Genomic DNA, 72089 nt, shown 5'->3' on the forward strand with positions numbered 1-72089 from the left:
AGAAATCAGAATTGTTGATAGTTTGTCCCAAGTCAGGCGAAAAGCTGACGCCAAAGGCTCCTTCTGGCCTGCCATTGTCTAAAAACCTCAGCCGGAGAAGAAACTGCAGCCACCAAGGTTTGAGGCCCGTCTCTGAGAAAACTTCTTCCTCCCACCTACATCATGTGGTTATAGCTGCAGCCGCCATTAAGGTCGCGCTTACGCACAATAGCTGTCTAAATGAAAATTTGAATTCTTCAGTCATATTATCACATTTTAAGTAACCCACAGGATAGAAGGCATTGAGTGAGTGCTTACATGTGAACTACCAGATAGCACTATCACATGCAGAAGAGAAAAGCAAATGTTCAGCCCAGTCATTCAACTACATTTGCCGAACGCCTCCTATACACCAAAGTGCTAGACGTGTTCCCCAGAGGAGCAGACAAAGTTAGGTGCCAGACCACATGAAACTCTGAATCCAGTCTTGGAAGAGAGGGTAGATTAGAACAGAAGACAGGATTACTTCTGATGGGCAAATGCTATACAGAAGCAAAACAGGAACGTAGAGTTTAGTTTATAGGGCAAAGAAGCTTGCTTTCCACTGAGTTGTCAAGAGACGCTTTTCTGAAAGCGGGAGGGGAAACTGGAACCTTTTCTGGTGGAAGAGCGTGTGAACGTGGGGGAAGAACATGAGACCCGGAAACCACAGTCCAAAGGCCTTGAAGCAGCACTGTGCTTGGACAGGCCAGGCTCAGGAAAAGCAGCAAGAAACAGGAAGGATGATGTGGGCTGAAGCAGCAGATCAGAGAACCCAGTGATGGGGAGCACCTAGTGACTGGAGCCACGGGTGACCAAGGGTAGTGTGACCAAAGTGTAGCAAAAGACAGATGCTGAACACCAAAGAGTTAGCGAGGGTTTTGACTTCTCGCCAGTGTTTAAATATATTTCAAAAGTAACTGATTTTTAATCTAATTTACAGCACAGTTTCTAACATACTGTAAAAGTACATGACTCGTTCATTAGTTCAGCACATGATAATCGAAAAACTGTGGTATTAGGCTGGGGAAATGCAATTCCTGCCTCGCTGAAGTTACCATTCAAGCGGGAGAGACAGATACCAATTATTGAGATCAATTATGGAATCACAACACTGATATATGCTCTTGGGAAGCAAAGGGACAGAAAGAAAGAGGACAGCTTTGACTTTCCTGAGGAAGGGACTTGACATTAAGATCTACAAGGAGCTGTATTCATAAGGAAGAAAATATCTCACAGGCCAAAGCATCTCAGTGCAAGAAAGACTCCCAGGGGACAAACACGCAGGTGGAGTGACCAGTGCAGCCAGTAGCCGTCACTCCGTGAAGGGGAAACACGGCAAGCCAGTTCCTATTGTAGTCATATACGTGCCTAAAAGATCATTCTCATCATACAGCAATGAGAAGAGATGCCAAGGAAAGACTAGACTCTAACCCGAGTGAGGGGTGCGTGATTCACAGAGGGGTTGAGGGGCACAAAGCTGAGAAGCAGAGGGACCCACACCTATGGGTCTGAAGAACAAAATGGGTGCTGGATCGGCGACGGAAGTAGTGGGGACAGATAGGTCAGCAGTCACTGGCAATGGTCAGGGTTTCACCATTTGGCAAATTGTGACAGTTAGGGAAACTACATTTTAAGTCTTTCTTTTTTTATTATTTAAGGGAATAAAGTGGAAAAGAAACATACCACTGAAGTGTAAGAGAAGCCTAAGTATAAAATGTGACCTGTGACCTACTCACACAAGTCGGAGAGATGGCTCAGTGTCCAAGAGCACTGGCTGCTCTTCTCGAAGACCAAAATTCAGTTCCTAGCACCTTGGTGATCCTCACATCTGGCTGTAACTCAAGTCCCAGGAGGTTCGACACTCTCGTCATGCCTCTGCGGGTACCGGGCATGCGCGTGGCACACGGACATGCGCAGCGATAAACACACTCATACACAAGAAGGAAATAGTTGTTTTTCAGTGCAGAGCAAAGTGTCGTGGGGCATCCTGGGTAAACTGCATCCACACAGCTTTAGGCAAAAGTTTCCATTGCCCTTTGAACAGCTGCTCTTCCCCAAGCTGTGGAGAGGACTTCCAGCGGGGTGTTCGGAATGAGTTTTTTCTTTTGCCTGTTTGTAAATTTTATATAAATGGCATTATAGACTATATTTGGTTTTATGTCCAGCTCCATTGGCTCAAAAGTCATGACTGTGAGAATACCTATGTTGGTACACGTGGCAAAGAATCATTCACTTTTATGGATATACCTTATAGACAAAAATCACCATTCATTATTAATGTAGTTTTGAGTTATTTTCATCTTAGAAATATGTTTAAGTTTTGGCTATTGTTCAAACGTAAACACTGCCATTTAAAATACTCTTGCATGTGTCTTTTGATGAAACAAATACATATCTATTCCAGATAAGAGAGAGTTGGACTGTGGGGAAAGGAACCTATTTCAATACACTAGTTCAGCAGAACAGCTGAAAAATAAAGAGAAGTCCTTACATATCAAACGTGAAGCAAAACCAGGAACCCACCGATAACAAAGGATCCAGCCCACACGGCGCTTTGATGCATCTGCCCATTTCGGTAGTCCTTGGACTTTCTCTTCGGCGGCCCCGTGGGGCAGGGGACAGGAGATAAAGCTCAGTCCCCAGGTGGAGAGGATGATAGGGTTATGCTCCTCAAAGTGGCTTCGCAGATCAGCCCACACTCCAGGGCTGGCCTGCAGATAGGAACCGCAATGGGGTGTTTAGAAACTCGCCGTAACTCCCAAGTGGGGTTCTGTGTGTGTGCTTTCTGAAAACGCCGGTCTATGATGGTACAAAAGGTCTCAAGGCGTGATCGGGGATAAGCGCATAAAGCTGGTGCCCATGCCCAAATCTCTAGATCCTCGGGGGAAGAATGAATGGGGGGGTGGGGGCGGGGATGTCTTCCACGTTGACCTCAAGGAAACCCTCTCACCCAAATTTTAAACTGTGGTTTAAGAAATTCTGGCTCCAATTCTCAAGCCAAGATTTTGTTTCCTGTCTTTGAAGTGTCCCTACACGCATTGCAGAAATGAATCTAAAACATCTCCAGGAAAGCAATGGAGCAAACACTTTAAGTAAGGCTTCAAAAAACTCCTTCAGTCAGGGAGTTATGAAACACCTGTTCACAATCAAAAATCACCAATACCGGGAGAGATGATGTCCCAGTGAGCGATGAGATGGGATAGCCAGAGTCAGGTCCACAAAGGCCTCAGGTATTGGAATGTTCAACTGTCAGTATATAACAATAAAGTTAGAAAAAATAAATAACATTTCAAAAATATAACTATGAATAAGGGACCATCAGGAATGGCCAGGTATTCTCGTAGTAAAAATTCATGTCAGTAAAAATTTAACTCTTAAGGACAGAGGCATCTGTCCCTGAGAGGCTCTTCATGTACAGCAACTAGGCCCAGCGAAAGAAAAGAAAAGTAAATGTATAAGATTATTTAAAGAAAGTAAAGGAAAGCACTGAGATTTTAGGAGACTTTTTGACAAGAAGAAAACTCCTGGCTGCATGTTTTTGCAAGACCTTGTGCAAAATGCGCAAGTCTGTGTTCTGAGCGCAGGAAACCAGTTCCTTTGAAATCACTGATGTGTTTATTGGAACCACATGAGGGAACACCTGAACAGCATTCACAGGGACGTCCCAAATACGTGGAAATTCAGTGCATGGCAACCAGCCCTGCAGATAAAAAGAGGGAGGAGTGGGCTTTCCAATACATGTTCTGAGGCTATTTGTTAATTTCATAAAACAGTAAAATCAGACCAGGTCTCCCCTGCCGCACAAACACACACACACACACACACACACCTACAATGGGTTCTTCCAATGGGTCTCACAACCTAGAAACCAGTTTACATGATAATAAGCTTTAGGAAATTGGAACAATAAGTCAGACATTTTTTTAAAAAAATTATTTATTTATTATGTATACAATATTCTGTCTGTGTCTATGTCTGCAGGCCAGAAGAGGGCACCAGACCTCATTACAGATGGTTGTGAGCCACCATGTGGTTGCCGGGAATTTGAACTCAGGACCTTTGGAAGAGCAGGCAATGCTCTTAACCACTGAGCCATCTCTCCAGCCCCCAGTCAGACATTTTTATAACCCTACCCTTTCTATTCTTCCTGACTCCTCTATCACATCTGTCTTTCTACGAACTTCCAAATGCCACTCAGCATTGCGACAAATTCCCATAATTCTGGCATCACTGGGATCTAAGAAAGCCTCGGTCACCTAGAGAGTTCAAGGCCATACGAGTCATGGCAGTTGTTGAAAAACAGCCACAACAACACAAACGTTTCAAGATGTTAGTTTTATTCTGTTAGGAATGCATGAAATTATATGCTTTTGAAGATACAGGTATGTTGTATCTTTATATATAACCTGAAATACATGCATTTTAACTCAAGCAGAATTGCGTGTGTAATAACATAAAGTCACAGACCTGCGGTCCCCCTGTTATCAGCTGACGCATTGAAATCTGCGGTTCCGCGTCCCTGCATCTCCTGAGTCACACACGCAGTGCTATGGTACACATTGTTCTGTGAGTTCCAGACAAAATGGCTCACGATGGCTAGCGATGTAAGAAATATTAAAGGGAAAAAAAATCAGGTGACAAATTTTCTAACCATATTCATCAGTAGGACAATGAATTGTTATGCAACTTTCATGATGTTTTAACAACGAATTTTCTGATCATTTCATATAAACAGAATCATAACATCTTTAGGTTTAGATTTAGCTTCTTTTGCTTAGCACAATATTTTGAAGTTCCCTCATGTTGTCGAGTATGTCTGTAGTTCATTTGGGGGTTTTAGTTTGCAAGTTTTACGGGGCTAGATGTGAAACACGGGGCCTCACGCATGTATGCAAGCTTTTAAGCACTGAGCCACACCCACAGATGGGGTTTATTTCATTGCTAGAGCTGTATCCTAACGTACAGTATATCATCCACACGTTCGTGACTATGAGTGACTCTGCCAGGAACATTTCCGTGGAGCTCTAATGCGCACACTCATTTCTCTTAGGAAGATACTTAGGAGTACGCAGTGTGGGACAGAGAGACTCTATATAAGATGCGCACACTCATTTCTCTCAGGAAGATACTTAGGAGTACGTAGTGTGGGACAGAGAGACTCTATATAAGATGTGCACACTCATTTCTCCCAGCCAGATCTTAGGAGTCTGCAGTGTGAAACAGAGAGTCTCAACTTTGCCTCTGTGATGAGCTTCTTTGGTGGACTGATGAGATCCGTGAAGCTCTTCTTAGATTAATGTTTACGTATATTTAATAACTTTTAATAAAAAAAAATACTTGGGACTCGAAAGAAAGGAATCATATTGAAATGTGAATATTGTCAACACATTAAAATGTTTAAATATGCTAATATTTTCATGAGCCTTTAAAATAAGATATGGGAACAAAACTAGCAATTAATACTTTCAAAGCTAGGAGGAACTTGGTCTGCGTTTAACTTCAGAATATTGTGCTACCACTGATAGTATACAAGCTGGATGCATATATGCTGTGGCTTCAATGACGAACATGGTCTGTGGGCAGCCTCATAACTTGAGGGAATTCTTTAGCCCACACCAGGTTCTCAGCCTGTGAAGAACTTGGAATAGAGTTGTTCTACTATAGCGAATGTCAATGAAGAACTGCTCAAACGAGTTACTCTCACGAATTCAACGTTTAGCTTAAAAATCAAGCTCAATATAAGAAAATATACCCTTATTGGACTGGAGAGATGGCTCAGCCATTAAAGACTGGGCCTACAACCAAAATATAAGAAAATGAACACTGATATTAAACTTAGGTAGACGCCAAACAGTACTATCTGTTATTTAAGCATTCACAGGTATACGGTGGAGTAGGAAAAAGTGAAGGAAGATAACAAATTCAGAATGGTGATTACCTGTAAGCAGAAGAAAGAGAGATTTTAAGGAAAGATACAGGAGTTTTCAGAATATACTGTATGTTTTAAATAGACAGGTTAAATGGGTAGGTCCCCTGGTCTTTGTTGTTATATGTTGTTTTATGTATTGTTTTACCATGTAATGTTTCTAATACAATTTTGTATAATATGCTATTTCATTACATACAATTATCATAATGAATTAACTCTTAAATTGTGTAATGAAAAATTATATTCCCACTTAAGTGTTAATTATACATTCAAAACGTTAGTGAACATGTCTGAAATACTATACAAAAGTCAAATTATGGAATTAAAACTGGAAAGGAAAATATGGTATTATCTCTCACATTTTTTGGTTAAATTTTAAAGCTGCCTTCAAATCCTTTTGGAGATATCCAATATCTCCAAGTTAATTCTCTTTATGTTTTCTTTTACTTTTCTTGAGCTCCTGTGGAATCTTCACAGACATCATTTCCAGGTAATTTTTTAAAATTCTGTCTAGAATTACTTGTAGATTAGAACTGACAAAACCTTTTGGTTATAACTCAGCAGACCTTAATTCAGTTTAGTTTAATCAAAAGGCAGTTTGCTGATTACGGATACTGAAAAGCTCTGGGGAGTTTTAGCCGCGGACACAGCTGAAATAATGCTGCTGGGCTCTCCATCACCTACTTCTTACTGTTCTTTCCCAGAATGCCATAGGTCTCGGGCAAACCCTGGCAGCATGGTAGCCCCTGGACAGTCGAGGTTTGTTTTATCCTTAGAGGATTGAATCTGATTGGGCTGCCTGAGAGTCACGTGTCACCCCTCAAATCAGTGGCTGCCATAGAAGTGCAATTGTCCCAGTCTGGGGCATCTCCCCTAGAGCCCAGGGCAGAGACAGATGCATCTGAAGCCCACCCAGAGGGAAGGTGGGCCTCCTGAGGGAAGTGTACCCAAAGAAAGGTGGGGATGCGGAGCAGAGCCAGCAGCAAACATCCCCACTGTCAGCTGAGGGTGCACGTGTTCTTCCACTGACTCCCACTGGAAACTCATCCTATGTCAAGTCCTCTAAGAGTATCTGGTGAGTGCTGAGACAGGCTCATTTTCACGAGTAACATTCAAAGCAAGGTAAATTTTAACTTGTTTTGGTTTATTATTATTAATATTATTATTAATTATTTGATGCGGGATTCCCTTCTGTATGCTGTGAATATGTTTTATTACCATTGCTTAACAAAGAAGCTGCTTCAGCCTATGGCAGGGCAGAATAGAGCTAGGTGAAAAAACTAAACTGAATGCTGGGAGAAAGAAGGCGGAGTCAGGGAGAAGCCATGTAGCTGCCAAAGGAGACAGACACTGTGACATTACCAGTGCAGCCTCATGACAATACACAGATGAATAGAAATGGGTCAATTTAAGATATAAGGTTTAGTTAAAAATACACGTGAGCCATCAGTTTTGTAATTGACATAGTTTTGTGTGATTATTTGGGTCTGGGAAGTCAGAAAACAAATGCACAGTCTCCACTTACAATTATTATTATTATTATCATAATTATTATTATTATTATTAATTTGGTGGTGACCAAACACAGGGCAAATTATAAACAGACACTCTTCCCCTGAGCAATATACAAAATTCAGCCTAATGAATTTCAATTTCATTTAATAAAATGTCTGGACCATCATCAAACAGAGACCAGGGTTCCTATGCTCTCTAAAACAACAGCATTAAGTGTCTCTGTTGGATTCTTCAGCATGCCACCCCACAATGAAATTACATACAAATAATATTTTTTCCTGAAACCTTTCTAGTATAGTTAGACAAAAAAGAAGGATTTGCTTAATATTGTTGGATTCAATGCTATGTATGCTGATATAATGGGAAAAGTGTTCAGTAATGGGAAAATTATTCAGTGAAATACTCTGAGAAAATACTACCCACATTATCCATGTCTTCCTGTACCTGAGATGACAGAAAACGCAATAGGTGCTTTCAGAACACCTGACTTTTCACTGCAAAAAGAATTATTTTGGAATTCAGTCTTTGATTATCAGTGCTTACAACGTAAGCTTTCTGTAACACACACACACAGAAAGAGAGAGAGAGAGACAGAGAGAGAGACAGAGAGAGAGACAGAGAGAGAGTTGGAGAGATCTGTCCACTTTGTTCAATGAAACCTTCTGAGACATTTCCTTATAAAAATTTCCTCCCATTGAATACATGTTCAGAGTTCGGCTTATGAGCAGTTACACTGAATATAATTAATTCATTAATTATAGTTCAGCTGTAGAATGCCAGATCCTGTACCAAGCCATGATGATACAAAATGAGTGAGTTAAAGCCGAGTGGAAGAAACACATATGACTCTTGTGTAAGCAACATCTTGACAACATGAATGTTACAGATTCTGGTCCTTGCAGGAGCTGTAGAACACAGTCAGAGGCAGTGACTGTGCTGCTAGGAAATGTCTCAGTGAGTAAGAAATGCCTTAGGGGAGACTTGGGCTAAGTCTCAAGGACTAGAACTCCCCCAGGGACAAGAGAGTAGAGTAGGGGAGGAAGGAGTAGCCAAAGCATAGTAAACAGAGGCTGTACAAACAGGTGTCTAGCCAACCAATACAGGCTTACACAAATGCAATGTTCCAGCTAAAGTTGCAGGAAGCTCTCATACACCTGAGAAAAGCGCCTACAGAGAAATTCTATCACATAGTCACTGAGGTTTTATTTATTCATGTAATTATAATTAATGTTGTCTCAAAGCAGTCTAGTAGGTTACTTTTCTTTTTTTAAGATTTATTTATTTATTTATTTTGTATACAGTATTCTCAGTATTCTGTCTGCATGTATGCCTGTAGGCCAGAAGAGAGCACCAGATCTCACTACAGATGGCTGTGAGCCACCATGTGGTTGCTAGGAATTGAACTCAGGACCTTTGGAAGAACAAGCAGTGCTCTTAACCACTGAGCCATCTCTCCAGCCCTAGGTTACTTTTCTTGAGATGGCTATAGGCTAAGGATTAGGTTAAGGCCTAGAAAACTTTCCTTATTAAGGACCAGGTGATAAGTATTTGGGGCTTTACCGATTTAATATTATTTATATGATTATAAAAGATTGTATAGAACCATTGAACTTATAACAGGTATTTACGTGGACCAACTTCACGATCAAAGCACTGGTAGGTGGTCTACAGGAGGTCCTGGTCTTTGATTGTGCCTTGGATGTTGCACCCTGTAGAGTACTGTTCTTCACAGCAGAAGCATGGACATGGCAAACATCTTCCCATAAGCCCTTTTGCTTATAAGGTCCCTGATCCATTCCTGGGCTCTCTGCCCTTATGACCTAAACCTTTCCCATTAGGTCCCACCTGAACCCTGCTGCACTGAATATTAAACTGTTGACGACATGAACGTGGAAGGACAAGACCTTTCAAAGCACAGCTTTCGTTGCGGCTGCCCCAGGGGCTGGAATAGGTACATTTGTATGACTGGTTCTAACACAACCCAAATCCCCCAGACAGGTAACTTTTCCAAGATTTCTACTACATGAACCACAGGTGCATTTCTTCCTCACCATGCTGGTCTCAACTGTAAGCTCTTCCTATGACCCAAGAGGCCATGTGAAGGTCTTTCTCCTGCTGAAGAAAGATGTCTGTCTGGTTCATCCCTGCCCTAGAAAGGCAGAGGTAAGGAAACCTGTGTAGGTAAGTGACTTTTCTTGCTCCAAAGTGAGCTTCCATTTTCTGTTGTATGAGGCAGCTTGTTCATTCCTGGCAGCTCAGACTCAAAATAATCACACAGAAGCTATATTAATTAAATCACTGCTTGGCTTATTAGCTCTAGCTTTTTAATGGCTAGCTCTTACATCTTAATTTAACCCATTTCTATTCATCTGCGTATCGACATGTGTCTGTGGCTTACCAGCAAGGTTCTATCTGGCGTCTGTCTCTGGCAGGGCTACATGCCTTCTCCACAGCTACACCTTCTTTCTCCCAGCATTCAGTTTAGTTTTCCCTGCCTCGCTCTGTTCTGTCCTGCTGTAGGCTCAAAGCAGCTTTTTTTATTTATTAACCAATAAAAGCAACACATATACAGAAGGATCTCCCACACCAAGTTCCTATTGTAGAACGTCCGACTTGCTCTGCACACGTGTGGCACACAGGTGTGAACGGAAGTGACTATGTGCAGCTTACAGGGAACATGTCTGATTTCCTCCAAGTACAGTAAATCATAGTTAAGGTTTCAGTCTGGCCACGGAGGCCTAGTTAGCACACTGAAAAAAAATCTGTCATGTTTAGTGAATGTGTGGGTCTTAGACCACGAAACTCGCCCTGAGAGGCACAAAAATGCTCAAGACCTAGGAATGTGTGCCCCTCTTTTAGTGGTGGGAGGATAAACTTGGCCACCTCTGCTAATTTATTTCTCTCGTTCTTTGTCTTTATTTGAATTTGAGAAAGTTGTTAAGAATTAGTGGGAACTTGTTCATTCCAAACAATTTATCTCTATGAATTCCTCTTCTGTGTATGTCACATGTCAGAGACACACAATAAAGCCACCATTACTTGCCAGTTGCATGAACTTTGATCTTAAATGGGTCATGGGTCGGTCTCCAACAAAGTGCTAAATGTCCAGTAGTGAGCAACTGCCATGCCGATGATATTACGAGACTTTATTTTTCTCCCAGAAGACACAATGACATATTTTTGTCTTTATTTTTTAGTTAACAGCGAGAATATGAACATAGCTTAAAACTATAGACAATATATAGCAGTTCTATCAAAGACAAGCTTCCAGAATTACTTGATTTGGCACCATTTCTTTTTTTTTCCAAATAGATTAATGAGAAATTCATTAATATTTAATAAGAAAAAGGCCATTTACAAATTTTACCTTAAAATTTAAAGAAATAGAACTTTGAATTTTTTTTAAAAAAAAAACTGGTCACTGTTACATATTTCCTGTCAATGTAATAGGAGATACTGCAAGGAGAAATTTTTAAAGTTTCAAACTAGCCAATTCACTGTCATTTATATAACTCCTAGGAATATGCTAAGTATATCAAGTTTGACATTAAAACACTGGAGAAGGCTTTGATAACATGCCTAGTACTAGAGGTTTAGTATGAATATAGTAAATGAACTAATGAATGTATGTAAATGAACTTATGGATATATGTAAATGAACTTGGTCTGTGGTTGACCCCAGTCCTCTGTGTGTACAGTTGGCCCTCACTGGTGACCCCAGTCCCCTGTGTGTACAGTTGGTTCTCACTGGTGACCCCAGTCCCCTGTGTGTACAGTTGGTTCTCACTGGTGACCCCAGTCCCCTGCGTGTACAGTTGACTCTCACTGGTGACCCCAGTCCCCTGTGTGTACAGTTGACTCTCACTGGTGACCCCAGTCCCCTGTGTGTACAGTTGGCTCTCACTGGTGACCCCAGTCCTTTGTGTGTACAGTTGACTCTCACTCAAAACAAGCCACATGGGTCTGTTAACTGGGTCTATCTAACGTTCTTCAAATGCTACTTATCTCTGTTAGAGAATTTCAGTCCTGGATTGAAACGCTTTGCTTCTAAGGGCGTGTGTAGTACTGGGATGATAATCTAGCAAACATGGAGGGACAGCGTTAGAAAGTACATGAGGTACCTTTATTATTATTATTCAGATCAACTCAGTACACACCATTTTTTTACTAGCCTGAATCACAGATCAGGGAAAATGTGTGTGGTACCCATGGTATTGAGAGGGCAACAAGAATGTCACTCCTTCTGACATTTGAGTGTGGAGAATCCAAAACAAGTCATAAGGCTTGGTGGCAAACGCCTTAACCATCTCATCTGACCAGCAACACTTATTTTTAAAGATTTTTTTTTAGTTTCATGTGCATGCGTGTTTTGCCTGCATGTATATGCACTGTAATGTGTGCCTGTTTGCATGTATGCACACTACATGTGTGTCTGTGGTAGTTTCAATGTAATTGGCCCCCATAAGCTCATAAGGAGTGGCGCTTTGAGGAGGTGGTCTGGCCTTGTTGAAGTAGGTGTGACCTTGTTGGAGGAAGTGAGTCACTGTGGGGGCAGGCTTTGAGATTTCTCTTGCCCAAGCCTCGCTCAGTGTGACAGACATTCCACTTCCTGTTGCCTCTGATTAAGAAGAAGCCAGCACCGTATCTGCCTGCATGCCACCATACTCCTCTCTATGGTGATAATGGACTAAACCTCTAAACGGTGAGTGAGCCACCCCAAATAAATGTTTTCTTTTATAAGAATCTATTGTCTATTCAGCAATAGAAATTTTATAAGAATCTATTGTCTATTCAGCAATAGAATAGACAGTGCTTGTATATATGTATGTGTATTGTGTGTGTGCCTGGTGCCTGTAGCAGCCATAAGAGGGCTCCGGATACCCTAGGACTGTAGTTAAGGACTGCTGTAAGCTACCATGTGAATGTTGGAAACCAAGCCTAGGCCCTCTGCCAGAACTGCATGTGGTTGTTAATCAGAGTCATCGTGCCAGCCCCCAGTTCAAAATTTTATATATCAAAAATTATTGTATGCCAGTCCACATTAAATTTAGTGTTAGTGATTGTGTTGGGAAAGTACTGTACTGTGAAAAGCCATTTGTAATCATCTAAATTATGCTTCTGAAGAAGGTAGACCTTGATCACACAAAGCCAGAGACCCTGATGGTAGACTATAGCCAAACCAGTAGGTAGAAGATGGAGGTGGGTCTTGTATCTATTTGTTGCTTTCATTGGTTAATTAATAAAGAAACTGCTTGGCCCTCTGATAGGGTAGAATTTAGATAGGCAGAGTAAACAGAACAGAATGCTGGGAGAAAGAAGCTGAGTCAGACAGTCGCCATAATTCTCTCACTCCAGACAGACGCAGGTTAAGATCTTCCCTGGTAAGCCACCTTGTGGGCTACACAGATTATTAAAAGTAGGTTAGATCAATATGTAAGAGCTAGCCAATAAGAGGCTGGAACTAATGGGCCAGGCAGTGTTTAAAAGAATACAGTTTCCGTGTAATTATTCCAGGTAAAGCTAGCCGGGTGGCAGGATGCAGCCCTGCTGCTCCTATTACAACAGGTAGGCATCGCAAAAATCAATAAAAGGAGAAGCCCTTCATTTATAGAAGCCAGTGCTTTAATATCTGAACTGACTGGATGTGTATGAGCACAAGAAAGACATGGAAGTTGTAATTAGAGCTAAGCACATCATTCTAGCAGGGGAGGTAGAGTGAGAAACATAACTAGCTAGAGACCCTGTCAAACAATAACAATGTAAGTTACCATGCAGATACAATCTGCTTGGTCTGTGTAGTGCTATTTATATGTGTATGATATGAAGACTGACCACATGGTATTGGAGAGCCAATGAGGGCAGGGTCTCTTCCCTGAGGAAGACTTCTGCTCCCACTCTCAATATTCTTCAGGACACACACACACCACCACCACCACTACCACTACCACTACCAACAATGACAACAACAATAACAACAACTGCTTTTTGAGAGAGAGCAAGGGGCTACATGGAAGGAGTTGGAGGGTGGAAAAAGAAAGAGAATGGTGCATATAATTTTAAGTAAATTTTAAAAGTAAAAATTAGAATTATGAACCAGAAAAAAATAAAAGTAATTATATGGAGGTCCTATTTTTCCTCTTAATTAGTATACATTATAGAAATATAGATGGTAGAAAAAAGTAGATGAAAGTCGAAGGTCAGGCTGATAGGAAATTAAAATTGGCGAATAATCATTCTTATGGATATGGATGAGGCTGTAGGTGGAGTTATCACTTCCTCTCTCTCATCTCAACTTCTACTGTGAAGTGCTAATTGCTTTAAAAGTAACAATTCTGAATACGCGAATAGGTATTTTTCCCAGGGACTATAAGTAGCAAGTTTCGACACCTGGTGAATCATGTTATTTCTCGTCTCACTTAACAAATCCTTATAAGCAGCAAAAACTCCCCTGCGGAGGACTCATTTCTCTCAAAATGCTGGAGGCAGAAACCTGGCCCAGAAAAATGGAGGAGAAAGATCAGGAAACAGGAATTCTATAGCTGCCATCTCAAACAATGCTCTGTTCTCTGAACAAGGGTGGCAGACTCTTCACCACAGGGCACGACCTTCCTTCTGTCGAAACGTGAACTACCAGAAACTTAAAAATCTAAACTTAAAAGAGACAGATTTGTAGTCTCCCAAAATAACTAATTGTCCAATAGATTTCTAGAAACATAAAGAAAATGTTACTTTGGGTGACAAATTTCTATTGATGGAGACTGGGCTTTTCTTTTCTGACCACCTAGACCCAAATAATGACGCAGAAACTATGTTCATTACAACACTGTTTGGCCTATTAGCTCAGGTTTCTTATTAACTATCACATCTTAAGTTAACTCGTTTGTATTATTTTATATTTTACCACGAGGCTTGTGGTTTGTTACACCTGCTTCTCGGGCAGATATATGGCGTCTCTCTGACTCCACCTTCTTTCCCCTCCATATCTACTTGGATTTCTTGTCTGTCTTTATTCTGCCCTGCCATAGGCCAAAGCAGCTTCTTTATTAACCAATGGGGAAAAAAGCCATATTCACAGCATATAGAGGAATAGCCCACATCAAATTTGTTTAAAAGAACTTAAGCAAACACTATATTTTTTGTAGAATGTGCAGAACCAGCTGCCATCAATGAGATTATACTTCTATCCATGAAAGAAAAACCTCATGGTCCAAGAAATTACTTGTAGTAATAGGGAGCTGTGGGGCTGCGTCCCCAGCACCCCAGCCGCCTGGCTAGCTTATGCTCCGAAATAACAACACACAAATTGTATTCATTTAAACACTGCTTGGCCTTTTAGCTCTAGCCCTTACTGGCTAATTCTGATATCCCGATCAACCCATCTCTAATAATCTGTGAGCACCAGTCTTACCAAGAAAGATTCAGCATGTCTAACCTGGCGGCTTGTTTCATCGCGTGTGTCTGCCCGGGAGAGTGGAGCATGGCCTCTCTGCTCCAGAGAGCAGAGCTGTCAAGTCTGAGCTCACTTCCTCTTCCTCCCACCATTCTGTTCTGTTTACTCCTCCCACCTATGTTTTAACCTATGAGGCCAAGCAGTTTCTTTATTACTTAACCAATGACCTTCCTCCATCAATTACTTCTGAGATTCCCCTGTGTGTGGTAACATATCCAGTCAGCCTTGTCTTTTATATGCCTTGTTATCATATAAACCAACAGGAACACACACTTTGGTTGATTTTTATGTATTTTCTGTTCCCAAATGGACTTGGGATAGACCTAAAAAACATATAAAATTGAACAAGGGCTTGTAAGTTAAGGGTATGAACAAAAGAAGAAAGGAAAATATGGATTAGGGGCATAATAAGTACTACAAATAAGCCCCAAAAGACTGATTATAATACCTGGACCCTTGTTTTTGAAAAGCCAAAGACCATTCACCAAGCTTCTAACAGTGACTTAGGAAAGGGAAGAGCTACATCTTCAAAGTAAAAACATCCCCATGAACCTTTAAAATTGACCTAAACTCTATTTGTAATACTGGTAAAAGTAAAGAAGAAGATATAACCCTGGGTACTTACTATATTTCTGAGGACTTTTCTGAGCGTACTTCATTCATTACATTAAGCAATCCTCACAAAACCTACATAGGTTCATAACATGATTCTTTCCTTTTATTAAGAAACCAAGGAATAAAGAGACATGTAACTTGTTTCTGGTGAGGAACAAAGTTGGGATGTTTTTAAATGTATACTTAATAAGTATGAGGGTATGTGCAGTTATTATATATTCATCTACTTCAGATTAATATATTTTATTAAGGATACAAAGTGGCAGAAACAAGCCAAGCGCATACTCTAATTTTATACGGTGAGTTGTGCTGTCTGAAATTAAGTCCCACTTGCAACATCAATATGGAACTTTTTGCTAAGATGAAAGGTCATACAAGTTTGGGATGATACAACTTGAGATGGTTCAATTCTCTGTCCACTTCCCTCTGATTAGACTACTGGGACATCCAGTTCACACACCCTAGTGAGAGGCCATTCTGCCTTCCTTGAGGGAGGTCCTTAGTGTGTCAGGGCCACCAGTGTTCTTTTCTTATTCCCTGGCAGCAACTCAAGAAGTCCCTCTTGGCATTGACTCTATTGGAAGCAGGCACATAGCTCAGGCTGTAAGCTTTGGACCAGCAGTTTTAATTGCAAGATGCCAATGATCCAAAGTATGCTTCTATTAATTTGTTTATAGAATGTCATTTAAAAACAAACACAGTCTGGGTGGTGGTGGTGCATGCCTTTAATCCCAGTACTCAGGAGGCAGACACAGGCAGACCTCTGAGTTTGAGGCCAGCCTGGTCTACAGAACAAGTTCTAGGATAGCCAGAGTTATATAGAGAAACCCTGTGTCAGAAAAAAGTTTGCTTTTGTGAATAACTCTCAAATATGCTTTTTGTGAACACCCCTTATCTACTTTCTGAACACTTTACAATATTATTAATTTAAAATGTAAACTACTCAACTATCACTAATATTCATATTATGATACATTTGGTATATATAATGTATATAATATAAGATATATTTAATATACAATATAATAATTTCCCATGGGTGGAGGGCAACATAAAAATCACAGCAAGGAATTAAATCAAGAGGCTTGCAACTCTTCTGTGGAAATAAACAGGGATCTTTGAGAATATAATAGCCATGTCACACCAATGGACACTTAAGTAAAAATGATCTTGATGATCTGGTTTTATTCACAGATTTCTGTCACTGTTTTACTTATTAACCCTTGATTGCTTGTTTTTGTGGTTGGGGATCAAATCCAGAGCCTTACTTTTGTATGCTAGAAAAGAAAATACTCTACCTTGAACTTTGAAAGATCTTATGAATTCATTGTTTCCATTTGTTTCCTTACTAATATCAATTATGTTATCAAGCTGCCTTAGGCAATAATAAAAATATATTATCTCATAGAGCAAAAGTTAGTGCGTATGTAGCAAGGCTGCAGCTTTGGTTGATTTAGCAGCTTACAAAAGACCATAGATTTGCATCTCACAGACAGGCTTCTTCCATCAGGATACCCGGCAGCCAGGAACATGGCTGCTAGTTGCAATAAGACACACGACTCCTTGCTTAGGTCTAGCAGACAGCAAATTATTTACCCCTGCATTTATTTTAGAAAGACTGTATTTCCATGGGAGTGGCAAAACATAGGTCGCATTGCTGAAGACATGGCGAGAACTATTGTTTTTTCACAGGCTTGAAACCAAGGAACAAAACACACACCAAACAAAGACAAGAACAGATAGTATCATCTAGCATAACAGTTATCCCAAACCCAGATGACTAGACACTAGTATAAAAGGACCATCATTAAATATGGACCAATATGTCTCTACTAGTGCCCAGCAACCCTATTATATAACGTAGGAGGTGTGGCTTTGTTGGAGTGTGTATGTCCTTGTTGGAGGACCTGTATTATACCTTCCAAGTGTGATAAGGCCCAGGCCACCCTTTACAAAATCTTCAGACTGAAAGGGGTAATCCTGTCCCATTGAATCTTTAGACTGAATCAGGAAAACATTTAATTCAGAGGGATTTCTTACAGTTTCAGAGGTCCATTATCATCATGGTGAGGACCACGGTGGCATGCAGGCAGACATGGTGCTGGAGTAGTAACTAAGAGCCCTACTTATAGGCAACAGGAAGCCCACTGGGACACTGGGTGGTATCCTACACATGGAAAACCTCAAAGCCCACCTCCACAGTAACACATTTCCAAGGCCACACCTCCTAATATAGTGCCACTTCTTATGAGATAGTGGGGGCCAATTACATTCAGACTACCACATTCCACTCCTTGAACCCCCATAAGCTTGTAAAATATCATAATGCAAAATGTAGTTCAAAATCCCCATAGTCTATCACAGTCTCAGCCATATTTAAAAGTCCAAGTTCAAAGTTTCCTCTGAGATTCATGTAATCTCTTAACTGTAATCAACTATAAAATAAAAATAAAAACCGTATCACATGATTCCAATATATAGTCACACAATATATACATTACCATTCCAAAACATAGAGAAGGGAACATAATGAGAAAACGCTGGACCAAAGCAAGACTAAAATCCAGCTGTGCAAACTCCAAACTCTGCATCTCCATGTCTGATATCAAAATGCTCTTCAGAGCTTCAACTCTGTTCAGCTTTGGTGACTACCACACACTTCTTTCTCTTGGGCTGATTCCACTCCGTGTTAGCAGCTCTCCTCAGCAGGTATCCCATGACTCTGGCATCTCTCACATCTTGGGTTCTCCAAGGCAATCCAGGCTTCAACCTCCATTCAGAAACACCCCCGACACATGCCTGCCCTCAGTGGCTTTCTTTAGGCACAGAGCAAATGCCATAACCCATTTCTTCTATCCCTAGCTCTAAAACTGGAACTATGTGGCCAAACTGCCACGTTCTGCTTCTTGTTTGGGTTTGAACACGGTCCCCTTGATCAATTACATGTTCACCGGCTTTCTGTCCTTCTCTATGAGATTATGGGGGCCAATTACATTCGAACGACCACAGGGATGTATCTGGATGGGAGGGGAGGTCGGGGAAACTTTGGGTAGGAGAGGAAATTGTCATCAGGATATATTATATGAAAAATATCTATTTTCAATAAAAGAAAAAAAGAAACTCTCGTTGGTGGAAGCACTTTGCTTAACATTTTATATTAAGTTCACGGGATAAGACAGAGATCTGGATCATCTGCTTTTGGAGGGCAGGTGTTGTGTTCTCCCTCTGAGCTACAACCCTCCACATCCCTGTGCGCCTCTGGATATGTGTCTGTCCTTTAACAGTTCGGTCATGCCAATCGGACAGTGTAGTGAGTAAAGCAGGTCGGAATGATTGCAAAAACGCCAGAACAATGCTACTTATTTTACAAACAGATTAAGTTACAGCCATATAGATATTTCCGCTGAATTCCTTTGAGCTTCATAGACATGCCACCAAGTACACACTGATTGTTCACCGTGTGTTCAATTTTAAGCAAAAGCTGCTCTGTCCTCAGATATTCTATAATCCAACTGTTTTATAAATTTTGACTGGCAATCCCCAGTAGAGCCCTTCTACTCCCTGAGATGAAGTTTAATAATAATGAAAGATGTCCCCCAGAAGGAACGAAGGAACTAATGCATACTTGCCAGGACATCAATCTCTCACCTCCCTCCCCTCAGCGGCTGACGTTCCCCTGAGCTACTTTACTTAGATTCTTTTGTCAGGTTTTTGTAGCACATTTATTCTGCTCCACTCGAGTCCACGATCACACAATTCCCACATGATTTCAGGAAGTTTTACTCTGAAAAGAAACGTCAGTGTTAGGCGTACACGTGCTAGAAGGACCTCCCTGGGGAAGAGCTGGAGGACACAGACAAAAAGAGACACGAGAGTAGTGGTTTCTGTCTCTGCTTTGAAGTGTGAGGGTGAACGGGTTAGACAACACACACAAACAAAGCTGTCATTTTAAGAGCACCCGGCCCCTGTTCACTTAAAATGAATCCTCAAGCATAATTCTCTTAGCTTCTTCAGCCCTCTATTCCTCTCAGATGTAAGATAAGAAAATATTGTTCAGATATTGTCTACAAGAGCTACCGTGGTACTTAAGGATATAGAATGAACTCAGAGGTCATTGTAGTATGCATGTATGATGTATGTTTGTATGTATATGTATGTGTGGTAGGTATGTGCACATGTCCATGTGTCTGCAAGGGGAACAGGTGATGCATGCACATGTATATGAAAGCCACATCTGTCTAGGGTCTCTTGCTTCCTTGAAACTTACCAATAGGCTAAGCTGGCTGGCCTGGAATTCCCAGAAGTCCCCTTGTCCCTGCTTTCTCGGACCTCAGACTGTAAGTACACACCTCCACAGCTGGCCGTGTTGTAAACAACAGGCTCTGATGGTCTATAACAGTGTTATAAACTCAGGTCTTGGACTTGCGTGGCTGACTAAGCCATCTCCCAGACAACACCGTTGTTTTCATACAGCTCTAACATACTGAAAAATCCCAAGAGCTTGTCCCAATACAGCTACCAAGGGAACAGGTAAAGGCAGCTTTTTGCCCTTTGTAAATGAAGGCGCAACAAATTAAACTAGATGTTAAGCCAATCAAGTGTAAATCAAGTGAGTTTTTAATAAAAGCTAGAAGTGTTATCAAATACTAAACTAATTTTCTGAAGAGTGTCACTTGTCCTTAAATATTTTACTCAAGGGCTTCCCTTCCTTTCTTCCCCAGGATGATTATTCTTCCTTTTGGTGCTGTGGGTAAGAAAACAGAATAGAGTAGCTGTGAGAACCCAAGTCCTGGAATGGCTCGGTCACGGGACTGGATCCAAGCACAAATGCCCACTTCCCTGTGGTGCTGCCTTTTATGGTAAATGCATATGCTAGTGCCTGACCCTCTTCTGCTAGGAACACTGCTGAGATATGCACTTGATTATACAGATCCAATAAATATGACCTGTTAATACTAGCCATATTTCTAAGTGTATGTTTGTCTGCAGGTGCACTTGTGGGACTATGCATACAGGTGTATAGGGGTGCATGCAGGTGTGTGGGGAGGTGCATGCAGGTGTGCAGGGGTACATACAGGTATGTGTGAGGTACATACAGGTGTGTGTGGGGTGTGTGCAGGTGTATGGGGGTGCACTCAGGTGTGCAGGGGTACATACAGGTGTGGGGGTGCATACAGGTGTGTGGGGAGGTGCATGCAGATGTGTGTGGGTGCAAGCAAGTGTGCAGAGCTTCATACAGGTGTGGGGGTGCATGCAGGTGTTCACGGGTATATATAGATGTGTGTGGGAGTGCATTCAGGTGTGTGGGGTGCATGCAGGGGTGCAGGGTGCATGCAGGTGTGCAGCGATACATACAGATGTGAGGGGAGCATGCAGGTGTGTGGGGTGCATGCAGGTGTGTGGGGTGCATGCAGGTGTGAGGGGTGCATGCAGGTGTGCAGCGGTACATATAGATTGTGAGGGGGTGCGTTCAGGTGTGCGAGGTACATACAGCTGTGTGAGGAGTGCATGCAGGTGTGTGTTGATGCATGCAGGTGTGTAGGGGTACATACATATTGTGAGGGGGTGCATGCAGGTGTGGGGGTACATATAGGTGTATGTGGGGTGCATGCAGGTGTGGGGGGAGTGCATGCATGTGTGAGGGTACATACAGGTGTATGTGAGGTGCATGCAGGTGTGTGTATGATGCATGCAGGTGTGTGTATGACGCATGCAGGTGTGTGGTGAGTGCATGCAGGTGTGAGGGTACATACAGGTGTATGTGGGGTGCATGCAGGTGTGTGTATGACGCATGTAGGTGTGTGGTGAGTGCATGCATGTGTGTGGGGAGTGCATGCATGTGTATGGGGGTCCAGATACATGTGTACTCATGCATATGAAGGCCAGAGAACACCCTTGGGTGTTATTTTTCAGGTGTGACCCTTTTTTGAGACAGAGCCTCTCTTTGGCCTGAGACTCAGCAAGCAGGCTAGGCTGGCTGGCCATTAACACCAGGGATGCACCTATCTTTGCCCCCCCCCAGCCCTGGGATTACAATTCTATCACCATTTTTTTTGTTGGCTTCAATATGAGCTCTGGGAAGATCAAACCCAGAACCTAAGCAAGAACTTTACCAGCTGATCTCTCTCCCAGCTGGTCCACATTTCCTTTTAACTGGGTAATTGTCTTTTCTTAGGCGATACGCAGCATTTGTCGTGGAAGAAGAAACACACCGTGGCTCCTATCAGGAGCTACTGGATGGCTTCATTCTATCAGCGAGTCAACGTCAGAAGCCACAGCCCTGCTGTTTCCCAAGAAGGGCAGAGGCTCAGCCACAGTTGGAAAGTATCTGTGTGAGAAACAGATTAAAGTTTCTGCTTTCAAGTTTTGAAACTCGGAAAGAACTGCTTCTGTGTGAGGATTACAGATGTTGAGCTGGCCCTTGCCTTCAGGGGTTTGAGGGAATGGAGCGTAAGACTTCTTGGCTGACTGAAACATTAAAGGGCTGTATGTCTCTTTCCTGCCCCAACACCCGAGCGGGAAGATCATCTCTCATTTTAAAAAGCTTTCATGTCTCAGGGGCCCCTGACTCTCAGCTACATTTTATATGGGTTGTAAACTGTTATTTATTTTGGGGGTCAGTCTAAATTTATCTTTCTAATGTTTTCCTTTGGACTTATTTTTCAGATATTGCTCTTTTGAGAAAATGCACGTTGGGTTCAGAACTCAGTTAAAACACATTAAGGACAAAAGTATCACCAGTGTGTTTTTATGAACTGATAGATAATAGATCAACCTAAATGTATTTTTAAAAGTCTGATCTTGGAACTGTTCTTACAGGTTAAGAATACTGTGGCCCAACATGTACTTCATTCATTTTGTTCTGTTTTGGAGGCAGGGTCTCGCTCTGTAGCATTCACTGGCCTCAAACTCATACAGGGAATCCTCCTGCCTCTACCCCCCAAGCACTGGAGTCAAAGCCCATGTGTCACCATGCCTGGCAGTCATTCATTTTTGTGGACACACTTAAGAAATGACATCACGTGGGATGTTCTGATGTCTGAAGTTCTCTCAGCCATCATTTCGTGGAAACTCATGGGCTCAATAAATGATGTAATAAACTGAAGTTCCAAGAAGGATCTCAAGTTCTGAATGATTATGTAGCCAACCTGGACATAGATCTCTGGTGTCTGGACCAGCTCAGGATTTTGTGTGCCCTTCTCAGTATGAAGCAGGGGTTTTCTAGCCCTTCCATGCTGCCCAGTTCCATTCAGGAATGTGGAGAGGATCCATGGATATTTATTTTCTCTGTATTTGTAGAACAATCTCCCTTTATCTGAAGTTATGTGTTCTGAGATACGCAGTGGGTCCCCAAAACCACTGATAGCACCAAAGCTGGTGTTCACACACTGACCCAACAGTTGATCTCATAGCAGCCTGACCCATAAACCTGCCAGAGAAGCAAGAAACACTGGAGAGGAAAACCTCAGGTCAGGTGGGTGGGTCAACATGGGATTTTATATTGCTCTTTAGAATGCTGTTCGATTCGGAACGTACATTGTTTGTTTCTGGAATTTTCTGTGGGATGTTTTTGGAGCATGCTTTACCATAGGGGAACTGAAGCCACAGAGAGGCGCTGATTGCCATGAATACGATTTTCAATAATCCTGACACAGCAGCTTGTGAATTCTGCCTTGAAAGTCACCCCTTAATCTCCGTGGAAAGCTCAAACTGAGTCAACACGTCACTGTTAGAGACCAGGCAATCTCCATGATAACTTTTGCTTTTTAGACCAGTGTATTCATATGTATTGTACACATACAAGTATTTAGCTAAAGATGTTTTTAAAAATATTTCCCGCTCTCCGCCTGATCGCCGCCATCATGGACACGAGTCACGTGCAGCCCATCAAGCTCGCTAGATAACCAAAGTGCTGGGCAGGACCGGTTTGCAGGGACAGTGCACGCAAATTTATGGATGACACCAGCCGCTCCATTGTCTGAAACGTCAAAGGTCCCGTTCGAGAGGGAGATGTGCTTACCCTATTGGAGTCAGAAAGAGAGGCTCGGAGGTTGCGCTGACCTTCCTGCTGGGTCCTGAGTATCCACCACTTGGCCCATGATGACCTGCGACTATTAAATAAAACATTTGCATTGTTTAAAAAAAATTTCCTATGAGATCACTGAAAAACTATAAATCTGGAGCTGGAGATGTGGTTCAGTATCTAAAAGCACCGTGGCTTTTCTTCCAGAGGAGCCAGGTTCAAGTCCCAGTACCCACATGAACAGCGTTCTCCATTCCCAGGAGATCTGATGCCCTCCTCTGGCTTCCAGGGGCACCAAGCATGTACGTGGTACACAGGCCTATATGTGAAGCATATATACATATAAAATAAAATAAGTAAACAAATCTTTGAAAAATAAAAGTGAATCGACTACATGTTAAATAAAACATTGCTAGTAATAGTAACTATTTTTCTAAAACAAGTTTAGCGATGTAATTTTTCCTTTCGCAGGTCTATTAGCATCTGGGTTAATGAAAATAACTAGATTCTCATATCTGCTTCTGCATTCCATCTATTTCAACCTTCTACTTTGGGCTAAATTATAAAAAGATAATTGGGCCTCATACATATTATTTGGAAAAGTAAGACTGTTTTAATCTCTTTTTATGTAAATGCAGTATTACTTTTGATACTACAAAATTGCAGATCTCAATGAATGCAAGTGGCTTGAAGGATGGTTTACAACATAAACTGCATCTATGAATTCTTCCTGTTTTATCACATTGAAAATCATTTGTCCAATTTCTATTTCAAATCATCTTTTATCCATTTTATAAACCCACCCTATTACAGTCGTTTGGAAAAATAATGTCTTGTTGGATTGCACGGATCTTGCAACTTATTGTATATTTCGTTTTTCACTTTTTTTAGTAATTATTGATAATCTTCCAGATTCGTGGTGGCAGACATGAACTTTCCAAAACTTTAATTTTCACTTGAAAGTTTGAACTCTGGCAACAAATACCTCCAGCTTTCCCTTGTGACTGGCTTATCTAGCTTATTTTGATGGGTCTCCAAGGACGTAATTTATGTGTTACGATTAAAATGATGAAAAGAATATTCCATCAAAACAGCTTGGCCTGGATGAAGAGAAGTATACTGGCTTCCAGTGCCCTGTGAGCGTATTCTGTTGCTCACAGATTAAAACCTCATAATCTCCACAAAGTGTGTCATCTTATTGTTTCACTGAGGCTGTTCTGAAAGGGACCTAGGTTTTGCTTTACTCCACTTGCGTGATGGTGAACTCTGTGATGACTAACACACCTTGGCCTGCACTAAGGCATCTGTTGCTCAAACAAGGCAAATGTAAACATTGGTAAAAAGTCTGACACCACCCAATGTTTTATTATTATTATTGTTAAAATTTTCTACCTCCTCCCCTCCTCCCACTTCCCTCCCCCATCCCTCACTTCCCCTCCCCTTCCCTTTCCAGTCCAAAAAGAAGTCAGGGTTCCCTGCCCTGTGGGAAGTTCAAGGTCCTCCCCCCTCCATCCAGGTCTAGGAAGGTGAGCATCCAAACAGACTAGGCTCCCACAAAGCCAGTACATGCAGTAGGATCAAAACCCAGTGCCATTGTCCTTGGCTTCTCAGTCAGCCCTCATTGTCTGACACGTTCAGAGAGTCCGGTTTGATCACATGCTTATTCAGTCCCAGTCCAGCTGACCTTGGTGAGCTCCCATTAAATCAGCTCCACCATCACAGTGGGTGGGCACACCCCTCGTGGTCCTGACTTCCTTGCTCATGTTTTCCCTCCTTCTGCTCCTCATTTGGACCTTAGGAGCTCAGTCCGGTGCTCCAATGTGGGTCTCTGTCTCTATCTCCATCCATCGCCAGATTAAGGTTCTATGGTGATATGCAAGATAATGTTTTTAAAATGAGTTTTGATCTTGCAGACTCTCTGAAAAGGTCTTCAGGCTCCTGGGATGGTGGATCAGACTTTGGAAAGTGTTGCTCTGGAAAGCCATGCTGCTGTTTCATATAATCCACTAAACAGATTGATGAATTTATCAGATTGTCTCTTTTTCTATTGATCCATCCTTCCCAAAAGAAGTGTCACAGTGAGCAAATAACCTAACTGACCATTCATTTTTAAATGAGCTTTTAAAATTCACTTTGTTTTGCAGAGTTTGTAAGCTGGTAATATGTACTATGAGATTAAAAACAACATTGTATACATAATAAATTTTTAGGCATATGTGCTACGTCATTGCTACAGTATCTGGGAAGCCTCCATATGTACTTATTTTACTCTTGGTCAGTTATAAAATCAGGACTTTCAAAGGGGTTAGTTGTGAGGTCATAGCTCGGCAGTAAATTGTTTGAAAGAGGCCCTGGATTAGATCCCTAACAGCACCAAGGAGGAGAGAGAAAAGGAGGAGAAGAGGAAGGGAAGATACACACACACACACACACCACACACACAGAGGGGTGGTGGTGGTGGTTAGAATTTCATTGCCTACTACTTAAATAAAACTGCTAAACACACAATTAAATTTTAAGTAGTCCTTAATAGTATTAATTAAAAGTCAACACAAGTAATAAGTTTTCACCTATTAGAAAGATTTATTCCCTCATTCAAAATGCATTCATTAGCTCCCTAGAATGTGAAATTATATATATGCAAATTTTATTTACAAAGACCTCAATTCATACAGACCACAAACTACAGTATCTAAAGAGTCTTATAAAAGAAAAGTGAGATTATGTATGAGTGCATATATGCTGATCAGTAAAAGACTATTAGCCTTCAACATTAAAGACAAGGAGGAACATTGCAGATGACTCTGGGGATGTACGAGTCTTCTCAAGAGTCTATTTCATGTTTCATGTTCCCGAGTGTGCATTTTAAGACATATTAACCTCTGCCAGTCCCTAACTAAAAAGTTGTGTTGCATTCCTTAAAATTGAGAATACAGGAAAGACAAGCATTTTTCTCTATTATCAGTGTGTTCTAGGTTGCTGGGGCCTGAGGGGGGGGGGATGACTTGAATGCCCTTGGCTGTGCTGAACAGCAGCTCTCTGGAGACTGTTGAAAGTGAAGCCCCAACCTGTGGCATTTGCCAGTTTCGTGGTAATAAATCTTCTCAATCTGGGACCATTTCAAGCAAACAAGCTTTACGATCATTTTGTAAAAGTTCTGGATGCTTGATGTTCCAAGCTCTTCTTCTGGTAAGAGCTGACAGGAACACGAGCCTGGGAGCTCCTGGCTTCTAGCATTGGTAGAGGCTTGGAGCAGAGCCCGACTCTGCAGCAATCAGTCAACAGCTTCAGTTACAGGTAAACTATCAGAAAGGGTTCCTCCCTGTACTGACTTATAGGTAAGTACACGGAGTCCTGAAGAGGTGGCTTGATTTCCCAGGAGCATCCAGTGTCAGCGGATCACTCATGATTGTACTCCTGTCTTTAACAGCAGAGGCATGGTTCTCAAATGCTGTTCTATGTTCGAATCGCCTGAAGAATACCAAGAAGCCCCAGGTCAGTGATCCCTCCCCCAAGCTTCTCTCTCAGAGAACCCTAGATGATGAGTTTCTAACAAGGTGGGGTAGGTAGTTCTGAGAAGGGGCCTGAAACAGTTCGCCTTGGATATGCATTTGCTACTTTTTCAATGCCATGCCTGGATAGCTAGGAAAACAGCTTAAAGGAAGGGAGATTCCTTTTGGTTTCAGATGCCTCCACTTGTTCCAACTGGCCTCCTTACTCTTGGGACTGCAGCAAGGTACTCCATCTACTACTGAAAATGCAGTAGAAGTAAAGCCAAAGCTACCTTCCCTCCAACACATTTGGTAATTCTTGATTATTTGTTTGTTATTATTCCTTGCATTTGATATCTTTGTCATTAAATAAACATTGAACAGGTGTTTACTTGCATTGTTCCAGTCTCATGTTTCATGTCAAGGACACCAAAAAGATCCAAACATCTTTGCAATTAGGAGTAGGCATGCACGAGGGATTTCAGCACAATATGAATTGGGTCATAGCTTGCCCTGATACCATAGAGCCACAGAGGTGTTCAAGTCAGTCTGAGATATCTCTCTCTAAGAGAGCTGGTATCTGAGGCAAGGCTTATAGGGAGTTAATGGACAGAAATGGTTCCAAAAGTGGGAACAACAGGCATAACTCATGAAGAAATGTCTATTCCAGAGTCCCCTTTCCAAAACGCAAATGTAAACAAAACTCCCATTCCCACCGCAGCCAGAGTGGCCTTTATCAAGACAATAAATGATAACAAATTCTAGTTAAGATGCAGGGTGTAGAGGCACGGGGAATAAAGCCTTCTACACTATCGCTATGAATGTGAATTAATCTAGTAAGCATGGAAATCAATATGGATGTTTTCCCCAGAACTAAAAATATAACTACTGCATGATCTAGTATACTATTCCTTGGTATTTACCTGAAGGAATCTAAGTTAGCTAACAATAGGATATCTGCATCGCCATGTTATTGTGGCCCATCAGTGGGGTGTAAGGATCAAGAAGATATGGTATATGTATACAGTTATTCATCACTGAAGGAGAGAGAAATTATATTATTTGTAGGAAAAGAGAAAAAAACGAGATTATCATGTTAAGCACACAAAAAAGGACAGATTTAGAAAGACAAATATGACATCTAATATGTAAAATTTAGATTGAAAATAAAGCCATGAAAATAGAAGGGGCACCTTGGCTTGGGAAGACAAATGAGTGGGAGGGAAGATGAATAAGAAATTGTATTTTCCTATGTAGATCTATGTATGTATGTCTGTCTTAAGGTCCTCTTTATTCTCTAGGTTCTTTGCAGTTGTGGACTATAGACTGATTTTTCTTTTCTAGGAAGGAGAAAAAGACAAGATCTCCTGAGCAAATTGGGACCATTGGAGAGGTAAAAGAGGAGAGGGGCAGAAAGAAAGGGGAGCAGACAAAAATGTATAGCTCAATAAAAACAATAAGAAAAAGAAATTGTATTTTATCTCCTTTGACATTTACATCTCTGCTTCTTAAAATCATTATTTTTTATATTAAGAATAGAAACCCTATTTCTCCTTCCTCCATTATCTGCTCATCACATTGCTATGGTCTGAATCTCTCGACAATGCATGTGCTAAAAACCCTTTTCTGAATCGAAACACTACCATTTGAGTTGATGCCCTCATGAAAGAGATGCCTGGAGCAGGCCTTCACCGGAAACCAATCCTGGCGTCCTTATATTGAACTCATGTGATCTAGAACTGAAAAACAACAACAAGAAAACCTGTGTTGCTAAAAGCTGCCCGGTAGAGCAGATGTGGTATTTGCAGACACAAGATTCGTGAGAGCATCTATTCCAGTAAAAATGTCTAAAAGCTACACTCTGAATTCTGGGACCACCTTTCAAGTGCCATTTGCAGATTAGGACTAATTTGTATTAATCTCATTTGTTGCCTAGATCTGTGCTTTTGTTAATCATGAACTAGCAACAAGACGTGAACAAGTCCTATAGACAAAGAAAAGGCAGAGCGCAATGTAATTGTCAAACCATGGGACATTTATGGACGACTTAGCCCTACCGTACTGCAATCTCTCATTGTGACCTTACGTTACATCTTTACAAATACAATCTGCATTTGAGATTATCAAGTTGAAAAGAAGATGCCTAGCTTAAAATTTTCTCAAACATGCATTTTGTCAAACATATAAACTTCCATGATATGACAATAACAGAGAGTACAAAGAAACAATCCTCACCTTCTAAGAGCCATAGTTCTTTTTACAGCTCTTCGCTGAGAATAAGAAAGTCTTTCCCACAGCTCCCCAGCCAACTTTCCCTTCTGTTTCACAGAGCTTGGGGAGGCTGCTAATTGGTAATTCTGAACAGGTCACTGTCAGGGGAAGTGTGGAATCGTGATGAGTTCAGACTAATTTCAGGAGGTGGGCTAGACGCTAGGAAGGCAAACACTGTCATTATTAAAACCAGCAATCTCTACTAGATTTTCTCGGCATTCTTTCAGCTGTGTTGGGAGCAGGGCCACACCCTTTCCATGCATTGTATTATTTAAAAATAAATCCATTTAATGGGTGTTATGCCCATTTAGCAGAATTGCGCACCGGGTGGTAGTTAAAGCAGAACATCACACCTGGCCGAGGCACTGAGAGTAAGCATGACCCAGCATGGGTCAAGCCAGCCAGCACTCAGTATGGAGAGAGGAGGGGCTCCTGATTCCTCACCCCTAACTGGGGAGCTATAAACACTCCCTATCTTCTGGGGAATGAAGAGTCGGTTTTCTTTAGGATGGAGTGCCTGTACATCAACCACACATCACTTCATTGGATGGTCCCACACCCAGGACAGCACAAATTGAAGTTGATGGGTTATTATAAGAAAAGACGAGAAGTTGGGGCCGTAGGGAGGAGAGAATGAATATGGAAAAAATTAGGGTAGCAGTTGGGTAAATATGACGAAAACACAGTGTATGCAATTTTTAGAGAATTACTAAAACTATAATTAAAAAGGAAATGTAACAGCTATAAAATTAAATAAACCCAAAAGATATAAACCTTCATTATTTCCACGTCACAAACAGGGAAACTGAAGCTATGGTTAGTGAATGACTACAAATTCATCATCAGTAACTGCTGAGCTAGGACTCAAGCCTGAAGGCTGCTCCAAAGTGTGCAGCACCAGAACACTGCCCTATAAAGACCGCTCTGCTGCCCACAGAAACACGAGCTTATAAACCCAAGTGCGTCGTTCAGATACCGAGACAGTTAGTAAGGAAAGTATGGCAGAAACATCAGCAGAAAGGAGTGGTAAGATAGAGGAGAAGTATCCAAAAGAGGCTATATGAAGGAGGCTTAAATGTACCCAAATCCTCTAGTTCAAAGTGGGGTGCACTAAAATGTGGCCTGTGACTTTTATGATGCCATGAGAAAGGTTGGAAGAGCCAGAAAAGGGGTTAAAAACAAGTCCACAGGTTGCTAAGGTGTGGAGAAAATAGACTACTGGATAATGAAACTCATATCTACTGAGTGCTTCCCTGTGCTCGGACTTGTTCCAACAATTCTGAGATGCAAACTTATTATTTCCTGAATTAAAGATGCGATATGGAACTCCAGGGGTTTATAAAAGGATTAAAGATATAATTAAGTAAGTGAACTCCAGGAAATGCTTCTTTGCACAGAGTAGAGTCCTCCACAGATGTAGGCTGTGACCGCGAAGAAGTCACGGGTCTTTCCACATTTCAGTGTGCCATTTTCATTGTAGACTATTATTATTGATAGCTATTGTTTGCTTTTCTAATTATTTTCATTAGCAATATTTGATAGCAATATTATCTGTAAAAGAAGGGTATGACTTGGAAGATTGGTTCTACAGGTAAAGAAACCATCGTAGATGAGATGCTGGCTGTGAGACTCTGAGGTGCACTTGCTGCCTGATGCAGACTCAGCACCAGCAAGAGTAGCAACCAAGGATCTCGAAGCTCATATTTATGACTCACCTGTTCCAATGACACCCGGATCCACGCTCTGCCATTCTCGGGCCTGAGAGATGAATTTCTCAACCGATTTTAAACTGCTGGGTCTGCTCTTTATGAAACTTTTCTTTGTTCCTCTCTACACTGTTGGCCTTTGTCTGCAAACGGTCATAAAAGTTTCATAAAATGACAGGTAAGGGACCTGGAAAAGATGCAGGCACATGGTATTTGACACTCAAAAGATATATGTGTCCTTCAGTGAACTCTGAACAAAGCAGTTCTCTGGGCATTAAAGTAATAACAAAGAACCCGCGTCCTTTCAAATAGTAAATTATATTGTCGTGGGAGTTATTTTGTCCAATAAATAGCTAGTTTTACACACACACACACACACCACATAACAAACTAGATACCTTTTACTTTAGATGCACATTTGAGTCTTTGTAATGTCTGAATAGTTGGACAATAAAAAATGTGCTAAATTGCAAGTGTGGGGAGTTGGAAAGCTGGTTCAGTAGGTAGGAATGCCGTTTGTGCCAGCATGAGGATCTGAGTTAGGATCCCAAGTACCCAAGAAGCCTGGCATCGGTTAGGGTGATGGCACACTTTTTTAATCTCAATATGTAGAAGGTAGAAGCAAACAGGTCTCTGTGAGTTCAAGGGCAGCCTGGTTTAAAAGATAAATTCCAAGGTGGCCAGGGCTACACAATGAGATCCTGGAAAACAAAAACCACACAAAGATGAGGTATGACTACCCATCTGTGCCTGTAATCACGTTATTGGCGGGGCAGAGACAGACAGGTTCCAGGACATTGCTGACGGGCTAGCCTGGCCTAAACTGTGAGTTTCTTGTTCGGTGAGAAACACTGCTTCAATGTAGTAAGGTGAACAGTGATAAGGGATCCTTCTAACCTCTACACGTATGCACATAGCTATGTACACTCGCATGCATCACCCCCACACAACACGCATACAATGTAACTAGAATAAAATGTTTGAGCAGAGGATTCCTCCTTTCCTACCCACTTTTCTGTTTCCGTCTTTCATGTCGTTACTTAGAGAGAATGTTAAGACCTCCATAGTGTGTGTCTTAGTTCCACTTAATTAATTCCCACTTAGCGGCTACATCAAATCTCTGGAAATGGACTCTGTGTAGAAGACTGAACCACGTGAGGAATCCTTGGCTTTGGATATTTCCGTGGGATGTTTATCAGATAGACATGGCATTTAGACATTATTATAGAATATTAGGCCTGAACTAAATTATCTTCCTTTCTTCTAAGTGGCATTATGTCTATCCTCACCCCAAGTGTTCTGTTTACTAGTGCAAGCAAAAATCACCCCATTCGGCAGTCTGTACGGATGATATCCAATGGTGAAAACCTGTGCTTGTCATGGAAAGGTCTGGAACTGACCAGATGCTGTCCCTGCATTCGCTGTGTGGTATGCATCCAATCTTGCGGGGCTTTTTGTAGGCTGTAATTTACTATATGACATTGTATTAGTCAGGGCTCCCTAGAGAAACAGAACCGGTGGGATGAAGCTATGCATCCACAGATTAATATTAAGTAAGTTTTAAAATAGTAGCAATATCAGAGTCACCCCTGAGAGCTGAGAACCTAGTAGTTACTTTTTCCTTGAGGCTGGGTGATTCAGCATTTGGTGTAATCCATGATGGCTTTCTCTTACTGGAGAGAACCCAACAACTGGTAATAGCTTAGTCCACAAGGTGGGGTACACTCGCAGTTCCAATCTGACACCAGAAGCCCAGATGATTCCTCTGAATCTGTAAGCGAATCCCTGACGAAATGCCTTCTTTCGGTAAAAAGCTTTGGTCGTAGTGAACACTTAATCCCACCATAACACTATTGTGAAATAAGCTGTGAGTGGTGCCACTTCAGCATAGTCTCAATGCTAAGTCTTCAAATAGCGCCTGACCTAAGAGAAGACCTCCTCCTTTGCTGGCTCCAGCAGACCTCTTACATTGTGTGTCAAGTCCCACGTCTCAGAACCATGGACAGCACCCGTCCCAACATTCTCATTTGATGAAAAGCAGATATTGCAAAAGGACATTAAATTCTTTCTGAAGGCAACCTAATTATTCAATACAGCAGCATGGGCGAGGAACACAATCTCATTTTCCTTCTTTCATAGTTGAAAAAATGAAAGCTCCCCAATATTGCTTAGGGTCTTAGCTGGGAACATCCTTATGGATTCCTGGGAATTTTTCTAGTGCCAGGTTTCTTGCTAGCCCCTCAATCAAAATATCTCTGTCCTTGCTCTTCATCTCTGTCCTTCCCCCATCTCTAGCATTCTGTTCCCCCAAGTTCTCCTCCCCTCCTCATCCCCTTCTGCCCCCACCCCCACGCTCCCAATGTTCTCATGAGATCTTGTCTACTTTCCCTTTCCAGTTGGATCTATATATGTTTCTCTTAGGATTCTCCTTGTTTCATAGCTTCTCTGGGGTCATGGACTATAGGCTTGTTATCCTTTGTTAGTATCCACTTAGGAGTGAGTACACACCATGCTCATCTTTCTGGGCCTGGGTTTCCTCACTCAGGATAGTTTTTTGTAGTAACAGGCATTTGCATGCAAATTTCAAGATGTCATTGTTTTTTATTACCTATGGTAGTACTCTATTATGTATATGTACCACATTTTCTTTATCCATTCTTTGATTGAGGGCCATCTAGGTTGTTTCTAGGTTCTGGCTATTACAAATGATGCTGCAATGAACATAGTTGAATAAAAGTCCTTGTAGTATGATTGAGCATCCTTTGGGTATGTGCCCAAGAGTGGTGTTGCTGGATCTTGAGGTAGCCCTGTAGTCAGTTTGATGGCAATCTTAAATATCATCATAGAAACTTCATCCAGCAACTTATGGAAGCAAATGCAGAGATCTGCAGTGGAAAACTGGGCAAAGTCCAGTTGAAGAGTGGGAGAAGTGAGAATATGAGCAAAGAAGCCAAGACCATGATGGGGATACCCACTGAAACAGTCTACCTGAGCTAATGGGAGCTCACCAACTCCAGCCAGACAGCGAGAGAACCAGCAAAGGACCAAATTAGTTTCTTTGAATGTGGATGCAGTTGTATGGCTGGGGAGGACTGCGGGACCACTGGCGGTGAGACCAGGATTTATCCCGACTGCTTGTACTGGTTTTTTGGAACCCATTCTTTTTGGAGGGATATCATGCTCAGCTTAGATATAGTGGGGAGGGCCTTGGTCCTGCCTCAGAGTGAGGCACCAGACTTTGTTGACTCCCCATGTCTCTGAGGAGTGGATAGGGTGTAGGATAGGGGCAGTGAGGGGTGGAGGGAAGAGGAAGAAGGGAGGGAGAGGCATGTAAAATGAGAAAAGATAGCTTTTTTAAAAAAATACATAAATAAACAAATTTTTTCAAAAATGAAAGCTCGGAGACAAAGCCTCACATGCAGGGAGGAGGGTGAAGCAAACTTTGGAAAGTTCTTTAAAATGCAGATGATCTATAGAAACTTAGTGGTATTCTAAATCCTTCAGCTGGCAACACAAAACTGCTGCCTTTTCTTTGTTAAAATTAATTTTAAAATTGGGCCCGGGGAGATTGTTCAATGGATAAAAAACTTGCTATGCAAGCAAGCAGGAGGAACTGAGTTAAACCCCAGCACCCACAAGAATGCCTGGCAGGTGTGTTTGCCCACCTTAAACCCCAGTGCTTAGGAGACAGAGAGAGGAGATGGCCCCTAAACTGGCTAGCTAGACCAGCGGAGCTGGCAAGCCTTTGTTTTACTAGGAGACCTGCCTCAGCAAATATGTGCAGAGCAGTTGAGGAAGACATCTGATGTCTGTGCTTGGTTTACACACACACACACACACACACACACACACACACACACACACACAGAGGCATACACACGCATGCATACATGCGCCCATTGCGCCCATACATACACAGACACACACTCATACCTGCAGACATATACATCCATACATATGCAAATATGCATAAACACTCTTAAGAACATCACATACATATATACACACAGAACATAATGATTTACAATTCTTCAGTTATATATAATGTGTAAAGCTGAGTAAAAGCTGGGCTAGTTACACATTTACATAAATGGAACCATGTGCACACACACGCATGTGCACTAGTGGTCTTGGCGTCATTGACTTTCCTGAAAACGAATGTGAAAGCAGTAACACTAAACAGCGGTCTACGTGTGTTGTTGTTTTTAAAACAAATTCTTTCATGGTAGCACGGAGGCGATGCTTCTCTGGAGAGGAAATGCAACCTAACAAGATGAGTCCATCTTCAGGTGTTCTGGGTAGAGCAATGGTCACCTCGAGCACAAAATTTGAGCGCTAACAAACTTCTTGGCAGTCTAGCTCTGGGAACCCCACTTCTGTCTCAAAGGACAATGAGGAGTGTGCACTGTGATTCCATCGCTCATAAAATACAGAGTTCTCGCCACAGGGTAACTTGCTTCTCTGGCTGCTTCACGGCACATCTGGTGGGCTCGGGAAGGTTTGCCCAGGCTTCATCAATGTCCGGGGATTTGTGATTCGTGGAGGAGATCAACAAACTGGTGCGGGCTGATTGTGTTGTTGCTGAACGGCACCATCTGCCTCGACTTGGAGATCGTCAAAGATTTCTTAAACAGTGGTGTGGAATGATCTCATAAGAGGTGTTACCAGCGGTTTTCCCATGCCTGTTGATAGAAGTGGAATCAAAACCATAACCCTAGGTGGTGAGTTTCTGAAATTAAATGACTTATTGTGCCTAAGTCTCCTATATTCAAAATGAGCTTTCCCTAACAGCTTTAGCAAAGAGGAAAAAAAAGTGCTCCAGAATCTCTGAATATTAGTTTAGACCCAGTGGTTGTCTCCTTGGCTTATAGATAATAAGAGTTTAAAGTGCAGAATCTGGATGCAATAGGACTGTGTTGCTAAAATGAAGTGTTAATCATTTGGAGCATGGCCTAAGATCCATCCTTAGGTGCGGTGACAGCGGCATACAAAATACTCACGTGATCTCTCTGTGGTGGCTCCTTTAACAACGACAATGAAAGCTGTGCTTATTTGGGTATTTCCTTTCCCCCCTAAAATGATCTTATATCTTCATTGTCCACTTCCCGTTTACTCTCTCGGTTAGGTTAGGGCCAGGTTGCTAAGTTTCCCGAAGGTCTTTGTCTCTCTTCCAGGCTGAGGCAAGTCGGAGCTGGTAGGCTTTCCTTCATTCTGAAACCCCCCCAGTAGAGACAACCTTGGAGAGTGTGTGTTCCAGATGTCACAGCAGATAGAGTTCTGCCTGGCCAATATTGGGCTGTGATGAGAATGAGAAATAAACTCTTATTGCGTTAAACCCCAGAGATTTAAGGGTTGTCTATCACAATTAATTACTTCAAACAATGCAGACCACAATTATCAGATGGCATTGAGATTTCTCACCACTAAAGACAAATCTCATTTTCACTACTAACTAGGGTATGCCAGGAAAGTTTTTTGTCTTATTAAAGGGGGGAGGCGGAGAGATCTGTATTAACTCTATAGCATTGCTCTTAAGAATGATACCCTTGGGTGCTTTGTGTAAAGATGAGCCTACACTCCGATTAGGTGGAATTGCAGTATGATTAAAAAAAACCCCAGAGACAGAAATTGGGGTTCAACCTGAAGGTCAGAAAAGCAAAATAGCCAGCCCTACCTCTTACCTCTACCTCAGCCTGAAATGGTGATCCTGCTTCCTGTTATCTCAGAATGAGACTGTGAGTGAGAGCTGTCTCCTCCTGTCTTTTATTTTTCTCTAGTGCTGGGGTTAAAGGCGTGCACCACCACCGCCTGGTTTCTATGGATAATTAGTAGCACGGTTAATGGGATTAAAGGTGTGTGTCACCACTGCCTTGTATGTAAGGCTGATCGACAGCTGTTTTAGTCTCTGATCTTCAGGCAAGCTTTACTTATTAAAATACAAATGAAATATTACTACATGGAATGATCTGCCAAATAAACATTTATGTCATATTATCACTGTCTTGGTCTTATAACTAGGCTGGAAGAACAATGTCTAATTCTAGTATGTAATTCTCTCTCTCCCTCTCTCTCTCTCTCTCTCTTTCTCTCTCTCTCTCTCTCTCTCTCTCTCTATATATATATATATATATATATATATATATATATATAAATTATAGTATCTCTTATGCGTCTCTCAATAGCCCCTAGTCTGGCAAAGCCACCTCTCCTGTGGGAGCTTCAATGTCAAAAGCAGTAATGTTTTCACAAACAACGGGAATACATTCCAAAAGAAGACATTCTTAGTTTCATCATTGCACAAGCACCATGGATTACTTCTACACAAATAAAGACAAGTGTTACGTCACTAGACACCACAGCCTTATGAGACCACATCTTACGTTTTTGTGCATTGTTGACTGCACTATCCTTGTATGGTACGTGGCTCATATTCTTTGAGCCATCTCCTGTTAGGGGGAGTGTATCACCCTAACCTCCTGGATTTAATCGCAGTGTGTGCTGAGTGCCAGAAGAGGACAGAGGAACTCAGGCTTTAACAAGCTTCCATCATGAGCTCTCTGCTCATGGAAGATGACTTTTAGAGGAAACTCATTGTTACTATAGAAGGCATCTGTCGCATTATCTTAGCCACAACAGGCGAAACCCAAGGACGCCTTCCTTTGCCAAAAGTTCCTAGCCAAGAAATGCATTCAGTGACCTGGAACTGAGTGCATGATTGTCCAGGCTGTAAAGCCCATGGTGGAGATAAGATTACTGCCTGTAACTCACAAAGGAGACACAAAGAAGGTTTGCCCAAGAATATGTGTCGACTTCCTAGACCCACTCTAGACAGAAAGCTCTCTATTTTAAATGAGGTTCCTGATATTTTTCCATTATTAGCGGATTTTTTTCCACAGCGGCAGACTTAATGTTGCATTAAAGTTCTTGAAAAAAGAAAACACTAGTAGCAAGTCCACCTGGCTTTAAAGTCCCGACAGTAACATTCCCCCCACAGGGGTCTTAGTCCTCGCAGAGGGCTGTCTGTCTCCACAGCACCCTTGCAATCCCTGCATCCCCTTCTCATCCATAACAAAAGAAGGGCCGTTACCTAAGGAGCGATTTTAAGGACAGGCTTGGTGACTCTGTACCTTATCCTCTTTTCCACTCTGGGATTTGTTTGACTGCAGATGACACGCCGTTGGTTTCCTTTCTATCAAGGGTAAGCGTAGGCACAGCTCTGCCTTTTCAGGTGGAGGCCGCAACGTACCTGTGATGAGATGGTAAAATTCTGGGATTCAGACTAGAAACTCCCTCTTATTAGACACCTAAGCCACGCCCCGCGATTCACCATCAACGGGAAAGAAAACTGACTCTTTGTTTACCTGGCTTCCTTGTCTCTCAGTTTAGAACCTGACTTGAGAACATGTGTAAAATGATAGAAAATGGCGAAGCAGATACCTTGGGCAGACCCTGCCAAGGTAAGCACCTAAGAGAACAGGACTCTGCAACAGAGTTAGTGCAATGGTCTTATTGGGGGAGGGGGGGAGGATAATGGGGGAAAGGCTATCTGGGTGGGGAGAGGAGAGAGGCAGGGAGGCAGACAGACAGGAAAGCAAGAAGAGCCAGAGGAGGGACTGACTGAGAGGCACTTTTAAGAGGTGCACATCACAGCAACCGGTGATGTCAGTGCCTAGGCAGGCTGGTCACCCCGCAGGAGCTAGCAGCGTGTGAGCCAGCCCAGTCCAGAAGTCCATCATCCCAACTATGGAAATCTGTCCGACGGTTCAGGCTGTGAAGTTTTCTTCTCTGCGATAGCTTACTGTAAGCAGATGGAGGAAGAATGAGGAGTAGAGGAAGGGGGAAGAGAAAGAGGAGAGGAAGAAGGCAGAAGTGTAAGAGGAGGAGAAAGAAAGAAAGTGCAGGGGAGATTGGTTTGTAAGAGGACAATGGTTCACAGGATCAAGGCAAAGACAAAAAGTGCTGTAGCCCTCAAAGGGAGAAGGATTCGGGGAGCATGAAGCAGCAGGGCTCCCTCCAGGCTGCCTTTTTCCTGCCCTCTTTAATTCTTTTTTCATACATCACATTCCGACCATAGTTTCCTCTCCTTCTACCACTCCGATGCCTCCTTTTACCATTCTTCTCCCCAGATACATTCTTCCTCCATTTCTCATCAGAAATAAAAAGGAAAAAAAAGGAGTGGGCTTCCCAGGGATATTAACTGAACATGGCCCAACAAGTTACAATAAGAATAGGCACAAACCCTGATATCACGACCGGACGAGGCAACTCAATAGGAGGAAAAGGGTCCCAAGCACAGGCAAAAGGGCCAGAGACACAGAGGAATGAGAAAGCAGTCAGTCAGTGGGCAGATGAAGTCAGTAGCTCAGTCTTCGGGTATCCGCTAGCACTGGCATTCACTGTAGTAAGCACAGTGCTGAGGCTCAGGTTTAAAGCCTAGACTTCCTATTTCTGCCTGTCTGAAGCAGGAGGCTGCTGCTTGAGATTAGAGGAGGATTGGCACAGGCAACTTCTTTTTTCCCATCTTCTACGGCATGAGTTTCTATTTGGCTTCATTTGAAGCAGGCACTGTGGTCTCTTGTTGATTTCTTTAGCAGGTTTTTGGTGCATGAATAGTTGTTCTATTTGTATCAGATCTTACCCAGCTGCCGTTTGGTTCCACTTCCTTTCCTGCTTTGTAAAAAGTTTGCTTATTTTTATTTTATGTGTATTATTATTTGCCTGCATGTATTTATGTGCTGAGAGAGAGAGAGAGAGAGAGAGAGAGAGAGAGAGAGAGAGAGAGAGAGAGAATGTTTGGTGACTACTGTAGGCTAGAAGGCATCAGATCCCCTGGAACTGGAGTTTTAGGCAGGTGTGAGCCAACATTTGGATGCTGGGAAACAAATTCCAGTCCTTTGCAAGAACAGCAAGTGCTCTTAAACACTGAGCCATCTCTCCAGGCCCACAGGTCTTTAAAAAAAATCAATTTCAAACTCCTAGTAATTGAATAACATTTTTACTTCATAATATCTCTCGGTTCTCTTATTGTTCCTTATTGAACACAAGAGTAGTTCTTAATTTACAGGCAGCTCAATACTAACCTAGGTGTGGTGCATACTCCAGAACAAAGATGGTATAAAGAATGTGGAGTAGAAACCAAGTTCTCACTGATCCACTTCCCAGTCCTAGAGACCCAGCCGTTGTGAAAGCTCTAATGCAGTCTCCCAGAGACAAATCATGACGTTAAGGACAGGCATAGCCTTTAAACAATTCCTGATTACATTGAAAATGTAATCTGAGTTTGGCTTTTATTATTTTTGACATTTTCATATGCTTGCATAATCTATTTTGGTATTCATGTTCTCTTTTTATGCCCTTGTCTTTTCTAGATCAATTCATTTTTATTTAGGATCACGTATTCTCCTCCTTTTGGACTTCCTACTTCAAGTCTCTGGTTTTCTTTATATACTGCATTATTTATTCCTTTGTAAAAATGGACTGTGCTATTTTTTTTCTAGTTTTATGATACAAATTTCCTTGTGTGATTTGTGTATGTTCTTGCCTATTCTCACCCCATGTGGAAAAGCAGTATCGCCACACAGAGACACGGTGGTAGAAAGACAGAGTGGTGTTTACTTCAGAAAAGGGGTGGAGAGTTGGTCAGTATGTGGGGAAATGAACCAGTCCCGTCCAGATCCTCACTCCTCTTCAGGCCCTTTGCTCTATCTCCCCGTTAATGTCATGGCTCATTTCTCCCCTCTCACTGCCACATTCTACCCCAGCCAGTGCCATTTACAGAGACCTCGTGAGTGTTTCCCAGGCTGCTTGGATTCCTTCATGCGTGGCCTTGTTTGCATTTGCACAGGAACATCCAGGACACAGCCTCGACAATGTCACTGTAATCATCTCTCATCTGCTAGCGGTTCAGACAATACACAGTCCTTAGGAAAAGTTCTGGCCATTGATAGCTCAACTGAGGCTATCAGTCTATCTGCCACGATACTTGCTTCTAGTTGAAGTAAAATGATTTCTCATGGTATGTTGAACAGAGGTTTCTGTGCCACCCAGTCCTGCACCCGTTCAGTCCCAAAGAAACACACAGAGGTCTACATTAATTAGAAATTGGTTGGCCTGTTAGCTCAGGCTTCTTATTAATAACTCTTACATCCTACATTAACCCATAATTCTTGTCTGTGTTAGCCATGTGTCTTGGTACCTTTTATCAGTGAGGCTTTCTCATCTTTCTTCCTCTGTGTCTGGGTCACAACTGCAGACTGAGTCTTTCCTCTTCCCAGAATTCCCCTGTCCTCATTGCCCCGCCCATGCTTCCTGCCTGGTTAATGCTAGGGGTAAGTGTCTACAGGAAGATACTTCCTAATGAAAGGGGATTATCAATCTGTCCTCAGTGCTTAGTCCTGAGATGCCCATTTTAGGGGAGCCCTGGGAGAAGTAGAGAAGAAATGTATTTTTATCTGTTTGTTTCTGTGTATTTCCCCTCTCTCCATCTGCAGAATTGATATTTTCACACAAGACACCTGCCAGCCCTGTCTGTTCCAGGACTTCTCACTAATAACAACAAGTTAAATGAACCGCAAGTATCATTTCCTCTTTACAAACCTGATATCTTCCAACGGTTGTGGCACTCAGAATTATGGTAGCTTTATCTCTTGGGATAGTGTCTCATTTCCTGTTTTGAGGTAGTTGTTCCCTTCTTCTGATAGAAGGAAGTTATTCATCTGGCTTCTAGCAACACTATAAAACTAGAAGAAGAAAAAAAACTTTGGAAGTTGCAAAACTGATGATTAACAGGAATGCTGTGGCCTTGTTCAGTTAAGGGGTGCCACGCTGTTCACCCATTCACACTTGCTGATTGATTTAATGTTTGTAAATTTAGCTCTCCTCAGTCTCAGCTGATGTGTGGGTACATACACCAAGCAGACTGATATTTATGCCATAAGTGAGAAATAACTCGATAATTTATGAGTGGTGAAAACCCAAAGATGAGAAGGCTTTCCCCCAGAGAAAGAAGACACACACACACACACACACACACACACACACACACACTTTAGACAACTCTCCTTGGCACTTTCATTTTAAGAACGTGCGCATTTTATGGTGGAGTGGGAGAGGGAAATTGTGCAGCCCCCATGAACTTTTCCTTTTATGAGCTGTCTCTGAGAGAAATGCTTCTGTATAATGGAATACTTTTCTTTCCTTTCTGTCTCCATCGGCATAGAGGCTGAGCCCATGCTGGTAAGAGCGTGCAAAAGTCTATTGCCTGTGCGCTGGCTATCTGGGGGCTGCTAAGTGGCTGAAGCGTTGAAGAGATGTCACGCTGAGGGCACAGCTTGTGAGCGGTTTATGTGCTGTGTCCGGAGTGTACTTCTTTTTCTTCATAACTCTGTACTTGCTAACAGAGTTCTCTGTATGTTTCTTTCAAACCGGGAAGTGGTCTGCTTACAAAAGAACAACGTTCTTCCAAGGAAAAGAATTCTGTACAAGCTCAGAGAAGAACAGCTAAGGAAGAAAATTACTTGAATGTCTGCTTGGAATAGCGTTTCAAAAAAGACGTTGAGGCAGATGATTGCTTAAGTGGTTAAAGGTTTGGGTGACATCTAATTCCACCATAAAACGTGTGTGAGGCATATGCCGGTGCTCAAACGAGTCGAAATGACAGCCACACGTACAGGCTCACACGCTGCTCATCTTACATATATGTACTTCAGCCTGAGGATGGAGGCAAGTGTATAACGAGGAGGCGATTGGTCAGCTCCCCTCCCCCAGCCTTGCCTTTCCCTCCTTATTCCCTCATGTTTGGAGAACTCTGTAAAGATGTCGGGAGGACCTAAGTCAGAAAATTGATCAGGACTGCAAATGTTTACCCCTGCACAGTGGCGTGGACTCACCAGAGCTTTGAAGCAGGACACAAGCTATTTGACTTTTTTTTTCTTTTTCTTTTTTCTTGTTGGCACCAGGCCTGAGAGAGGAGAGGAAGAATTAGACGTCAGGAAGATATCAGACATCCACTGGTCCAGAGCAGTTTTGGGGAAAAATCTGGTACATGTCACCAAATGGCTCAACAGAAATCCAATACTACCTCCTTGAGAACCATCAATTGTTCTTGGTTGTTCTTAAAGTTTTTGTAAGTTTTAAATGAGTTGTATTAGAATTTAGTCCTTTGACAAGAGATTTTTAATACCCTCATATTATCAGGATAGATTCCTTACCAGCTTCGAGTCCTTATGATGATGTGTGTGACAGCCCCCTAATGCCAAGAGGCCGCAGTGCCTACAGGGCACCTGGGAGGATTCACAGGACCTGCAGCTGTTTGAGAAGGTTGGTGAGCGCCCACATTAAATCACCCTGCATCCTGGGTTAAATACTTGCTGAGCAGCTTTTTCTTTTCTTTAGAAACAAATGTTTTCCATTTTCAAAATGATTCATTTATTTTATGCGTATGTGTGCATGTTTCATGAATGTGTGTACATCCTGTATGTGGCTGGTGCCCGTGGACAGCAGGCTCCTTGGAGATGGAGTTACGGGGGCTTGTGAGATGCCACATGGGTGCTGGGGCTCTGAAGACAGACCCTCTGCAGGAGCAGCAGGTGCTCCTAAGTGTTTGGCTATTCCTCTAAGCCTTCTTTTTCTTTAAGTTTTCTTTATTCTTGAGAGATTCATATCTGTATCAATGAAATATAATCGTGTGAAACCCATTTACATTTTATTTATTTATTGTGTGTACATGTGTACACACAGGCCACAGTGTGCACATAGAGATCGGAGGATAGCTACCGAGTTCTCCCGTTCCACCAGGGGCCTCAAGCGGAGATCAGGCCTGGTAGTAGATACCATGACTATTGAGAATCTCACTATCCCCAGATACTGGATCTCTTCTAGAGAATATTTAACTAAGCTTAAGAGGTAGAAAATAGATATGCTTTCAAGATGTCATTATTTGTCTTCTTTCTTTTCTTTTCTTTTTTTGAAATTTGCAGGCAAATGGATGTATCTAGAAAACATTATATTGAGTGAGGTAACCCAGACCCATAAAGACAAATATCACATGTACTCACTCATATGTGGCTTTTAGATATAAACCAAAGAAAACCAGCCTACAATTCACAATCCCAGAGAACCTAGACAACAATGAGGACTCCAAGAGAGACATACATGAGTCTAATCTACATGGGAAGTAGAAAAGACAAGATCTCCTGAGTAAATTGTGAGCAAAGGGACCATGGGAGAGGGTAGAAGGGGAGGGAAGAGGAAGGGAGGAGAGCAAAGAAAAATGTAGAGCTCAACAAAAATCAATCAATCAATCAATCAATCTACATATGTATAAATATATATAGAGAGATTGATATATATATATATATCAATGCAAACAATTTAAAAAGTATACATTTATTTTCTGACAGTTTCTGTAAATAAGGAATCAGCTGTGGCTTGAGTGGTTTTCCCAGAAGCGCGTTAGCAAGTTGCAGCCCTATCTACAGCCTCAGCTGAAGAAAGATTTGCTCCCAAGTCCTGTATGTTGATTGCAGAAAGTATGTATTACTTTCACATTCTTGCCATGCAGCCACTTTCTTCTGCCTCTTCATAAAATGGGACTACTCCCTCCTCCCACCCCAGGTGTGTGCATGGGTGCAGGAATGTGTGTCTCTGTGTTTGTGTGTGCGTGTGTGTGTGCATGTGTGCATAGAAGTCAGAGGTCAAGGTTGGGTGTAACATCTCTTTTTAGAGGCAGGGTCTCTCACTGGGACTGGAGTTAGCTGACCCACTAGGCTGACTGACAGAGAGCCACAAATTTGTCTGACGCTGCCTCCCCACTACCCCAGTACTGGATTACAACATATATTATACTGTCTGGCCTTTTACTTGTGTGTTGTGTCCTCAAGCTTGTAAAACAAGCTCTTTCTCAGTTAAGCTGTCTTTCCTGTTCACTTCCCCATAAAATGTAAAAAGTCCCTGTTAAGGACTCACCTGTGAAGGCCATGCCCATCTAGGATAATCTTTGAGGTTCTTTTTGTTTGTTTGTTTTTGTTTCTGATTAATTCAAAGTTACCAATTAGGGGCTTTAGTTACACCTGTAAAATTCCTTCTTCGCTGTCATGCATTCTGCTGGTTGGTGCAGTGCTGGGGTTCGTTGAGATCATGGCATCTGCTCAGAATTCTACCTGCCATGTTTTCTGCCCACCACATTACACTCGGTTCATCTCATCTCCATTTTTACTCTAGGCAACTAAAATATCCCATGTAGCAACATCAGCCCCTTACACGGACACTTCCCTAACCAAATCACCCCTTTGTTACATTTCCTATTCTGCTGTCATATGAGAAGCACGCCCATTTCCTCAACTTTCTGATAATGCCTTTTAGGGCCGACACTATTCCCAAAGCCCTGCAGGTTTTCACAAGCATTCCCTGTGTGTCTCCTCCCCAGCTTCTACCAACCATAGGTCCGAACACTGAGGACATAACCTAGACATTGATGGCAGCAATATCAACTGAAGACTAAGTGCTGCAATTCACAGCGGGCTGGCAAGCACTCTGCAAGTTAGTGAACTGCAGCAACAGTCATATTTGACTCATACATCTGTCACCATTCCATACATAGGTTTGTGTTTGCTGAACAGTTACTCTGATAAGCTGAGATAATCCTCTTAGCTTAAAATTCACCATCTAGAAGTTCTCAGAAAAAAGCCACAGGAAATTGGTTGTCTAATTTACTTCTCGAGACCTAGAAAACCTGGAATACAAGCTGACACATTAAGAGATAAAACCACATTCGGCTTCTCTATCCAGTCAGCAGACAAGCTTCCTGCAGGTAGGCTGCTCCAGCACCCCCATCCCATCAAACAGACCCTGGAGTCTACAACTCCTATTCCACCCCTCAGCCCTCTTATCTCTCACAACCTGAGAGGAACTCTGAAAGTCAACATGCAAATAAACAGAAACGCAGACAACAGATAACCTCACACCAGCAAACCCAAAAGAAGGGAAACACACAAACACTATCACCAAAAAATAACAAGCATTAAAAATCACTGGTCATTAATATCTCTTAATATCAACGAACTGAATTAACCTATAAAAAGATATAGGCTAAGAGAATGGACACAAAAGTAGGATCCAACCTTCTGCTGTATACCAGAAACACACCTCAGCCTCAAAGATGGACACTACCTCAGAGTTCAGGGCTGGGAAAAGATTTTCCAATCAAATAGACCTAAGAAACAAGTGAGTGCAGCTATCCTAATATCTAACAAAATTGATTTCAAACTAAAATCAATCAGAAGAGATAGAGAAGGACACTTTATACTCATAACAGGAACAACCCATCAAGATGAAGTCTCAACCCTGAATATCTATGCTTCAAATACAAGATCACCCACATATGTAAAAGAAACATTACTGAAGTTTAAATCGCACATCAAACTCCACACACTACTAGTAGGAGACTTCAACACCCCACTCTACTCAATGGACAGGTCAACCAGACGAAAGCGTAACAGAAAAATAAGGGAACTAACAGATTTCATGACTCAAATGAACTTAACAGACATCTAGAGAACATTTCACCCAAACACAAAAGAATATACCTTCTTCTCAGCACCTCATGGAGCCTTGTCTAAAACTGACCAAAACTTGTTAACAAAGCAACAGATTAAAAAAAAAAGGAATAACCCCATGTATCTTATCGGATCAAAATAGTTTAAAGTTCAAGTTTAACAACACTAATTGTAGAAAGCCTACAAACTCATGGAAATTGAACAGTGCTCACTTGACTCATGCCTGGTTCAAGGAAGAAATAAAGAAAGAAATGAAAGACTTCCTAGAATTCAAAGAAAATAAAGGCAAAATATACCCAAATCTATGGAACACGATGCTGAGAGGAAAGTTCATAGCACTAAGTGCCCACATAAAGAAAATAGAGAAATCTTACACTATTGATTTAACAGCACACCCGAAAGATCTAGAACAAAAAGAAGCAGATTCACCCAGAAGGAATAGATGACAAGAAATAATCAAATTGAGGGCTGGAATCAATAAAATAGAAACAAAGAAAACAATATATATTCTGTTAAGCCATTGGTCGAAAGCAGCTTCTTTATTAACCAATGGCAATAAAACATATTCACAGCACACACTAACTTCCACTTCAAAAGATAGTTTTTCTCTTTCTAAAAAAAATAAATATTAATAAAGAGTTATATGGAACAAATACCTTAAAGAGAGGAACAAAACCTCGGAGTCAACTCTGGATTTGATTCTTTGAAGAGAAATACTGTTCTTCTAAACAGTCTTTTATTTACTGATTTATTTCTGTGTGTGTGGTATGTATAAGTATGCGGTTGGGTGTTACACATAGGTGTGCAGATGCATACACACATGCCTCTCATGGTGATGTAGGAATACAAACTTCAGTGTTATTTCTTGAGTACCATCTACATTTTGCTTGAGACCAGGTCTCTCATTGCCTTGGAACTTGGCTTCCAGGAATCTGTCCATCTCACCGTTACTGGGATTCCACACGTGACTGGGATTCCACACGTGACTGGGATTCCACATGTGCACCGCCACATCCTGCTTTTTGTGGTGGGTTCTGGGGACCCAAACTCAGGTCCTCACTTGCAAGGCCAGTGCCCTACTAACTGAATCATTCCTCCTGCCACTAAACATAACCTTTTGCCAACAAACATAGCATGAAAAAACTAAGTGTACAGATTGTCGAGGAGGAAGAATAAATCCTGGAAGTGAGCTGGGTTGGGGCCAGGGCTAGGGCTAGAGCTAGGGCTATGGTTAGTTCCATTCCATTCGGAACTAAACTTTTTATAATATATAGAACTTATTATCTTCTTTAATGGAGTTTTATAATTTACCCAGTATTAGGCAACCAGACAGTGTTGCAGCCACAAACCAGCTCAGAATTTTGATTTCAAACTCTATATTCACAACAATTGCACTGCAAAACCAAGTTAGAAACAAGAAAATTATTTAAATATTGTTAAATAAGAAAATGAAAAAAATCCAAATCTTTTTTTTCTTAGTAAGGTTTTTAAAAACTCTCTCTCTCTCTCTCTCTCTCTCTCTCTCTCTCTCTCTCTCTCTCTCGGGAAGGAGTAAAAATTTTGCAAGTAGGATTTTTTTTTCTCCTGGTAACTGTCTTCTGTCAGGAAAGCAATGACCTTACAAGTCAATATTTACTGTAATTGACTGAAATCTGGACACACAGCAAGTCCAACTGGGAAAGGAAGTTCTCCTATATCAAAGAACTGTGATGCAGATAAAGGAGAAAATGATTAATCCTGGAAGAAGCAGAACTTTGGTCCCATGTTTACCCTCTGGCAAGTTAGCAGCAGAGAATCGAGGAGATGCCACTAAAAAGAACCAGAGACGCTGGGAGTTCTGTGTGTCCATCCACAGCTCTTCCTGGCCTACAAAAGCTCATTTTTCTCTCCGGCCAGGATGGCTTCTGCTCAGAGATCTCCCGTTCTCCACATTTTCTGCTCACCAAATCCTCCAAAGATGAACTCCATGTAGTTCAATCATAACATACTATCTTATCTCAAAAATATGTATTTTGATTAACTTTCCGTAAAAACAACAAGAGAGTTTATGGATAAATATTCCACATACTACTGCAAAAGAGCAGGGGTCTTTTTCACTACTTGGAAAATGGATACCTCTTTCCTCTTTGTTCTCCTGAAAAAAATTTTCTCAGTTCCTAAAAGCACTGTTAAAGAAATCTGAGCTAATGAACTCTACATGAATAAAAATGATGTCAGGTTTCTATAATAAACATTTAGGGTTGATGAGCACCAATTTAATTGATTGATAATATAGTGTGAGCCACTGTAAGAGCTGTGGTCGTTTAGCCATGCCCATACACCCGTAAAAAGATTCAGTCTAACCCCATCTTGTAGTGTCTCAGAGGGACGTGGCGTCTGTCTTGGAAACAGGAACACGTATGGTTGGACCCACACGTCCTGGCTGTGGGTCCTGACGTGAGCACCTCTTAGCTGTGTGATCTTGAGCCACCTTAGGTTTCACTTTCCTCTCTGAAATGTATGAATAACAGCAATGTCTGTTCCAGAGGTCTGTTGAGAGTATGAGCTGTGCTTTTTAAATAAAATCCAGCTAGTACTTGATTATTCTCACGGTAATTGGATAGATCTCCCAGATACATGTCAATGTTGTTTGAAACGGGATAAATAATATCGTGTAGATAAGAAATCCCAAGAGTAACATTTGCAACATGTCTTAGCTAATTCCATTTGACCTCAAGACCCCTTACAAGTACCTCCAACATATAGGATCTACAATCGTCAGACATTATCAAAAGGTCGTCTAGTATTTATTTTCTAACATCCTGTAGTTGCCGTGTGTCTCTTCCTTGTGTTTACTTTCTCATTTTTCTTTCAAGTTATCATTTAAAGTTCAAGCAAGAATGTAAGTAAGCTACTTAAGCATAGAAAATTCATACAATAGTTCGTTGAGTCCTTCCTTGTAATGACTTTTTCTATTATCTTCTCAGCTAAGACACCCTCACCCCTCCACACGCATACTCACAGACTAGTAGGCAAAAGGCATCGATGGGCAGCAATCTCTTGATTGCTGCATCAGAGTGTTCACTGAAATGCTGAAGCAAGAAGTAGGTCTAAGCTGAGAAGGCAGCCCAAACCTTCCTGGATGCAGATAGAGATTTCCTATCTGTCCCTTTGTGATAGTGGTGAGTGTTTTTCTTCTTAGGGAAGACAGACTGAATGACTTCTGAAAGTTGACCCTTGTTCATTATCAACCCATTAAACACTGGCAGTTAAGAGGATGTCCTGGCAAAAAATCGTTGTCAATGCTAACCAAAGATAAATATTTGTTGAGTAACCATGTTTACTTACAGACCGAAGAAATCCTACTGATGCTTTTCTTTGCCTAACCAAACCCCAGAAGAGTTGAAGAAGAGTTCAGAATTCGCTGTATACCTTAATAATTTTTGTAACAAACTCTTTGAGAGGAGGTAACTACATCTGAAACAGGGCAGGAGAAGAACTGGAGTTTTCAGGTTATAAATGAGGAGAGGCTGGTAGGGCAAATTCTAGTTCTGTTATCTTCCCAGCTTTGCCCTCAGCACAGCCTTGCCTCTTCTCTTCCTGCTATGGGACTGGTAGGCTATATCCTATATCCTGGAACATCAGGAAGTCACAGAGGATAAAGAGCCGCTGGAAGTGTGGGTGGAAGGGCACACACCTGGGCATCTTGCTCCTCTTCAGACTCCTTAACAGCTGAACACTGACAGCGTCCTTGCATCTATCTCAGCCCAGCTGCTCCTGGAGAGGGACGGAATTCCAGGATATAGGAGGGATGTAGGAGTATCTGAGTCCTGAATTTTGTTACAAGAGACTCTGTCACGAGGCACCTCCCCAAATCATGTAGTATAGATTTCCTCATGTCCTACCTCACATGGGGAAGCACCAGCCTAAGCCTGACAATCTTTTGCTCTTCTCTCCAAGATGATGTTATTAACCGAGTGTACTAGTCAGGGTCCCAGTGAGAAACAGTGCAATATTGAAGCTGACAATTTGAGGAAATGAATTATAAGACTATTTTCAGTTTTGTGGCTAGCATGTTACAATATCTCAAGTAGGCTAGAAGTGGTATCAACACCACAAGGAGAAAGCCCTTGCAGAAGCTGTCTGGATGGGGCTGCTGGTCTCAGCCAAGGTCACATCTGACAGCACAGGGAAGGAGCAAGGGTGGGTGCACCTGACCTCATCCACTTCCTGGCTGACTGTCTCTGCCTAGGGCTTCCTTGTGACTGAGCCCAGTGGGAAGGCCAAGGGCAAGGAAGCCTGTGTTGGTGCACCTAGAGGTCAGCCTCCAAGCACTGAGCAGGTGCAAGAGCTTACAGGGAGCTTCTGTGGGGCATTCAGAAGGCTTCCCGATGACCAAGTCAGAGATGACCCCAACAATCACTAATGATGACCTTATGAGCTGAAACACTACAAAATATAGATAAACTGAGCGTATGCATAAAATAGGGTTAGAGAAATAGACTCAAATGCTAAATAAACAGATAATTAAATGAATTTCAAAGTTACAAGAAGGAATATTTGAGATGTGTGGCAGGAAAGACTATTCTGAGAACCAAGCCGATGGGACATTTGCAAGAGAGAATAATAGAACCCAGTGGGCCACACAGGAGAATTGAGCATGCCCAAGAACACATTAGTGAGCTGGAAAATCACATCAAGGGATCTTTCTGAAGATTCCACGAAAGGACAAAGAGCCCGAGAGTAAACAGCAGCTAGCTATGACGGAAAGGTGAGAACCATCTCGCAGGCACGATAGATTCAGATAAAGATGAAATGGGACAGGAGACAAGATAAAGACTTCCCAGAATTGAAGACATTACTGGATAAGATTCATTGTGCCGAATATGACACAAAAGAAAACTGAAAAGTAGAATGCACTCTAAATGCGATCTGATGAAAATCTCAAACATCAAAAGAAAGGAAAATCAGATATTGGGAATAGTAAAATTGTGAAAGAAGACAGATATGCTTTCTTCAAAGAACTAAAAGGGAGCAATGTTTGACTTTGAATTTAATAATCAAATGATCGATCATTTATATGTAACAATGCGTGAAATGGTCTCCGGCCTGTGGGTCTCAGAGTTTGCTACTGAAACACAATGGCAGTCTGTCCTGCAGCAGAAAGACAAACAAATAGGGAGGGAGACGTGAAAAGATACGGGATGGAAAGATAAAGAGCACAGGGAAGTTGATTTCGTTTAGTTATACTGGGCCATGACAAGGGACAAAATTATGTCATGATTATCCAGAGGTAGCGTAGTAGGGAGAAAGGGACGAATGAGGAGCCATCAAGAGGAAGTGTTCAAAATGCATCTTCTTTTTGGGGAAATGTAATCTATGTCATCTTTAGATATTTATAGGGAAAACTAAGCAGGAGTAAGGATTTACTAAGTTAGCACTAAGTATTGTAAGATCAGAAATAGACATTCAAGATTCATACACAAAGAGAATTCTAAGCTATTCCACAGAAGATAGGAAGAAAAATTCTTCCTATTTTTGTCTTGATTTTAGTCTAGAAGTGTCATGAAACATCGAAACTGAACCAGCTCAGGACCCGTCATTATTATCTCCTTCTCTCTGTCCCCATCCCAACACTCCACCCGACCTGCCCCCTTGGTCCTCCACAGTGACACCTGGGGAAATGGTTTGTCCCACCTGCCCCCTTAGTCCTCCACAGTGCTGTCTCAGTCATACCAAGGGAAGTGGTTTCTGATCACCTCACAAAGAAAATCCCTGACCCCGAAGCCTGGCAACAAAAGAACTCCGAGATTACTCACAGGCTACACTCAGCTCCTTGACCCCATTCTGAGTTGTTGAGAAACAAAATGAACTACAAGGCACTTACTAGGCACACGAATTTGAAGTCAGAAACCGGAGCAGCTGAAAAATATTACTTGTTGGAGCCTCATGTGTTACCTGACCATAAACTCACTTAATCACCCATTCATTCAATAGCTACTTTTGATGCACAGGCCTGGTTCTGTACTCTGGGAATTCATAGGTGAATCAGTCAGAGAGGCCGGTCTCAGCCCTGATATTCAGCCTGGTGGCAGAAATGAACAAGCTTTCCCAATACCCAGAAAGACCTTAAATGGGAGCTTCTTTCTCAATGTTTAAGTTATGTTTTTGCTGTAACCTCTTCAGCGAGGCCTTTCCTAGGGATTATATCTAATCGCAGAGTGCTGCTGGTTTCTTCTGAAATACACATTGCTGTCCCTGTGTGTTCATTGATTTGCTCTGATCAATGCCTAAAGTTTTCAGTTGAGAAACTGAAGTCTAGGGCACAGCTGAGCACACCAGAAGTCATCATCGAAATTAAAACTCAAACTGCCGAACTACTGAAAGCCTTTAGATATTGTTCTTGGAACTCAGTTGACATGTATAAACTGGTGGGTGAAGTTCGGCGGCAGTGTGTTTGCTTGGGGTGCGGAGACCTTGGCTTTAGTCCCCAGCAGCACAAACAACAGCAAGCAACAACTCCTAGGGAGAAGTATTTTCCACTAGATTTTTCAGTCCCTCCTGTTTGATTTCCTACGGGGTGCTAATTATTGGTAGAAACCCGTGGGATGAAGCCTATTCACTGGGGAATCTTTGCAGAGCATCAAGAAGTGAAGTTACTATTTTATCACACAGAAAACTCAAGCAGTCACCAGTAGGGAAGATTGCACCCGCAGCTTCAAATACAGACGGGCTGCCTGTAAGGAACCGTGCTGACTTTAGATAAAAGCTAAGTGTGTGTTGGGATGGGTGAGGAGTCAGGCTAGCCAGAAAAGACCCAGCCCTCCGGAGCCTCTTAGCTCCACTTCCCCAGATGCTGAACTATAATAAACTTAAAGATAGGAGACTTTTTAAAGCAAGATACTTGGACCTTGTTGTGAATAAATTTTAGACCTTATCCTGTGAGTTGGGTTTTTAAAATGTCTTCTAGATAATTTTCATTGTCCACCTGCCTGGATTTACAATCACCCAGGACACACACCCCAGGTGTCCCGGTGAGGATGTTTCTGGAGAGGCTTACCTAAGGCGGGAGGACTCAGTCTGGATGTGGGTGGTGCCATCCCACAGGCTGTGGTCCCAGACAGAAAAAAAAAAAAAAGGAGACAGCTAATGCCTGCACTCATCCGCGAGTCCCTGGACACGACATGATCAGCCTCACGTGTCTGCCAACACTTTTCTGCCATGATGGGTTCTTCTTCCTTAAACCCTTAGCCATATAAACTCTCCCTCAGCTAGGGTGCTTCTGTCAAACAGCTCTGAGGAACGTGACTGGTACAAACGGGAAGAAAGAGAGTACAGTCGCGGGAAGAAAGAGAGTACAGTCGCGGGAAGAAAGAGAGTACAGTCGCGGGAAGAAAGCTGTCCGGGACCCGCCTCTGGTACCTCTTCTGACCCACCAGCCTCTCCCTGGGCTGTTTGTCACCAGAGGCAAGGAGGGCTCATCAGGGCCACTTTAAAGGAGGCACTGGGGAGACTTGCATCATAGAAAGAAATGGTTGGTCATCATTGTCTAGAGGTAACAAATTGTCAAGAGCAAACTTTTGATCAGCTACAGGAACTCATAGCTTGGGGCACAGGTCTATTTGAAGCCCAGAAGAAGCTTGAAAAGAAGCAGAAACAGAAGGCCTGGCTGTCCTCATCCTTTGAAAGTTCAGATTTGATGATACGTTTAATCCTGGCATTCTGGAGGCAAAGTCGGGGGAGTCTCTGAGTTCATAGCTGTGTAAACCAGGCTGGTTTTGAACTCACAGAGTTCAACCTGACTTTGCCACTGGAGTGCTAGGATTAAAGATTTATGCTTCCATATCTGGTTTCGAGAGTTTTGTACCTTACATTTAAGCCTGTCATTATTTTGGGGTGGGTTTTGTATGATGTGTGATGTTCAACTTTTCATCCTTTTGCATATGAATATCCAGAAATCTCAACACTAAGTGTTTGAAAAGATTATTCTTTCCTCGTTGAATTTTCCTGGCACCCTTGCCAAGATCGGTTTCGCAGAGATGTGCGGGTTTATTCTTGGATGCCCAGCTCCGTTGCATTGATTTATATACATCTATATTCATGCCATTTTATGCTGGTCTTGATTACTGTGGCTTTGCAGCAAGTTTGAAATTCATAAGCATGTGACCTTCAGGGTTGCTCTGTTTTTTTCGAGACCATTTTGTTATTTATCCCCACATGAATTTTAAGATCAACTTGCCAACTTCCTTTTTAAAGGATTCTGATAAGAACTTTTTGCCGTTTTTTAGCTAAGAGCAAGTAGGCTCCTCTACGCAGGGGCCTTCAAGAAACCCACCTGTAACTGTTTGAATTGTTCCGAAGAACTGAATTCAGGCTCTCCATTATCATTTTAAAATAACTTCATTCATTTTTGCAGAAAAAAATGACATTAAACAGATGCGAAACCGAATTTCAAAGCGTTCATGAATAAAGATGTGGGCTGTCAAGTAATCCATCGCGCTCTTCTCAAGAAACGGGGTTGTTTAATCAGCAAATTGAGAAAAAAAAATCTTTGCAAGGGAATTTTTTTCCTTTTGAAGAAATCTGATTGCTAATTATTAAACAGAGTACTACACAGTGTAACAACTGAGCTCGCGAGGAACAGAAACGATGAATCTTCAGTGAAGGAAATTCAAAACGCAGCAACCACACTTGAGGTAGCAGCCCTGACGGCCCTCTGGCCCTCCTCCAGAGAGGCCTGACTGCAGAGGGCTTCAGTAGGATGAAGCCTTTATGAGCCTTTATGAGTTTTCATGTCCAATGTTTGCAAATGTTCCCCCTGCCACTGATTTTTCTTCTCATCACTTGCCCTACTTCCTTTCGACACGTTTCTCAGTTACCTTGAGAAAGTGCAGAGACCTGGCTGATGGGTATATGGATGAGATATGATGGGGTACAATGTTTCTACCAACTGTATTCTTACGTAGACTTAGATATATTGTTTCCTAGTAAAAATGAGTCTAAGACACTCATTTCCATCAGACTCAAGATTGAAATAGGCCAAAGGAAATTCCGCTTTGATGATTACCTGACACTAAAGGTATATGGATGAGATAAGATGGGGTACAATGTTTCTACCAACTGTATACTTACATAGACTTAGATGTACAATTGTATACAACTGTATACTTAAATAGACTTAGATGTACAATTTCCTGTTGATGGGTATATGAATGAGATAAGATAGGGTACAATATGTCTACCAACTGTATACTTACATAGACTTAGATTACAATTTCCTGTTGATGGGTATATGGATGAGATAAGATGGGGTATAATATGTCTACCAACTGTATACTTACATAGACTTAGATGTGCAATTTTCTAGTAAAAATTAGTCTAAGACACTCATTTCCATCAGACTCAAGATTGAAATAGGCCAATGGAAATTCTTCTTTGACGATTACCAGACACTAAAGGAGATCACACTGCAATATGTGCACTGTGAATGTGAGTTTTGGCAGCTGCCACATCCCTTAGGAATAATGCCTACTTTGTGTATTATCTCAAGGAGAGTCCAGTACGGCAGTGGCAACCTTCAGTTATCGGGGTCCTTTCTGTGTCAGGCATCTTCCACCACAGAGAATGTGTTCAGAGAAGAACAGCACCCTGATAAAGCTGCATACACATTATAGAGCAAAATAAGCCAAAGAAGACATCAAGAAGCATTTTCTAAAGCTAAGATGTGGTGTACAAAAGCTACAAGTTCAACACATGCAGATCTACTGTATTTGCGCTTTCGGAAAGGGTTACATGTGAAGTCAAATACAGCCGCACACAGATGCTTTCTGTCTGAGGTGTAGATCCTAGGAGACCCCAGGGATGAGCCTTCTTGCTTTCCCCATGCAGAATGGTTGGTTTTAAAGTCATATATGTTTGTGCTGTTTGCACAAACAGCAAAAATACACTCAGCATGTTCTATTCATATATATTTGTGCACACACACATAGCAAGTATAATCGAAGAAAAAGATACTATCAACTTGAGGGGACACAGAAGGGGCTTGAGGGAAGGAAATTGGGGGAGGTGGGATAGAGGAAAAAGAGGGTGAAGAGATGTAACTCTAGTTCAACTATATGTATGTATGTATGTATGTATGTGTATATACATATAGCCTTGTGCTTAATGCACACACTTGGATATAAACATACACATAAAATAACAGAAGTTTTATGAAATAATTTGTTTTTTACTACCTTCATTTAACTGCAGATGATATTTTCTATTCTGTCTTTTATTTGTACGAGTCGTCTGTCCAACTGCCTTCCTAACTGTGACGGTAAGCAAGCTGTAGCTGGACCAACACTGTTCGTATCGGAGGAACTAACACAAGCAAGGCAATTCAGCTGCCACCTGCTGACCCCGCTTGCACTCAGCTCCACCTTGAGTGAACCCTACGCTTTGTATTCCTCTGATTCTTCTTTCCCTCCCCCGTGACAGCCACCAATGCCAGCTGCTGCAGGCAAGCAGAAGCACACGAAGATAAGACAGCAGCGCTGGAGTATGGTGTGGGCTTTTCAAAACAAAACAAAACAAAACAAAAAGCATCTTTTTGAGCACAGCAATCCTTAAATTGGTGGTGGTCAAATCAGCAATCAAAACAAGGGCGAATCTTGGAGGAGCAGTTCTACAGAAAGGAAACGCATGCCAAGTTTCCGTTTTACTGCCCCCCTTTCTCTCGACTCTTTCCCCCGTGTCCTCCCTAATGTCAGATTTTATGCTCAGTGGGTGGAATATGGTTGCCTTCTTTACCCAAATGTCTGCTTTCTTTCCCAGAGAGTGGCTTTTCTTTCAGGCCGATGGCAGCCTTCCATGCTGTCTCTCCCATCTTTCTCTAGCCCTCTGAAGAATGGGAGCTCTTTTATTCAACCCTGGGCAGCAGCTCTCTTGACTCCTCACCCACCAATCAATCACCAAGTGCCCAAGGATTCCCAGTAAACTCTGGCTCCCCTTCCTTTCCAGCCAGAACATCTTTTCAGCTTTCATCAAACAAGGACTCAGATACCACAGCCAAGCTAGACAGCAAGGTTTGTACAAAAAAATGTCGGCTTCATTTCACACGGCATAGGAGCTGTCGGGTATTGATGTCATTGTATCTACTTAGCATTAGGATAAAGGTTGAGTTTAACTGGAGGTTAGGTGGAATTATTTAGCAACAGGAATCCCCTGCCCTTGCTCTAACTGGAGGAAAGTCCCCTTTAGCAGCCGTGGCCCTTTATCTTTCTGGTTAGCTGCATCTGTGTAGATTTAGAAGTGAGGCGGTGCCACCTCGAACCATCAGTCTTAAAAATTATTGTAAACCACCCCTACCTTTCCTGTGATGCATCTTTCTCCATGTTTCTGTTTAGATGACTGAACTAAATATGCATTAAATCTGCGGTATCAGGAAGTAGAACTCCAACACTAGTTTCCCATCCAGAATGTATTCAGCAACTGCCGTGGCCCTTTCGTGAAGCTGCATTTTTCATTCCGTTCTGTCTTTAAAAGCTGGCTAGATAACGTGTAACAACAGGTAAACAAGCCTACTAGAGCAGTGACTCCCAACCTCCCTGCAGCTGCGACCCTTTAATACAGCTCCTCACGTTGTGGGGACCTCCAGCCATGAAATTATTTTCATTGCTACGTCATAACTGTCATTTTGCGTCCGTGATGAACCATGATGCAAATAGGTGTGTTTCAGATGATCTTAGGTGACCCCTGTGAAAGGGCCGTTTGACCCCCAAAGGAGTCGTGACCCACAGGTTGAGAACTGCTGAATGAGACTATTCCATGTGACTCTTTCTGCCCTATTGTCTTTTCAGGATTTTTACTAAAGTTAGTATTCAAAACACATTGCCAACGCTTTGGTACACAACCATGAAGACTGACTCTCTCTCTCTCTCTCTCTCTCTCTCTCTCTCTCTCTCTCTCTCTCTCCATGTGTGTGTGTGTGTGTGCATGTGTGTTACAAACACACTTATTAATGCAATGTTTTTAAAAAGCCTTATGAACAGCTGCCTGTAGGTGATTTTAGTAAGCTCTGTCTTTCCATTTTCTTACTTCACTGCTGTGTGTGTGCTGCTGCAGGCCTGTGGAGGTCAGAGGACAACCTTTCCAGAACCAGTTCTCTTTTCTGCCTTCTCTTTTTCATGGCTGTTGCACTGAGTACTCCAGGCAAGCAAGCATACCAGCTACCTCCTGGTGGTGCTCCTCTCCCTCCCCCACCTCCCTGTGGTGCTCCTCTCTCCCTTTCCCACCTCTCTGTGGTGCTCCTCTCTCCACCTCCCACATCCCTGTGGTGCTCCTCTCTCCCTCTCCCACCTCCCTGTGGTGCTCCTCTCTCTGTGGTGCTCCTCTCTCTGTGGTGCTCCTCTCTCTGTGGTGCTCCTCTCTCTGTGGTGCTCCTCTCTCCATCTCCCACCTCTCTGTGGTGCTCCTCTCTCCCTCTCCCACCTCTCTGTGGTGCTCCTCTCTCTGTGGTGCTCCTCTCTCTGTGGTGCTCCTCTCTCTGTGGTGCTCCTCTCTCTGTGGTGCTCCTCTCTCTGTGGTGCTCCTTTCTCTGTGGTGCTCCTCTCTCTGTGGTGCTCCTCTCTCTGTGGTGCTCCTCTCTCTGTGGTGCTCCTCTCTCCATCTCCCACCTCCCTGTGGTGCTCCTCTCTCCCTCTCCCACCTCTCTGGGGTGCTCCTCTCTCCACCTCCCACCTCTCTGTGGTGCTCCTCTCTCCACCTCCCACATCTCTGTGGTGCTCCTCTCTCTGTGGTGCTCCTCTCTCTGTGGTGCTCCTCTCTCTGTGGTGCTCCTCTCTCCCACCTCCCTGTGGTGCTCCTGTTTCTGTGGTGCTCCTCTCTCCCTCTCCCACATCCCTGTCGTGCTCCTCTCTCCACCTCCCACATCCCTGTGGTGCTCCTCTCTCCATATCTCCCACCTCCCTGCAGAAGACTGGGATCACAGATGTGAGCACCACATCTTGCATTTTTGCATGGGTCCTAGGAATCAAACTCAGGTCCGTGGCTTGCATGACAATCACTGCTCCTCTCGGGGCTTTCCCTGTTCACCCCCCCATCTGTACCCTCTGTGGTCTATATCATAGATAATCATCACGCTGTGAGTCACATTACAGGGATGAGGTGCTGGAACATGGGCACAGAAAGGGAAGGGTGGGTGGGGAAGGTTTCCGGAGGAAAAGCCACTGCTAATCGTGCCTGGTTCACAGTGCCTTTGCAGTTCTCTTAGGGATGCCACGTTTGCATGCACCCTCAGAAGCATTTTCAAAGACATGTTTACAAGTTCCTGCGCTTCACCAAGCACTGATAAAAAAAAAATCACCTAGGTTTCCCTTTTTGTTTTTTGCCACATCAAGAAGTGAGGGATAATTTATAGTGATTTCCTTAACTTCTGCTGCCTGGATCATTATGAAAAATCCCACTCATATCTGGGATGTAGCTCGCAGGAAAGATGTTATTACTATCTGAGCTCCTGCCACCAGGCACTGCAAGAAGGAAATGTGTGTATCTCTGCATGATGAGAACTGACTCCCCACGGACTAGTATTTCAGCCCAACTCTATTAAATTACAGGCCTTGGCCAATCCCAGAAAACTCCCCTCTTCCCAACGAAGCATCTATCACCATCTAGACAAGAAATCTATGGCCCACCCTCTCCTGTACCTTCATATTCCAGCCTATCCATCTCCTCCCTTTGTTTTACTTTGGGAGGGAGGCTTGTTATATATTGTTGGTATCACATTTTAATCATGGGCTATGGCTCACTTTATAGCTCCCCGAATGCCTTGGTGAGGTCTCTATATAAATAAAATGATTATTATTAAAGTCAATTAATCAGAGGCACAATTCACTTTTCAGTACCTGACATCTTGAGTGTTTACTGACTCACAGAAATCTTTTTGTTCCCTCCCAGCACATATTTTAAGGAATCAATAGCATCCAACATGATACTGTAGACTTCTTTAATTAGACTGTAATTTGTACATGCGTACGAATGTGTTGATCTGTTGAGGATGAATGATTGATGAAGAGTGCAATAAAATGTGCTACGGAGTAATGATGTTTGGGGAATGCTGGTGAGGCTTGTTGCACAATTTGCAAGTGATTTTAATTCATACTCAGCAAAAGAAAAAAAGACAGAAGCAACTCCTTATGTAATTAGAATCTCCCATCCACTTCAGTTTCTTTTGGTAAGTCTTGAGTGGCTAATTCTTTTTCTCCTTTCCTTTTTTTCTCTTAGTAACTTTTAATTGAATATATATGTCTGTGTGTGTGTGTGTGCGCGCGCGCGCGTGCATGTATGTGGATACATATACATCATAAGTATATAGCTCCATAATTTTTCTATAGAAAACAGGCAAAATAGACTTAGGAATCCAGGTGTGTTTTCAGTGATGGGATGGAACCCAGAGGTTCACACATAAGAGGCAAAGACTTTTCTGTGAAGCTACTTCCCTGGTTCCAAAGGACCACTTAGTTCATGATATAGAACATTTCTACTCTGAGCACCTACCTCCTGTCAGGTCTCTGTTATCACTTCTATTCCCCAGACTTATCTAGCCTTTCGTATGTATGCAGTCACAGAAGCTCGGTGTCGCTCTCTACCCAGTGACTTACTCTATGATACTTTGGTTTTTTATTTACTATCTATGAAGTATTGGCCATGAGGCAAGAATAGAAGGAACTATTAGAGATGATAGCCTTTCAGCCCAGGGCTAAGAGGACACAGACAGGTAAACAAATGGAATCTGGTAGATGTTAGGGGTTCTATAAAGAAAGACAACAGACCTCCAAGGACATGGGGTTCAGTCTCACTGGAGATTAATAAAAAGACTTTCTAGATGACTATCTTGAAGCCTATATATCTTAAAATTCCCTAAGTGCTAAGGACATGGAAATAGGAGAGGATTATCTGGACCAAATTATTCTGGAGGGTCTTCTTAAACTGTGGTTGAGAGCTTGCATTCCTTTTCACTGCTCTCCACCTTTTTTTTTTTCAGCAAGGTTTCTCTGTAGCTTTGGAGCCTGTCCTGGAACTCGCTCTGTAGACCAGGCTGGCCTCGAACTCACAGAGATCCGCCTGCCTCTGCCTCCTCAGTGCTGGATTAAAGGCATGCACCACCGCTGCCCAGCAATTTTCTATTTTTTAATGTTTTCTACCTCTGGCCCATCTCTTGTCTCTCCCATTTCCTTCTTCCTCCTCCCTTTTGACGTCCTTTCCCTCTGAAGTTGGAAACCTGCCTGAAATGTGTTCTGGATCCTTCTCTCAGGACAGATTCTTGTTCTAGGGCAGAAGAGATCTGACATGTGGCCCCAACTCCCTTGGGTTTTCTCAGGATTGAAGGGTCCATGACATTCCCAGTAGCTAAGAGTTGATAAAAAGAACCCATGGCTGAGGATGGTGATGGACACAGGAGACAGACAAAACCCTTCCAGACAATTAGCTTTGGTGTTCCTCTTTGAGTCCCACAGTTGAACAAATTGATTTTGGTTGAGTTAGTATTTACTGTGCTCCCGGTACCAGTGCCAAGCACTATTATGATGTCGAGGTGGAACGGATACAACTTGGCTCAATTTTGGCTGCAGAAACTCTGTCCTTCTATCTGAAAACCCAGAAGGTGGCTTGTGATGATAGACTGTCCACCTAGCACATTGTTCTAGTGAGTTCTGCCAGGAAGGTGCTTTTGTTGTCTCAATAAGAGACCACTAACAACACCAGCAAGGGACTTGGAACCCCTGCTCCGTCATTATGCCAAGAATCCCCAGTTGTATTTCATCTGATTCTGGCAGGGTGATGTTTGTATCTTTCACTTTGGCTGTCCAGATGGGAGATTTGGCTGGAAATTAGCTGTTTGAAGTTCACTGCAGACTGGACAAATTTGCCCAGGGTTGGTCAACTATAGAAACTGGGTGAGATACTCTGTCCTCATCTTTCTTTCCACAGGGTTTTGTACAAGGGGAAGCTGGAAACGTGGGAGGCAGAATGTGATTATCATTGGGCAAGTTTAGACTAAGAGGCAGAGTAGCAAGATGATGAACACCCAAGAGGTTGAGATCCAGCAATCCGAGCTGAGACCCCGCTGAATCGGCCTGGATGACGTGGGCCAGGTGCATAAACTCAACGGTGTTCACCTGACCATCATTTGCAGGCCTCAGGATATTGTGCCAGGGAGCAAGGAGGGCATAAGAAGAGCCCTGAGTTCTGACTTCATGGCTTCTTGATAGAATTATGTTAAGATCAGAGAACCCTCCAGTGCAAAACGCAAGAGCTTGCTCACATCAGGGGTCAAGAGATAAATGGCGTTCTTAAGTTCAGACTTTGGGGAGGCATAGTTAAAATAAAAGGCGCATTTCTGGTGGAGTGTGGCTCTGTAGGTGTGCTTACTCCCTTGGCTCTTCAGGCAGTTGTTGCTTCAGAACAATTTGGCATCAATCACCAGGGTTTGCCCCTTGAATTACGGGTATTTACTGTTAAATAAGGCGGGCTATGTTTCTGTTATTGGGACACACCTAAAGAAAAACCTTGAACTTCTCAGAAGTGGGTTTTCTAACAAAGTCACAATTAACCAAAAATAATAATTAAACCAGAAGGGCAGGTCAAATTCAAGTCCCACTCTGAGGTAAAAATCAACGGCCAATAATATTATTTATATTGACATAGATATTGAACGGATAGTAAATAGGGTGCTAGAGTTGATTGATGTCCAAGACAACGTATGGGAAGATTATGCACATATCCTGTGTGTAAATGAAGGCATACAATCCCTTTTTATAGCGTGTTTAAAGATTGTCATATATACAGATATATGTCCTGGGATCAGACATAGGCAAATTCACAACTTCTGCTCCAAAGAAGGCCACAGTTCATTACTAGAATTCTGGCTTCTTCCATGTACTATTCATATATGACAGAGTATTTTCTCTGAGAAAACACATCTCAGAAGCCGTCCGGATAGAAAATATGACTTGAGCGTCAGTACAGCAGAGGAAATAGCAAACAGTGAAGGGATGGCGTACAGAAAGAACAGGAGACAAGCTTGGCCAGCTACTCATCTAACGGGGAGCTATTGTCCAGAATATGCAAGAACTCAGAAACTTAACCACCAAAAGAATTAATGGAGTAGAAAATTTGTGAAAGAAGAAACACAAATTTTCAATAAATACATGAAAAAAATTATTCAACCTCCTTAGACAGCGTAGAAATACAAATCAAGGTCTCTGAGACCCCACGTCAGCCCTGTCAGGTCTATAATAACACAAACTCTCCACAATGCTAGTGAGAGTTCAGGGATAAGGAACCCTTTATACTGCAGTGGGGACATAGGGCACCACAGCCACATGAAGTCAACTGAAAATACAACCATCACGTGGTTATAAACCCACCCCTATGATAACCCTGGAGGAATCACAGTCAGCACTACACACTTGCACATCCATGTTTACGGTGACCGTTCGTGACAGCAGAGTCACGAGCAAACGAGATCAGCCCTGATGTTCACCAGCCAATGAGACACGGATGCAGAAAGCATGGCATGTATGGGTTATTTTTCAGCTGGAAAGGAAAACGTAGCAAAACCATTCTCGGGGAACAGCGAATGGAGCCCGAGAACGTCACATCAAGCAAAATGAGCCAGACTCAAAGTCAGAATCCCATGATTTATCTCATGCATACGATCAAACCAAACCAAAATCATAAAATCCAAAGAGAAATAACTAGGGAGTAAATTTGCTCAAAGAACTTTGTATGAAAATGTCATCATGAAACCCAGTGTATAGAACAATGAATATAACTAAGTATGCATATAAAAGAACATGAGACTCTAGAACAGATTCCTTTCTTTTCCATGTTATATGCAGTGGGTCCTGAAGTCCACTATGAAAACACCCACTCCACCCGCTCCTCACCACCTGACCACGATAAATCATACCGTATTACTTCTCACTCAGAACTAGGCCCCCACTGTCTTATAAACAGGGCACTTGGAGAGACCATCTTACAAAGACCACCCTGTGCTTAGGCCTCTTTACTCCCGGGTGACCTAATTCATTTGAAATAGAGGTCAACTCCTTGCCATGGGAAGTTCTAAGACATCAGGGCTCCTTTTCTGTGTTCTGATTTCATCTCCTCTTGTCTCTTCTTGCTACACTACCTTACTACACTGGCCTCATCTTCCTAGACATGATGTCTCAGGGCCTTTGCACTGGGCTTTACTCTTAGCCTGGACTAGTCTTCCTTCATTAAGCCATGTAACTAATCCTTCATGACCGTCAAACTTTTATTCAAAGATCACTTTTGCTATGAGACCTACCGCAGGATTTGATACCACTGTTGTATCCTGACTCTGGCTCTCTGGTGCTTCTACTGGGTTCTTTAATGTGCTCACCATGGTTTTTACTTATTCTAGGTCTCCTCCTAGAAGAACGTTAATGTTGACTCTGCTGCTTTAGTTACTGGACTCTGCCTATCCCCCACCCCCTGAACCATTTAATACTACAAATTCATTAAGTAAAGGAGTGGCATAGCGGGCTGGGAAGATAATTTAGAAATGATCTGACCCCCAGTGTAATGTTTCAGAACGTGGAGATGTGTAACATGACGGCCTGCTCATTGGGGTTTATGTCCTGCCCAGTTCCCACAGCCAGTTTCCCAAAGAAAATCACACAGAGTCTACATTAGATATAAACTGATTGGCCCATTAGCTCAGGCTTCTTATCAACTCTTGTAACTTATAGTAACCCATTTTTCTTATCTATGTCAGCCACATGGCCCAGTACATTTTTCAGTGGGGTAGGTCACATCTTCCTTCTTCGGTGTCTGGGGAGGACTGGGAGGAATGGGCTTCCTCCTTCCTAGAATTCTCCTGTTCTCATCACCCCAACTCTACTTTCTGTCTGGTTGACCTGCCTATACTTCCTGCCTGGCCAATCAGTGTTTATTTAAAACATGATTGACAGAATACAGACAATTCTCCCACACCAGAGATGCTTCTGCATGAACTGTGCACTTGCAAGTTGCACTCTTTGTCAGGGCTGCTAAGCGCACACGCTTTGGGTAGACTTATTTGCATAGCTGCTTAATGTACCAAAAAGTGAATACAGACGTTATAGTATTTATTCAATGCTTCTCAACTTTTTTATGATGAAAGACCTTCCCCCATCTACACTCTGCAACAAGTCGGGGCTTTTCCACACTTTCGTAGCAAGCAGTGACTAGAGAAACATATAAATAGACATGCTAAAGAATGAGCAGAAGGGTGTGCTGTGTTCAGCAGAAATGCACTGTTGAACTTCTGTGACAATGGACACTAATTCTGTTTTCTATTCTGTGTCTGTATGCCCTGGACTCTCCACGTCCCTCCTAGGTCTGCCTGCTCTTCCTGTCACCCGTATTCTTTGTTACCTTGCTGGTCCCAGCATCCTTCACGGGAAGGCATGCAGAAAGCTCAGCTGTCCACAGGCTCACTGACCTTTGGCACAAGAAATAGAACTCTTCAAAGATCTCTTCAAAGTCTTCTTTCTGCTCTTCCACTGGGGACCAGCAAGACCCCTGCCTTTTAGCTTGTATCTTATATTTATTAAAATGCAACATGCCTAATGAAGTTCATGTGTGTGATAGCTGGGCACATCGGAAACAAATCTAAAATTGTATCAATATGTTTGAACACAGTAGAAATATCTCCTTTGCTTCATAGCAATCGAGTCTAGTGCCTGGATATAGGAGCAACAAGTACCATATTCATAGAGCAGATACAGACACCTGATATTTTGTGGGAGGAAAATAAAATGTAACTTGGAGAATAAGAAAAGCAGTAAACTCCTATATTTTGTTAAAAATACTGTGCATGGGACAGAGCTCACATTTCGGTGTGCTACAGTTTCCCTATTTACAGCATCCTGCCTGAGCGTCTGTAGAGTTCCCAGGCAGTTGTCAGTTTATGTATGAATTCTCCATGGAGATGCACCCATAACATGCGGGCATCCGATATAGAAAATGACATGCAATGCCTTTCTTCTTCCAGTTTAATTAGTGATGTGACAACTGCCTGACAGGCTCTACAGTGGAGCCGAGGCCTCTGTAGGCACCGCAGGCTACAAGCCATAAGGTAACTGTGAAGCCGCTCCTGGATACAACATAGCAAAACCCAAAACTGCACAATGGAGTGTGTGCATGGGGGGGAGGTGCTGCAGGCTACAAGCCATAAGGTAACTGTGAAGCCGCTCCTGGATACAACATAGCAAAACCCAAAACTGCACAATGGAGTGTGTGCATGGGGGGGAGGTGCTGCAGGCTACAAGCCATAAGGTTACTGTGAAGCCGCTCCTGGATACAACATAGCAAAACCCAAAACTGCACAATGGAGTGTGTGCATGGGGGGGAGGTGCTGCAGGCTACAAGCCATAAGGTTACTGTGAAGCTGCTCCTGGATATAACTTAGCAAAGTCCCAAACTGCACAATGGAGTGTATGTGTGTGTGTGGGGGGGGGCTCTGTAGGTGCTGCAGGCTACAAACCATAAGGTTACTGTGAAGCCGCTCCTGGATACAACTTAGCAAAACCCAAAACTGCCTTGTGGCTTCACTGGGGAGAAGGCCCAGGAAGAACAGCAACTCAAACGTGGAAATGAGGAAAAGATGTTGGCTGTGGCAAAATCTGAGACAGCCAGTATAAAGAAAGTAATCTGGCCATAGCAAACCTGGAACACTGACTGAAAAGAAAGGAAGCTGGATATGGCTAGCTCTGGAATATTTTTGTAAGTCAACAATATTTTAAGTTTTATTTTTTATTCATTGTACTGGAATATTTAATGCATCTGAGTATCATAAAAGGTGTTCTCTTCTCTTTAGAGGAAAGTCAGTCTTAGTATCTGTCCATGTTATACATGTTCCTAACATCTTAAATATGTTGTTTGAAGATTTCAAGATTCCTTCCCATCTGAATGGTGATTGATGTGTTGGGGTAGGATAGGTGGTTGTGTGTTTGTGGCTCAGAGGTTGACACTGGGTGTCTTAATTGCTCTCCACCGTATTTTCTCGTAACACGGTTTATCACTGGACCCAGAACTCACTAATCAGCTAGACTAGCTTGGCAGCAAGTCCTGGGGACCCTCCTGTCTCTGCCCTCCGCCCATCAGCACTGGGGTGACAGGCACACATTGTCACAGGTGGCTTTTACATGTGGTTGCTTGGAGTCAAACTCAGGTCCTCACGTCTGCATGGCAAGTGCTTATTTGACCAGGTCATCTCTTCAGAGCACCACGCCTGTGCGTCTACTCTGGGCCTCACGGTGAACAAGGCAAAGTCCTTGCTGTGTGGAGAAAGCCAAGGAGAAAAACAGCAAGTGGCTCTTCAGACTCAGTGCAGACTGTGTGAGAGAAGCTGGGGTGAGGGATGAAGGATTTGAGGCTGGAGAGTGAAGGGGGTGTGGGAGAGAGTGGGAGAGGGGTCTGTCAAGTGGAAGGAAAGAGTGAGCCCACGAGGAAATCAGTGTTCCAGGCAGGGAACAGTGAGCAAGCAGGACTGAAACGGGAGCTTGTTTATTTTCTGGGCCTCAGAGGGAGCAAAAGGCCAGTGGGGAGAGGTCGAGGCAGCAGGTGAGAGGGGAAGACTCCTCTGTGCAGGGCCTCAGGGGAACTCCCTGTTCAATGGGACGAGGTCCTTCTAAACAAATATTTTTTTTGGCCCCTTACTTGTCTTGTAATTAAAATGGATAGGTGATATAATCTTCAGCAACAATTTAAATAAAATAATATAATGCTTTAATATATAATATAAAAATAATATAATGCCTTAATTCCAGGAAAAAATAGAAAGGCTATCCTATGCATCTTTCAGCTGTACCAAAAACTTAGGATGGATTAGTTGGATACTTGTATACCGCCACGTAAGATCATTGTATGTCTTTATTAACACAGAGAGGGGAGGAGGGAAGGAGGAAGGGAGAGACAGACAGGGAGAGGGAGAGGGAAAGGAGGAGGAGTCAGAGACAACAAAGGCAGAAACAGAGACAGACAGGGTATCTGTTTGTAGGCTAGCCTCAAGTTTGGGATATTGATGTGGGAGTGTCATATATCAATCTGTTGATTTCATTGGTTAAGCAATAAAGAAACTGCTTGGCCCTCATAGGTTAAAACATAGGTGGGAGGAGTAAACAGAACAGAAGGCTGGGAGAAAGAAGCTGAGTCAGAGAGTTGCCATGGTTCTCCCACTCCAGGCAGATGCAGGTTAAGATCATTTCTGGCAAGCCAGATCGTGGGCTACACAGATTGTAAGAAATGGGCTAGTCCAGGTGCGAGAGTTAGCCGAGAAAAGGCTAGATATAATGGGCCAAGCGGTGTTTAAAAGAATACAGTGTCCATGTAATTATTTCGGGCATAAGCTAAGCTAGCCATGTGGGCGGCCCGGTGCGGGGGACGCAGCCCCGCCACTCTTATTTCAACATATTTTCTGCCTAAGCCTTCTGTGGCAGTTTGAGTGAAATTGGCCACCATAAGTTAATAGGGAGTGGTACTATTAGGAGTGGCTCTTTTGAAGTGGGTATGGCCTTGTTTGAGGAAGCAAAGTCACTGTGGGTGTGAGTTTTGAGGTTTTATATATGCCCAAGTTATACCCAGTGCCTCAGACCACTTCCTGATGCCTGTGAATCAAGATGTCTCAACTACCCCTCCAGCACCATGACTGCCTGCATACTCCCTTGTTTTCCGCCATAATGATAATAGACCAAACTTCTAAACTGTAAGTGAGCCACCACAATTAAACGTGGTAGCTCACAGGGACTGCCCTATTAGGAGGTGTGGCTTTTGCTGGCTAAGTATGGCCTTGTTGGAAGTATGTTACTGAGGGAGTGGGCTTTGAGATGTTATATGTGCCCAAGCCATGCCTAGTGCCGTGGTCTACTTCCTGTTGTCTGGATACCACCATGTAGCAGCTCCCTCTCCAGCACCATGTTGGCCTGCATCCTGCCATTCAAGTTCCACTGTGATGATAAGGGCCTGGACCACCAAAACTGTAAGCTACAACCTCAATTTAATGTTTTCCTTTATAAGAGTTTCTGTGGTCATGGTGTCTCTCCACAACAACAGAAACCCTAAGACAGAAGTTGGTATCAGGAGTGGGGTATTGTTGTGAAAGGCCTGACCATGCTTTTAAATTTGGAGGAATTTGAACTTTGGGACTATGCATTAGGAAAGCAGTGAACTTCTTTAAGCTCTACTTACGGGCCATACTAGTAGAACATGGAAGACAGTAGTGCCAAGTGAGTCTTGAACTGTGGGGGTCTCACTCAAGAGGTTTTAGAGAAGAATTTTAGTACGTTGCCTAGAGATTGTTCTTGTGATATTTTGGTGAAGAATGTGGCTACTTTTTGCTTTTGTACAAAATGTTTGTCTGAGGTTAAAGTATAGAGTTTTGGATTAACTCCCTTGGCAGAGGAAATCTCAAAACAGCCTAGTGTAGACTCTGTGCTGTGGTTACCAATGTCACCTCTATTGAGGATACTTAATGAGAAGGAGCAAGCTGAGCAGGGAAAGTATTTCAGGAAAAAAGGAGCACCAGAAAGTAAAATGGTGCTAAGTCCTGTATTCAAGAAGATAAGCAGACTAAGAACTGAAAAATATTATAAAGAAAGTGGTAACCTCAGGGCAAGATCCCACCCAACTAAATTTCCAACTTGTAAAAAGGGATTAAAGAGAAGCTTAGAATCAGGTGTGGTGGTACACATGTCTTTAATCCTAGCACTCAGAAGGCAGAGGCTGGTGAATCTCTGAATTGGAGGCCAGCCTGGCCTATAGATCCAGCTGAGGACAGACAAGCTTAGGCAGTGAAGGGAGAAAACAGGAAACTGGTGATGTAATTGAATGAGGGGGCCATGTCCCATTCCCAGCAGCAGAACTTGGCAGCTTTGGCCATGTGGTTCTGGCTATAGAGTTAAGAACAGAAGAAAGGGGCTGTGGAGTTTGCCCCCATGACTAAGGAAAGCCACTGAGGCCAAGAGAGGCCATTGCATGAAGCTGGAGGTTGAAGCCTGGGTTGCACTGGAGAACCCAAGAGATGCCAGAGCCACGGAATACCTGCCAAGGAAAGCTGCCAAGAGGGACTGGAACCAGCCCAAGAAAGAAGTGTGCTGTAGTCAACAAAGCTGAACAGAGTAGATCTGAAGAGCACTTTGACATCAGACATGGAGATGCAGAGTTTAGAGTTTGCCCAGCTGGTTTTCTGTCTTGGTTTGGTCCAGTGTTTCCTCACTATGCTCCCTTCCCTACCTTATGGAATGGTAATGTATGCCCTTGCCACTATATGTTGGAAGTACGTGATCAGCTTTTTGATTTTGATTTTATAGGGGATTACAGTTAAGGGATTGCTTGAATATCAGAAGAGACCTTGAACTTTGCAACATTGTTGAGACTATGGGGACTTTTCAAGTTGGACTAAATGCATTTTGCATTATGATATTGTTACAAGCTTATGAGGACCAGGGAATGGAGTGTGGTAGTTTGGATGTAATTGGCCCCTATAAGCTCATAGGGAATGGCACTATTAAGAGTATGGCCTTGTTGGAGGAAGTGTGTCACTGTGGAGAGGACTTTAGGGTCTCATATATGCCCAAGCCACACCCAGTGCCTCAGTCTACTTCTGTTGCCTGGATAGCAACATGTAGCAGTTCTCTCTCCAGCACCACGTCTGCCTGCAAGTTGCCCCCTTCCCCTGCCAAGGTGGTAATGGATTAAACCTCTGAAACTGTAAACTGCCACCTCAATTCATTGTTTTCCTTTATAAGTGTTGCTGTGATCATGGTATCTATCACCCTATGCAAGATGCCTTCCAAGTGCTGGGATTACCACCGGTGCACATGCCTGCCTTGAGAGACAGATCTCTTCATTGTTTTCCATGGTGTACCTCTGGAAATACCTTGGTATTTCACGACTCCCTTCTGTAGAATGAAACTGGTGGCCATTACTGTCCTACACCCCACAAAGTGACAATTCCCCAGTCTATTGCTGGCTCCCAATTTTGCCAGCAGCAATACCACTATAAAGAAGACACAGTGTGGTAAGGCCAAGTCAAACACAGAGGGACCCAGACCTGACCAATCCCAAATCATAACGGAGCCCTATGCTGTTTGACAATATCAGATTGCTTTCAGGCCCTGTCACCTAATGTGACTGATTTTTCTAAGCAGTCCCTAGTTTCCATCAAAATTGCTTGCCATAATTCTGTATTTTGTTTAGGCTTCTATGGGTATAATCAAAAACTGCAAGTAAGCATCCTCATTTAAATCTTTCATCACTGGGCTTGATATACAGTCACCTGACGTGAGATGAAAGCCTGAAGGGAAGAATTGAGTGCGAAGATTATGCACATCCCACTCAAAACTCCATGGCCCTGCTCCCTCTACTGAGACAGCCAGTTTGCCCTGGAGGCTGATGTGTGCGAATTTCCCATCCCCCATCACCCAACACACGCGTGTTAGCATTTCAGTTCCTGGTGTCTCTTTCAGCCAATGAAAATACTTAGTAGA

At 42.6% G+C, this 72089-nt stretch overlaps 1 long non-coding RNA gene and 1 pseudogene across 1 annotated transcript; one reads left to right on the forward strand and one right to left on the reverse strand.

Moving 5' to 3' along the window:
• The first annotated feature begins 23392 nt into the window (after positions 1-23392).
• Positions 23393-23654, forward strand: LOC142840081 (small ribosomal subunit protein eS28-like; annotated as a pseudogene).
• Positions 23655-38152: 14498 nt separating this feature from the next.
• On the reverse strand, positions 38153-42964 carry LOC142839897 (uncharacterized). Its single transcript, XR_012908851.1, has 3 exons — positions 42910-42964; positions 41618-41760; positions 38153-38267 (listed from the first exon to the last, which is right to left on the reverse strand). It is a non-coding gene; the product is annotated as an uncharacterized LOC142839897 (long non-coding RNA).
• Between the last annotated feature and the right edge of the window lie 29125 nt (positions 42965-72089).

The sequence above is a fragment of the Microtus pennsylvanicus genome, chromosome 22 (assembly GCF_037038515.1).
Source record: "Microtus pennsylvanicus isolate mMicPen1 chromosome 22, mMicPen1.hap1, whole genome shotgun sequence".
NCBI lineage: Eukaryota > Metazoa > Chordata > Mammalia > Rodentia > Cricetidae > Microtus > Microtus pennsylvanicus.